The sequence below is a fragment of the Triturus cristatus genome, chromosome 6 (assembly GCF_964204655.1).
Source record: "Triturus cristatus chromosome 6, aTriCri1.1, whole genome shotgun sequence".
Classification (NCBI taxonomy): Eukaryota; Metazoa; Chordata; class Amphibia; order Caudata; family Salamandridae; genus Triturus; species Triturus cristatus.
In genome coordinates this window covers 1,209,965,406-1,210,037,494 of record NC_140589.1, presented here as the reverse complement: position 1 = coordinate 1,210,037,494, position 72,089 = coordinate 1,209,965,406, and positions in this window count along the sequence as shown.

The window sequence follows — 72,089 nt, the reverse complement described above, 5'->3', positions numbered from 1 at the left end:
GCCCAGCAGTGTCCAGACATAAGAGGGGTGGGTGCATATGACTCCCAGCAGTGTCCAGACATATGAGGGGTGGGTGCATATGACTACCAGCAGTGGCCTGCAATATGAGGGGTGGGTGCAGATGACTCTAAGCAGTGTCCAGACATATGAGGGGTGGGTGTATATGACTCCCAGCAGTGTCCAGAAATATAAGGGGTGGGTGCATATGACTACCAGCAGTGGCCTGCAACATGAGGGGTGGGTGCATATGACTACCAGCAGTGTCCAGACATATGAGGGGTGGGTGCATATGACTACCAGCAGTGGCCTGCAGTATGAGGGGTGGGTGCATATGACTCCCAGCAGTGTCCAGAAATATGAGGGGTGGGTGCATATGACTCCCAGCAGTGTCCAGACATATGAGGGGTGGGTGCATATGACTCCCAGCAGTGTCCAGAAATATGAGGGGTGGGTGCATATGACTACCAGCAGTGGCCTGCAATATGAGAGGTGGGTGCATATGACTCCCAGCAGTGTCCAGACATATGAGGGGTGGGTGCATATGACTCCCAGCAGTGGACAGAGATATGAGGGGTGGGTGCATATGAATACCAGCAGTGTCCAGACATATGAAGGGTGGTTGCATATGACTACCAGCAGTGGCCTGCAATATGAGGGGTGGGTGCATATGACTCCCAGCAGTGTCCAGACATATGAGGGGTGGGTGCATATGACTCCCAGCAGTGTCCAGACATATGAGGGGTGGGTGCAGAGGACTCCCAGCAGTGGTCAGAGATATGAGGGGTGGGTGCATATGACTCCCAGCAGTGTCCAGACATATGAGGGGTGCATGCATATGACTACCAGCAGTGTCCTGCAATATGAGGGGTGGGTGCATATGACTACCAGCAGTGGCCTGTAATATGAGGGGTGGGTGCATATGACTACCAGCAGTGTCCCGACATATGAGGGGTGGGTGCATATGACTTCCAGCAGTGTCCATAAATATGAGGGGTGGGTGCATATGACTCCCAGCAGTGTACAGACATATGAGGGGTTGGTGCATATGACTCCCAGCAGTGTCCAGAAATATGAGGGGTGGGTGCATATGACTAACAGCAGTGGCCTGCAATATGAGAGGTGGGTGCATATGACTCCCAGCAGTGTACAGACATATGAGGGGTTGGTGCATATGACTCCCAGCAGTGTCCAGACATATGAGGGATGTGTGCATATGACTCCCAGCAGTTTCCAGAAATATGAGGGGTGGGTGCATATGACTCCCAGCAGTGTCCAGACATGTGAGGGGTGGGTGCATATGACTCCCAGCAGTGGACAGAGATATGAGGGGTGGGTGCATATGACTACCAGCAGTGGCCTGCAATATGAGGGGTGGGTGCATATGACTACCAGCAGTGTCCAGACATATGAAGGGTGGTTGCATATGACTACCAGCAGTGGCCTGCAATATGAGGGGTGGGTGCATATGACTCCCAGCAGTGTCCAGACATATGAGGGGTGGGTGCATATGACTCCCAGCAGTGTCCAGACATATGAGGGTTGGGTGCAGAGGACTCCCAGCAGTGGTCAGAGATATGAGGGGTGGGTGCATATGACTCCCAGCAGTGTCCAGACATATGAGGGGTGGGTGCATATGACTACCAGCAGTGTCCTGTAATATGAGGGTGTTGGAAAGCGTTCCCCGGGGAGGCTGCGGAATACGTTCCTGACCACCCGGAGGCCCACCTTTCCCAGAGTTAGGCCGAGCAAGAGCGGGGAGGACCTTCCTGGAAGGGTCTCGTACCTAGGATCGCACACACTGCACGTACTCTCTTCAGATAGAGGGACACCACACAGTAATTCTTTGCAAGATAATAGATTTTATCGTTGGTTGTCAGGGATCTTTATGATCCGGAAGGCAGGAGCAGAATTAGTGCCACAAGCGGCAGCGATCTCGTGATGAGGGGTAAGGGGTAGCGGGACAGTCTTTGAATCAGTGTCTCTGCGGAGTATCCGGCGCACAGCTCTCAATCCTTGAGCTGAGGGGATGTTGCTTCTCTCGGCAATCTCTGCCGATTCTCTTGGAGGAGCGGGCCGCGAGTCACTCAGCAGGCACCGGAGGTTCGTAGTTCGAGGAGCCTCGACGGCGTCAGCAGGGCTCAGATGGTTCAGAGTTCGGGGAGCCGCGACAGCGTCAGCAGGGCTCAGATGGTTCGGAGTTCGGGAAGCCGCGACAGCGTCAGCAGGGCTCAGATGGTTCAGAGTTCGGGGAGCCGCGACAGCGTCAGCAGGGCTCAGATGGTTCAGAGTTCGGGGAGCCGCGACAGCGTCAGCAGGGCTCAGATGGTTCAGAGTTCTTCGGTTCGGGGAGCGATCGAGCCGCGACCAGGTCAGCAGGCTCTCGTCAGTCCAGGTCTTCTCTGCCTCCCGTCCCTTCAGCACCCCTTGTTATACTCCCCCTCCTCTTTGAAGTCCGGAGTCCTCGCCGAGAGGGGTCTTGGTGCCTGGGGGCGGTGTGTCGGGACTTCCTGTCGCTCGGCCCTTTGATCTGTTCAGGTGGGTCCGGGAGGGACTCCAGACGCCCAGCAGGCGAGGCGGCCGCTCACCGGGGGTCTGGTGGTCGATCGAAACCTCCCTCGGGGAAGAGACAAGAGGTGTGACAGGTCGGCGCCTCTCGGTCTGGTTTGGGGGGGTTTCGCTCTCCCTCGGCTGGGCATGCGTGTTGGGGATCTGGCCGGCCCTCGGGATGTTGGGCCATGGGGGCCGGAAGTCTGTGACATCGAGGATCGGTGCGGTTGCAGGGTAGCTTGTTGGTTGGGAGGGCCCACGCCACGGGGCCGGTCTCACAGAGGGGTGGGTGCATATCACTACCAGCAGTGTCCAGACATATGAGGGGTGGGTGCATATGACTGTCAGCAGTGTCCATAAATATGAGGGGTGGGTGCATATGACTCCCAGCAGTGTACAGACATATGAGGGGTGGGTGCATATGACTAACAGCAGTGGCCTGCAATATGAGGGGTGGGTGCATATGACTCCCAGCAGTGGACAGAGATATGAGGGGTGGGTGCATGTGACTCCCAGCAGTGTCCAGACATATGAGGGGTGGGTGCATCTGACTCCCAGCAGTGTCCAGACATATGAAGGGTGGGTGCATATGACTACCAGCAGTGGACTGCAATATGAGGTGTGGGTGCATATGACTACCAGCAGTGTCCAGACATATGAGAGGTGGGTGCATATGACTCCCAGCAGTGTCCAGAAATATGAGGGGTGGGTGCATATGACTCCCAGCAGTGTCCAGACATATGAGGGGTGGGTGCATATGACTCCCAGCAGTGTCCAGAAATATGAGGGGTGGGTGCATTTGACTACCTGCAGTGGCCTGCAATGTGAGGGGTAGGTGCATATGACTCCCAGCAGTGGACAGAGATATGAGGGGTGGGTGCATATGACTAACAGCAGTGGCCTGCAATATGAGGGGTGGGTGCATATGAGTACCAGCAGTGGCCTGCAATATGAGGGGTGGGTGCATATGACTACCAGCAGTGTCGAGACATATGAGGGGTGGGTGCATATGACTCCCAGCAGTGTCCGGAAATATGAGGGGTGGGTGCATATGACTCCCAGCAGTGTCCAGACATAAGAGGGATGGGTGCATATGACTCCCAGCAGTGTCCAGAATATGAGGGGTGGGTGCATATGACTACCAGCAGTGGCCTGCAATATGAGGGGTGGGTGCAGATGACTCCAAGCAGTGTCCGGAAATATGAGGGGTGGGTGCATATGACTCCCAGCAGTGTCCAGACATAAGAGGGGTGGGTGCATATGACTCCCAGCAGTGTCCAGAATATGAGGGGTGGGTGCATATGACTACCAGCAGTGGCCTGCAATATGAGGGGTGGGTGCAGATGACTCCAAGCAGTGTCCAGACATATGAGGGGTGGGTGTATATGGCTCCCAGCAGTGTCCAGAAATATGAGGGGTGGGTGCATATGACTACCAGCAGTGGCCTGCAATATGAGGGGTGGGTGCATATGACTCCCAGCAGTGTCCAGAAATATGAGGGGTGGGTGCATATGACTCCCAGCTGTGTCCAGATATATGAGGGGTGGGTGCATATGACTCCCAGCAGTGTCCAGACATATGAGGGGTGGGTGCATATGACTCCCAGCAGTGTCCAGAAATATGAGGGGTGGGTGCATATGGCTCCCAGCAGTGTCCAGAAATATGAGGGGTGGGTGCATTTGACTACCAGCAGTGGCCTGCAATGTGAGGGGTAGGTGCATATGACTCCCAGCAGTGGACATAGATATGAGGGGTGGGTGCATATGACTAACAGCAGTGGCCTGCAATATGAGGGGTGGGTGCATATGAGTACCAGCAGTGGCCTGGAATATGAGGGGTGGGTGCATATGACTACCAGCAGTGTCCAGACATTTGAGGGGTGGGTGCATATGACTCCCAGCAGTGTCCAGAAATATGAGGGGTGGGTGCATATGACGCCCAGCAGTGTCCAGACATAAGAGGGGTGGGTGCATATGACTCCCAGCAGTGTCCAGACATATGAGGGGTGGGTGCATATGACTACCAGCAGTGGCCTGCAATATGAGGGGTGGGTGCAGATGACTCTAAGCAGTGTCCAGACATATGAGGGGTGGGTGTATATGACTCCCAGCAGTGTCCAGAAATATAAGGGGTGGGTGCATATGACTACCAGCAGTGGCCTGCAACATGAGGGGTGGGTGCATATGACTACCAGCAGTGTCCAGACATATGAGGGGTGGGTGCATATGACTACCAGCAGTGGCCTGCAGTATGAGGGGTGGGTGCATATGACTCCCAGCAGTGTCCAGAAATATGAGGGGTGGGTGCATATGACTCCCAGCAGTGTCCAGACATATGAGGGGTGGGTGCATATGACTCCCAGCAGTGTCCAGAAATATGAGGGGTGGGTGCATATGACTACCAGCAGTGGCCTGCAATATGAGAGGTGGGTGCATATGACTCCCAGCAGTGTCCAGACATATGAGGGGTGGGTGCATATGACTCCCAGCAGTGGACAGAGATATGAGGGGTGGGTGCATATGAGTACCAGCAGTGTCCAGACATATGAAGGGTGGTTGCATATGACTACCAGCAGTGGCCTGCAATATGAGGGGTGGGTGCATATGACTCCCAGCAGTGTCCAGACATATGAGGGGTGGGTGCATATGACTCCCAGCAGTGTCCAGACATATGAGGGGTGGGTGCAGAGGACTCCCAGCAGTGGTCAGAGATATGAGGGGTGGGTGCATATGACTCCCAGCAGTGTCCAGACATATGAGGGGTGCATGCATATGACTACCAGCAGTGTCCTGCAATATGAGGGGTGGGTGCATATGACTACCAGCAGTGGCCTGTAATATGAGGGGTGGGTGCATATGACTACCAGCAGTGTCCCGACATATGAGGGGTGGGTGCATATGACTTCCAGCAGTGTCCATAAATATGAGGGGTGGGTGCATATGACTCCCAGCAGTGTACAGACATATGAGGGGTTGGTGCATATGACTCCCAGCAGTGTCCAGAAATATGAGGGGTGGGTGCATATGACTAACAGCAGTGGCCTGCAATATGAGCGGTGGGTGCATATGACTCCCAGCAGTGTACAGACATATGAGGGGTTGGTGCATATGACTCTTAGCAGTGTCCAGACATATGAGGGATGTGTGCATATGACTCCCAGCAGTTTCCAGAAATATGAGGGGTGGGTGCATATGACTCCCAGCAGTGTCCAGACATGTGAGGGGTGGGTGCATATAACTCCCAGCAGTGGACAGAGATATGAGGGGTGGGTGCATATGACTACCAGCAGTGCCCTGCAATATGAGGGGTGGGTGCATATGACTACCAGCAGTGTCCAGACATATGAAGGGTGGTTGCATATGACTACCAGCAGTGGCCTGCAATATGAGGGGTGGGTGCATATGACTCCCAGCAGTGTCCAGACATATGAGGGGTGGGTGCATATGACTCCCAGCAGTGTCCAGACATATGAGGGTTGGGTGCAGAGGACTCCCAGCAGTGGTCAGAGATATGAGGGGTGGGTGCATATGACTCCCAGCAGTGTCCAGACATATGAGGGGTGGGTGCATATGACTACCAGCAGTGTCCTGCAATATGAGGGGTGGATGCATATGACTACCAGCAGTGGCCTGTAATATGAGGGTGTTGGAAAGCGTTTCCCGGGGAGGCTGCGGAATACGTTCCTGACCACCCGGAGGCCCACCTTTCCCAGAGTTAGGCCGAGCAAGAGCGGGGAGGACCTTCCTGGAAGGGTCTCGTACCTAGGATCGCACACACTGCACTTACTCTCTTCAGATAGAGGGACACCACACAGTAATTCTTTGCAAGATAATAGATTTTATCGTTGGTTGTCAGGGATCTTTATGATCCGGAAGGCAGGAGCAGAATTAGTGCCACAAGCGGCAGCGATCTCGTGATGAGGGGTAAGGGGTAGCGGGACAGTCTTTGAATCAGTGTCTCTGCGGAGTATCCGGCGCACAGCTCTCAATCCTTGAGCTGAGGGGATGTTGCTTCTCTCGGCAATCTCTGCCGATTCTCTTGGAGGAGCGGGCCGCGAGTCACTCAGCAGGCACCGGAGGTTCGTAGTTCGAGGAGCCTCGACGGCGTCAGCAGGGCTCAGATGGTTCAGAGTTCGGGGAGCCGCGACAGCGTCAGCAGGGCTCAGATGGTTCGGAGTTCGGGAAGCCGCGACAGCGTCAGCAGGGCTCAGATGGTTCAGAGTTCGGGGAGCCGCGACAGCGTCAGCAGGGCTCAGATGGTTCAGAGTTCGGGGAGCCGCGACAGCGTCAGCAGGGCTCAGATGGTTCAGAGTTCTTCGGTTCGGGGAGCGATCGAGCCGCGACCAGGTCAGCAGGCTCTCGTCAGTCCAGGTCTTCTCTGCCTCCCGTCCCTTCAGCACCCCTTGTTATACTCCCCCTCCTCTTTGAAGTCCGGAGTCCTCGCCGAGAGGGGTCTTGGTGCCTGGGGGCGGTGTGTCGGGACTTCCTGTCGCTCGGCCCTTTGATCTGTTCAGGTGGGTCCGGGAGGGACTCCAGACGCCCAGCAGGCGAGGCGGCCGCTCACCGGGGGTCTGGTGGTCGATCGAAACCTCCCTCGGGGAAGAGACAAGAGGTGTGACAGGTCGGCGCCTCTCGGTCTGGTTTGGGGGGGTTTCGCTCTCCCTCGGCTGGGCATGCGTGTTGGGGATCTGGCCGGCCCTCGGGATGTTGGGCCATGGGGGCCGGAAGTCTGTGACATCGAGGATCGGTGCGGTTGCAGGGTAGCTTGTTGGTTGGGAGGGCCCACGCCACGGGGCCGGTCTCACAGAGGGGTGGGTGCATATGACTACCAGCAGTGTCCAGACATATGAGGGGTGGGTGCATATGACTGTCAGCAGTGTCCATAAATATGAGGGGTGGGTGCATATGACTCCCAGCAGTGTACAGACATATGAGGGGTGGGTGCATATGACTAACAGCAGTGGCCTGCAATATGAGGGGTGGGTGCATATGACTCCCAGCAGTGGACAGAGATATGAGGGGTGGGTGCATATGACTACCAGCAGTGGCCTGCAATATGAGGGGTGGGTGCATATGACTACCAGCAGTGGCCTGCAATATGAGGGGTGGGTGCATATAACTCCCAGCAGTGTCCAGACATATGAGGGGTGTGTGCGTATGACTCCCAGCAGTGTCCAGAAATATATGGGGTGGGTGCATATGACTAACAGCAGTGGCCTGCAATATGAGGGGTGGGTGCATATGAGTACCAGCAGTGGCCTGGAATATGAGGGGTGGGTGCATATGACTACCAGCAGTGTCCAGACATTTGAGGGGTGGGTGCATATGACTCCCAGCAGTGTCCAGAAATATGAGGGGTGGGTGCATATGACGCCCAGCAGTGTCCAGACATAAGAGGGGTGGGTGCATATGACTCCCAGCAGTGTCCAGACATATGAGGGGTGGGTGCATATGACTACCAGCAGTGGCCTGCAATATGAGGGGTGGGTGCAGATGACTCTAAGCAGTGTCCAGACATATGAGGGGTGTGTGTATATGACTCCCAGCAGTGTCCAGAAATATGAGGGGTGGGTGCATATGACTACCAGCAGTGGCCTGCAATATGAGGGGTGGGTGCATATGACTACCAGCAGTGTCCAGACATATGAGGGGTGGGTGCATATGACTACCAGCAGTGGCCTGCAGTATGAGGGGTGGGTGCATATGACTCCCAGCAGTGTCCAGAAATATGAGGGGTGGGTGCATATGACTCCCAGCAGTGTCCAGACATATGAGGGGTGGGTGCATATGACTCCCAGCAGTGTCCGGAAATATGAGGGGTGGGTGCATATGACTCCCAGCAGTGGCCTGCAATATGAGAGGTGGGTGCATATGACTCCCAGCAGTGTCCAGACATATGAGGGGTGGGTGCATATGACTCCCAGCAGTGGACAGAGATATGAGGGGTGGGTGCATATGACTACCAGCAGTGTCCAGACATATGAAGGGTGGTTGCATATGACTACCAGCAGTGGCCTGCAATATGAGGGGTGGGTGCATATGACTCCCAGCAGTGTCCAGTCATATGAGGGGTGGGTGCATATGACTCCCAGCAGTGTCCAGACATATGAGGGGTGGGTGCAGAGGACTCCCAGCAGTGGTCAGAGATATGAGGGGTGGGTGCATATGACTCCCAGCAGTGTCCAGACATATGAGGGGTGCATGCATATGACTACCAGCAGTGTCCTGCAATATGAGGGGTGGGTGCATATGACTACCAGCAGTGGCCTGTTGTTAGACGGCGACCTCAGAGGAGCCCGGAAAGGGGTCCTGACTACCCTGAGACCCACCCTCAAAGTATCGTAGCCGGGCACTGGCGGGAGATTCCCCAGGGGGAGGACTCTCGCAACTAGGATCGTACATCTGGCACCACACGACACAGAGGGACCACACTGGGTATTCTCAGAACAAGTTTTATCAAACAGGTATCACTGCAAATATGTACAAGGTGAGCACGGGCTCAAGAGTCTCGGAAAGGTAGGGGGTAGCGGGACTGTCTCTGGTAACGGTTCAAAGGAGGGACGTACCCGGCGCACAGCTCACAATCCTCGAGCTGGGGGGTAGGCTGGTTGTCGTGGGGTCCGGCGGGACCGGTGGAGTCTGTGGAAGCCGCGAGTCACTCAGCGGGCTCAGGTACAAGTTCGGAGGTCTTACGATCTTCAGGGAGCCGCGAGTCACTCAGCAGGGCTCAGGTACAAGTTCGGAGGTCTTACGATCTTCAGGGAGCCGCGAGTCACTCAGCAGGGCTCAGGTACAAGTTCGGAGGTCTTACGATCTTCAGGGAGCCGCGAGTCACTCAGCAGGGCTCAGGTGAGTTCGGAGGTCTTACGATCTTCAGGGAGCCGCGAGTCACTCAGCAGGGCTCAGGTGAGTTCCAGTTCCAGGAGCCGCGACCACGTCAGCAGGCTCTCGTTGTTCCAGCGTCGAATCTGCCGGACAGCCCCAGAGCACCCCTTGTTATAGTTCGACCCCTCTTTGATGTCCGGAGTCTGTGCAGGCAGGGGTCTTGTCACCTGGGGGTCGCTTGTCGGGATTTCCTGCTATAGTCTTTTGATTCTTTCAGGGCCGGGTCGGGAGGAGTCCCAGACACCCAGCAGGCGTGGAGCCAGCCCTCAGGGAGGCCGGAGGGCGATCGAAACCCATCGTCCCGGGGGAGTTCAGAGGTGCGATAGAAACTGCTCCTCCCTCTCTCATCCCCTGGAAGCGGGATGTCCTCCAGCCGGAGTGGCGCCTCTATGCCCGGGTCGCGCTGGGGCCGGGCGGCCATCTTGGTGCATGAAGTGGGCACGCGGGCCCGGGGTGGCCGAAAGGGGAGAGGCCAGGGACGGGGATGTCCGGGTCGGTGCGTGTGTCCTGGTGGGGAGGTTCGGCGGGGCCGGGGGCTTGGGCTGTATGTACCAGGTTTCGGTGGTGCGGGGGCACGGAGGGCCATTCTACGAGGCCGGGTCCAACACGCGTCCCCCCCAGCTGAAAGCCGGAGAGAACTGCCCATCAGCTTGGGGGGTTCTCTTCGCTGAGGCGGAAGAACCGGGAGAGGCCGTCAGCATTGGCGTGGTCCGTACCAGGGCGGTGTTCCACGGTGAAATCCATCCCCTGGAGGGAGATTGACCACCGCAGTAGCTTGGGGTTTTCTCCTCGCATCTGCATGAGCCAACGTAAGGGCCGATGGTCAGTTTGGACTCTGAAATGGGTGCCAAACAGGTAGGGTCGTAGCTTTTTGAGTGCCCAGACCACGGCAAAGGCTTCGCGCTCTATGGTGCTCCATCTTTGTTCTCGGGGCAACAGCCGCCGACTGAGGAAGGCGACGGGCTGGTCTAGGCCTTGGTCATTTACTTGGGACAGGACGGCCCCAATGCCATGCTCGGAGGCATCGGTTTGGACTATGAACTCCTTGGCGTAGTCGGGAACCTGGAGGACGGGGGCAGTACACATGGCCCTTTTTAGGGCATCGAAAGCTTCCTGGCAGGCAGCCGTCCACTGCACTTTCTTTGGCTGTTTTTTAGACGTGAGTTCTGTGAGAGGGCCGACAAGGCTGCCATACCCCCGAATGAAGCTTCGGTAGTAGCCCGTGAGTCCCAGAAAGGCTCGGACCTCCGTCTGGGTGATGGGTGGTTCCCAGGCCAGGATGGCGTCGATCTTTGGCTGTAGCGGGGCGACCTGGCCACTCCCGACCTGGTGCCCCAAGTAGACCACGGATCCTTGCCCGATCTGGCACTTGCTGGCTTTTACTGTGAGGCCTGCCTGGCGCAGGGCGATTAGCACCCTTCGGAGGTGCTGGAGGTGCTCACTCCACTCTGAACTGAAGACAGCGATGTCGTCCAGGTATGCCGCGCTGAACTGTTCTAGCCCGGCCAGGACTCTATTCACCAGTCGCTGGAAAGTGGCCGGGGCATTTTTCATCCCGAAGGGCATTACGCGGAAGCGGTAGTGCCCATCGGGGGTGGAGAAAGCGGACCGCTCTTTGGCCCCTTCGGTGAGCGCAATCTGCCAGTATCCGCAGGTGAGGTCGAATGTGCTGAGGAACCGGGCTGCCCCTAGTCGGTCAATGAGTTCGTCGGCTCGTGGAATGGGGTGGGCATCGGCTCGGGTAACGTCATTGAGCCCCCGGTAGTCCACGCAGAATCGGAGCTCGGGGGCGACACCGGGGGCCGCTGCCTTCGGGACCAGGACCACGGGGCTGGCCCAGGGACTGTCAGAGGGCTCGATCACCCCCAGGGTCAACATCTTCGAGACTTCCGCTTGAATGCAGGACCGGACCCGGTCAGGAACCCGGTAGGCTCGGTGTCTCACCGGCGGGCTGTCCCCGGTGTCCACATCATGAACACACCAGTTGGTGACCCGGGGGGTCAGGGAGAAGAGGTCAGAAAATTGTCTTAGGAGCTGGCGGCAGTCCGCTTGTTGCTGGGCAGTGAGGGCTGGGGAGAGGTTCACTCCTTCCACGGAGCCATCCTGCTCCTTGATACACAGGAGGTCCGGGAGGGGATCCGACTCATCTTCGGCCCCGTCATCGGTGGCCAGCAGGAGGCTCAGTTCTGTCCGCTGGAAGTGAGGCTTGAGGCGGTTCACGTGCAGGACCCGGAGGGGATCCCGAGGCGACTGGACGTCCACCAAGTAGATGACTTGGCTCTTCTTCTCGACCACTTTGTAGGGCCCAGTCCATCGGTCCTGGAGAGCGCCAGGCTTCACGGGGGCCATGACCCACACCTGCTGGCCCGGCTGGAACTCGACCAGAGTAGCATTCTGGTCGTACCAGCGCTTCATTTCTTCTTGACTCGCCTCCAGGTTGGCCTCGGCCAGTTCTCGGAACCTCCTGGTCTGGTTCCGGAGGGCCAGGACATATTGGAACACATCTCGGGGGGTGGTCTGGGGTGCTGCCTCCCACCCTTCCTTAACTAAACTGAGGGGACCTCGGACGGGGTGCCCATAGAGTAATTCAAACGGGCTGAACCCTAAGGACTTCTGGGGGACCTCCCGGTAAGCGAACAAGAGGCAGGGGAGCAGGACGTCCCACTTACGCCGGAGGGGCTCTTCTAGGCCAGCGATCATCCCTTTCAAAGTCCTATTAAACCTCTCTACTAGGCCGTTCCCTTGGGGATGGTACGGGGTGGTGAACTTATAGGACACCCCACATTGTTGCCACAGGGACGTCATATACCTGGATATAAAATTAGTGCCGCGATCGCTCACGACCTCGCGAGGGAAACCCACCCTGGAGAAGATCCCCATCAGGGCCCGGCCCACCACGGGGGCCGTAATGGTGCGCAGGGGAATAGCCTCTGGGTAGCGGGTGGCGTGGTCCACTAGGACCAAGATGAAACGGTGACCTTGGGAGGTGGGGGGGTCCAGTGGCCCCACGATGTCGATCCCGACTCGTTCGAAGGGGGTACTGACGACCGGGAAGGGTTGGAGGGGAGCCTTGCGCTTCCCCCCACTCTTCCCACTGGCTTGGCACGTGGGGCAGGACTTGCAGTGGGCCTCTACCGCTGCTTTCATCTTAGGCCAATAAAAATGGGTCACGAGACGGCTGTAGGTCTTGTCCTGACCCAGGTGACCGGCGAGGGGGACATCGTGGGCTAAGCCCAGGAGGAAATCCCGGAAGCGGAGAGGTACCACCAGTACCCGTCCGGATCCCAGCTCCACTGATTTCTGCTCACTATACAGGACGTTATTCTCCCAATAGATTCGGTGCGTTCCGGTCTGGTCACCTGCGGCTTGGCCCTCGGCCTGGCGCCGCAGCCCGACCAGGGAAGGACAGGTGGCTTGTTCCTGGCAAAATTCTTCTCGGGTGGGCCCGCCCTCGTGGCGCCAATGGGCCAACTCAGGTAGATCCCCCAACTCGGGGACCGGGGCGGGGTCGGATGGTGCGGGTTCGTCGCTGGCGACGGACCCTTCCGATGGGGGAACGGGAGGACCCTCGGCGGGGACGGTGCTGGCTACTTCGACCGGGGTGCTCTCGATTTCTCTCCGGGGAGTGAGTCGGGCTGTCATAGATCGGGTGGTGGCACACACCCACTCGGGGAGTCCCATCATTCCTAGGTGGGCCTTGCGCTCTACGTGCTTCCAGGGAGAACTCTCCAGGTCGTTCCGTAAGAGGCAGTCGACCGGCTGGGAGGTTCTTACGGCCACCTTGAGTTTACCTATCACCCCTCCCCACTCAAATGGCACCAGGGCCACCTGACACATACTTTCCCTATTGTCTGCAGATATCACGGGGCAAAAGACATTGGGGAGGATCTGCTCCTCGGGAACTAGGTGCCTGAGGACACCGGTGATACTGGCCCCGGTGTCCCGCAGGGCCTCTACCTGGTGGCCATTGATCTTGACGAGCTGCCCATATTTCTGTGTGTTGGACGGTAGGAGGCTACCAGGGATCATTTCCCTATCTCCCAGGGATACTAGGGCCATCGCGGCTGGTTCCCACTCCTCGGCTTCCTCAACCTCCTCCCCTAGGGCCACGTTGGATATCTGTCTCGCAGGGGTGACTTGGGTGGCCATGGGGCACTCTGGGTCATTGGCGTAGTGCCCGGGTTTCTGGCAGCGGAAACATGTGACGGTCACCCGGTGTCCCCGTCTCCCAGGGGGCCCTGTTACTGGTGGGGGGGGCGCCAGGAAAGGTGGAGGGGGTGTCTTCGGGGTGCTAGGCTGGGACTCCCTCGGCCCTCCCTGGTTCCCTCCCCCTCTCTGGCGGGGTGGTCCCTGACTGGTTCGGGGGTACTCTCCTACCATGCCCCGGGAGACCCGGGTGTTGGTCCAGCGGTCGGCCTCCACGGCCAGCTTCCGGGGATCTGTGAGCTTGCTATCCAGCAGATGTTGACGTAGCTCTACGAAGCAGTTCGCAGCCAGATGTTCCCATAACATGAGGTCAGTGAGTTCGGCAAGGGTGGTGACTTTGCTGCCCTTGACCCACCCATCGAAGGCCCGACTAAAAAAGTTTACATACTCCACCCAGGTGGTGCCCGGGATCTTCCTGCAGTCCCGGAACCGTTGGCGGTACATTTCTGGGGTGAGGCCGTATCTTGTGAGGAGAGCCTCTTTCATGTGGCTGTAGGAGGTCTGCAGGGAGAGGGGTAGGTCGAGCAGGGTGTCCCTTCCTTCGCTCAGAAACCGTCCCCACAACCCCGCCCCCCAGTCCTTCTGTGGAATCCGATGGGAGGTCATGGCGACCTCGTAGGCCCGAAACCATTGCTGAATGTCATCGTTTTTATAATATTCTTTGACCACATCCTTGGGGATGTGGACCTTCTGTTCCGCTGGGGGGGCCGTCTCTCGGTTCCCCGAGGGCCTCCCGTCCTCATTTCGGGCCTTGAGCTCGAGTTCCTTTAAGCTCCGTTCGTGCTCCAGTTGGAGCTTTCTTCCTTCGTGCTCCCGTTGGAGCTTCTTTTCTTCCAGTTCGCCTTGTACACGCATTTGCTCTACTGCTAGCTTCTTCTCCGCTAACTTCAATTCGCCCTCGATTTTGAGTTTGGCTAACTCGAGTTCATGACTGCGGCTTCTCTCTCTGTCCGCGAGCTCTTCCGGGGATAGGCCCCCGTCTGGTACGATGCCTCGCACCTGATTGCTACTGCTTTCAATTTGGGGGGGTTCGGCTTCGTCGGGGCGCTCCCCCGTGCCTTCCGGGCGGGAGGCCCCGGTCTCCACCCAAGTTTTCAGTGCTTTCTGCAAGTCTTCCTTAGTGTTGAGGCCAGTGGTAGCGATTTTAAGTTCTTTGCAAAATTGTTTTAGCTCTTTGTGTGTGTATTCTTCCAGATGCTCCACCTGGAACACTCTGTTGGCGTTGGTTTCTGCGGAGCTCGTGGCGCTTCCTTCTGCCATCTTTGTTGGTCGTGCGTCCGTCGTTTACTGTACGATCTCTAGGTGATGGGCCCGAATCCCGTCGCTTGCCACCAATGTTAGACGGCGACCTCAGAGGAGCCCGGAAAGGGGTCCTGACTACCCTGAGACCCACCCTCAAAGTATCGTAGCCGGGCACTGGCGGGAGATTCCCCAGGGGGAGGACTCTCGCAACTAGGATCGTACTTCTGGCACCACACGACACAGAGGGACCACACTGGGTATTCTCAGAACAAGTTTTATCAAACAGGTATCACTGCAAATATGTACAAGGTGAGCACGGGCTCAAGAGTCTCGGAAAGGTAGGGGGTAGCGGGACTGTCTCTGGTAACGGTTCAAAGGAGGGACGTACCCGGCGCACAGCTCACAATCCTCGAGCTGGGGGGTAGGCTGGTTGTCGTGGGGTCCGGCGGGACCGGTGGAGTCTGTGGAAGCCGCGAGTCACTCAGCGGGCTCAGGTACAAGTTCGGAGGTCTTACGATCTTCAGGGAGCCGCGAGTCACTCAGCAGGGCTCAGGTACAAGTTCGGAGGTCTTACGATCTTCAGGGAGCCGCGAGTCACTCAGCAGGGCTCAGGTGAGTTCGGAGGTCTTACGATCTTCAGGGAGCCGCGAGTCACTCAGCAGGGCTCAGGTGAGTTCCAGTTCCAGGAGCCGCGACCACGTCAGCAGGCTCTCGTTGTTCCAGCGTCGAATCTGCCGGACAGCCCCAGAGCACCCCTTGTTATAGTTCGACCCCTCTTTGATGTCCGGAGTCTGTGCAGGCAGGGGTCTTGTCACCTGGGGGTCGCTTGTCGGGATTTCCTGCTATAGTCTTTTGATTCTTTCAGGGCCGGGTCGGGAGGAGTCCCAGACACCCAGCAGGCGTGGAGCCAGCCCTCAGGGAGGCCGGAGGGCCGATCGAAACCCATCGTCCCGGGGGAGTTCAGAGGTGCGATAGAAACTGCTCCTCCCTCTCTCATCCCCTGGAAGCGGGATGTCCTCCAGCCGGAGTGGCGCCTCTATGCCCGGGTCGCGCTGGGGCCGGGCGGCCATCTTGGTGCATGAAGTGGGCACGCGGGCCCGGGGTGGCCGAAAGGGGAGAGGCCAGGGACGGGGATGTCCGGGTCGGTGCGTGTGTCCTGGTGGGGAGGTTCGGCGGGGCCGGGGGCTTGGGCTGTATGTACCAGGTTTCGGTGGTGCGGGGGCACGGAGGGCCATTCTACGAGGCCGGGTCCAACACCTGTAATATGAGGGGTGGGTGCATATGACTACCAGCAGTGTCCAGACATATGAGGGGTGGGTGCCTATGACTTCCAGCAGTGTCCATAAATATGAGGGGTGGGTGCATATGACTCCCAGCAGTGTACAGACATATGAGCGGTGGGTGCATATGACTCCCAGCAGTGTCCAGAAATATGAGGGGTGGGTGCATATGACTAACAGCAGTGGCCTGCAATATGAGGGGTGGGTGCATATGACTCCCAGCAGTGTCCAGACATGTGAGGGGTGGGTGGATATGACTCCCAGCAGTGGACAGAGATATGAGGGCTGGGTGCATATGACTACCAGCAGTGGCCTGCAATATGAGGGGTGGGTGCATATGACTACCAGCAGTGTCCAGACATATGAAGGGTGGTTGCATATGACTACCAGCAGTGGCCTGCAATATGAGGGGTGGGTGCATATGACTCCCAGCAGTGTCCAGACATATGAGGGGTGGGTGCATATGACTCCCAGCAGTGTCCAGACATATGAGGGGTGGGTGCAGAGGACTCCCAGCAGTGGTCAGAGATATAAGGGGTGGGTGCATATGACTCCCAGCAGTGTCCAGACATATGAGGGGTGGGTGCATATGACTACCAGCAGTGTCCTGCAATATGAGGGTGGATGCATATGACTACCAGCAGTGTCCAGAAATATGAGGGGTGGGTGCATATGACTAACAGCAGTGGCCTGCAATATGAGGGGTGGGTGCATATGACTCCCAGCAGTGTCCAGACATGTGAGGGGTGGGTGCATATGACTCCCAGCAGTGGACAGAGATATGAGGGGTGGGTGCATATGACTACCAGCAGTGGCCTGCAATATGAGGGGTGGGTGCATATGACTACCAGCAGTGTCCAGACATATGAATGGTGGTTGCATATGACTACCAGCAGTGGCCTGCAATATGAGGGGTGGGTGCATATGACTACCAGCAGTGTCCAGACATATGAATGGTGGGTGCATATGACTCCCAGCAGTGTCCAGACATATGAGGGGTGGGTGCATATGACTCCCAGCAGTGTCCAGACATATGAGGGTTGGGTGCAGAGTACTCCCAGCAGTGTCCAGACATATGAGGGGTGCGTGCATTTGACTCCCAGCAGTGGACAGAGATATGAGGGGTGGGTGCATATGACCACCAGCAGTGGCCTGCAATATGAGGGGTGGGTGCATATGACAACCAGCAGTGTCCAGACATATGAGGGGTGGGTGCATATGACTCCCGGCAGTGGCCTGCAATGTGAGAGGTGGGTGCATATGACTCCCAGCAGTGTCGAGACATATGAGGGGTGGGTGCATATGACTCCCAGCAGTGGACAGAGATATGAGGGGTGGGTGCATATGACTACCAGCAGTGTCCAGACATATGAAGGGTGGTTGCATATGACTACCAGCAGTGGCCTGCAATATGAGGGGTGGGTGCATATGACTCCCAGCAGTGTCCAGACATATGAGGGGTGGGTGCATATGACTCCCAGCAGTGTCCAGACATATGAGGGGTGGGTGCAGAGGACTCCCAGCAGTGGTCAGAGATATGAGGGGTGGGTGCATATGACTCCCAGCAGTGTCCAGACATATGAGGGGTGCATGCATATGACTACCAGCAGTGTCCTGCAATATGAGGGGTGGGTGCATATGACTACCAGCAGTGGCCTGTAATATGAGGGGTGGGTGCATATGACTACCAGCAGTGTCCAGACATATGAGGGGTGGGTGCAAATGACTTCCAGCAGTGTCCATAAATATGAGGGGTGGGTGCATATGACTCCCAGCAGTGTACAGACATATGAGGGGTTGATGCATATGACTCCCAGCAGTGTCCAGAAATATGAGGGGTGGGTGCATATGACTAACAGCAGTGGCCTGCAATATGAGGGGTCGGTGCATATGACTCCCAGCAGTGTCCAGACATGTGAGGGGTGGGTGGATATGACTCCCAGCAGTGGACAGAGATATGAGGGGTGGGTGCATATGACTACCAGCAGTGGCCTGCAATATGAGGGGTGGGTGCATATGACTACCAGCAGTGTCCAGACATATGAAGGGTGCTTGCATATGACTACCAGCAGTGGCCTGCAATATGAGGGGTGGGTGCATATGACTCCCAGCAGTGTCCAGACATATGAGGGTTGGGTGCATATGACTCCCAGCAGTGTCCAGACATATGAGGGGTGGGTGCATATGACTCCCAGCAGTGTCCAGACATATGAGGGGTGGGTGCAGAGGACTCCCAGCAGTGGTCAGAGATATAAGGGGTGGGTGCATATGACTCCCAGCAGTGTCCAGACATATGAGGGGTGGGTGCATATGACTACCAGCAGTGTCCTGCAATATGAGGGTGGATGCATATGACTACCAGCAGTGTCCAGAAATATGAGGGGTGGGTGCATATGACTAACAGCAGTGGCCTGCAATATGAGGGGTGGGTGCATATGACTCCCAGCAGTGTCCAGACATGTGAGGGGTGGGTGCATATGACTCCCAGCAGTGGACAGAGATATGAGGGGTGGGTGCATATGACTACCAGCAGTGGCCTGCAATATGAGGGGTGGGTGCATATGACTACCAGCAGTGTCCAGACATATGAATGGTGGTTGCATATGACTACCAGCAGTGGCCTGCAATATGAGGGGTGGGTGCATATGACTACCAGCAGTGTCCAGACATATGAATGGTGGGTGCATATGACTCCCAGCAGTGTCCAGACATATGAGGGGTGGGTGCATATGACTCCCAGCAGTGTCCAGACATATGAGGGTTGGGTGCAGAGGACTCCCAGCAGTGTCCAGACATATGAGGGGTGCGTGCATTTGACTCCCAGCAGTGGACAGAGATATGAGGGGTGGGTGCATATGACCACCAGCAGTGGCCTGCAATATGAGGGGTGGGTGCATATGACAACCAGCAGTGTCCAGACATATGAGGGGTGGGTGCATATGACTCCCGGCAGTGGCCTGCAATGTGAGAGGTGGGTGCATATGACTCCCAGCAGTGTCGAGACATATGAGGGGTGGGTGCATATGACTCCCAGCAGTGGACAGAGATATGAGGGGTGGGTGCATATGACTACCAGCAGTGTCCAGACATATGAAGGGTGGTTGCATATGACTACCAGCAGTGGCCTGCAATATGAGGGGTGGGTGCATATGACTCCCAGCAGTGTCCAGACATATGAGGGGTGGGTGCATATGACTCCCAGCAGTGTCCAGACATATGAGGGGTGGGTGCAGAGGACTCCCAGCAGTGGTCAGAGATATGAGGGGTGGGTGCATATGACTCCCAGCAGTGTCCAGACATATGAGGGGTGCATGCATATGACTACCAGCAGTGTCCTGCAATATGAGGGGTGGGTGCATATGACTACCAGCAGTGGCCTGTAATATGAGGGGTGGGTGCATATGACTACCAGCAGTGTCCAGACATATGAGGGGTGGGTGCAAATGACTTCCAGCAGTGTCCATAAATATGAGGGGTGGGTGCATATGACTCCCAGCAGTGTACAGACATATGAGGGGTTGATGCATATGACTCCCAGCAGTGTCCAGAAATATGAGGGGTGGGTGCATATGACTAACAGCAGTGGCCTGCAATATGAGGGGTCGGTGCATATGACTCCCAGCAGTGTCCAGACATGTGAGGGGTGGGTGGATATGACTCCCAGCAGTGGACAGAGATATGAGGGGTGGGTGCATATGACTACCAGCAGTGGCCTGCAATATGAGGGGTGGGTGCATATGACTACCAGCAGTGTCCAGACATATGAAGGGTGCTTGCATATGACTACCAGCAGTGGCCTGCAATATGAGGGGTGGGTGCATATGACTCCCAGCAGTGTCCAGACATATGAGGGGTGGGTGCATATGACTCCCAGCAGTGTCCAGACATATGAGGGTTGGGTGCAGAGGACTCCCAGCAGTGGTCAGAGATATGAGGGGTGGGTGCATATGACTCCCAGCAGTGTCCAGACATATGAGGGGTGGGTGCATATGACTACCAGCAGTGTCCTGCAATATGAGGGTGGATGCATATGACTACCAGCAGTGGCCTGTAATATGAGGGTGTTGGAAAGCGTTCCCCGGGGAGGCTGCGGAATATGTTCCTGACCACCCGGAGGCCCACCTTTCCCAGAGTTAGGCCGAGCAAGAGCGGGGAGGACCTTCCTGGAAGGGTCTCGTACCTAGGATCGCACACACTGCACTTACTCTCTTCAGATAGAGGGACACCACACAGTAATTCTTTGCAAGATAATAGATTTTATCGTTGGTTGTCAGGGATCTTTATGATCCGGAAGGCAGGAGCAGAATTAGTGCCACAAGCGGCAGCGATCTCGTGATGAGGGGTAAGGGGTAGCAGGACAGTCTTTGAATCAGTGTCTCTGCGGAGTATCCGGCGCACAGCTCTCAATCCTTGAGCTGAGGGGATGTTGCTTCTCTCGGCAATCTCTGCCGATTCTCTTGGAGGAGCGGGCCGCGAGTCACTCAGCAGGCACCGGAGGTTCGTAGTTCGAGGAGCCTCGACGGCGTCAGCAGGGCTCAGATGGTTCAGAGTTCGGGGAGCCACGACAGCGTCAGCAGGGCTCAGATGGTTCGGAGTTCGGGATGCCGCGACAGCGTCAGCAGGGCTCAGATGGTTCAGAGTTCGGGGAGCCGCGACAGCTTCAGCAGGGCTCAGATGGTTCAGAGTTCGGGGAGCCGCGACAGCGTCAGCAGGGCTCAGATGGTTCAGAGTTCTTCGGTTCGGGGAGCGATCGAGCCGCGACCAGGTCAGCAGGCTCTCGTCAGTCCAGGTCTTCTCTGCCTCCCGTCCCTTCAGCACCCCTTGTTATACTCCCCCTCCTCTTTGAAGTCCGGAGTCCTCGCCGAGAGGGGTCTTGGTGCCTGGGGGCGGTGTGTCGGGACTTCCTGTCGCTCGGCCCTTTGATCTGTTTAGGTGGGTCCGGGAGGGACTCCAGACGCCCAGCAGGCGAGGCGGCCGCTCACCGGGGGTCTGGTGGTCGATCGAAACCTCCCTCGGGGAAGAGACCAGAGGTGTGACAGGTCGGCGCCTCTCGGTCTGGTTTGGGGGGGTTTCGCTCTCCCTCGGCTGGGCATGCGTGTTGGGGATCTGGCCGGCCCTCGGGATGTTGGGCCATGGGGGCCGGAAGTCTGTGACATCGAGGATCGGTGCGGTTGCAGGGTAGCTTGTTGGTTGGGAGGGCCCATGCCACGAGGCCGGTCTCACAGAGGGGTGGGTGCATATGACTACCAGCAGTGTCCAGACATATGAGGGGTGGGTGCATATGACTGTCAGCAGTGTCCATAAATATGAGGGGTGGGTTCATATGACTCCCAGCAGTGTACAGACATATGAGGGGTGGGTGCATATGACTCCCAGCAGTGTCCAGAAATATGAGGGGTGGGTGCATATGACTAACAGCAGTGGACAGAGATATGAGGGGTGGGTGCATATGACTACCAGCAGTGGCCTGCAATATGAGGGGTGGGTGCATATGACTACCAGCAGTGGCCTGCAATATGAGGGGTGGGTGCATATAACTCCCAGCAGTGTCCAGACATATGAGGGGTGTGTGCGTATGACTCCCAGCAGCGTCCAGAAATATATGGGGTGGGTGCATATGACTAACAGCAGTGGCCTGCAATATGAGGGGTGGGTGCATATGAGTACCAGCAGTGGCCTGGAATATGAGGGGTGGGTGCATATGACTACCAGCAGTGTCCAGACATTTGAGGGGTGGGTGCATATGACTCCCAGCAGTGTCCAGAAATATGAGGGGTGGGTGCATATGACGCCCAGCAGTGTCCAGACATAAGAGGGGTGGGTGCATATGACTCCCAGCAGTGTCCAGACATATGAGGGGTGGGTGCATATGACTACCAGCAGTGGCCTGCAATATGAGGGGTGGGTGCAGATGACTCTAAGCAGTGTCCAGGCATATGAGGGGTGGGTGTATATGACTCCCAGCAGTGTCCAGAAATATGAGGGGTGGGTGCATATGACTACCAGCAGTGGCCTGCAATATGAGGGGTGGGTGCATATGACTACCAGCAGTGTCCAGACATATGAGGGGTGGGTGCATATGACTACCAGCAGTGGCCTGCAGTATGAGGGGTGGGTGCATATGACTCCCAGCAGTGTCCAGAAATATGAGGGGTGGGTGCATATGACTCCCAGCAGTGTCCAGACATATGAGGGGTGGGTGCATATGACTCCCAGCAGTGTCCAGAAATATGAGGGGTGGGTGCATATGACTACCAGCAGTGGCCTGCAATATGAGAGGTGGGTGCATATGACTCCCAGCAGTGTCCAGACATATGAGGGGTGGGTGCATATGACTCCCAGCAGTGGACAGAGATTTGAGGGGTGGGTGCATATGACTACCAGCAGTGTCCAGACATATGAAGGGTGGTTGCATATGACTACCAGCAGTGGCCTGCAATATGAGGGGTGGGTGCATATGACTCCCAGCAGTGTCCAGACATATGAGGGGTGGGTGCATATGACTCCCAGCAGTGTCCAGACATATGAGGGGTGGGTGCAGAGGACTCCCAGCAGTGGTCAGAGATATGAGGGGTGGGTGCATATGACTCCCAGCAGTGTCCAGACATATGAGGGGTGCATGCATATGACTACCAGCAGTGTCCTGCAATATGAGGGGTGGGTGCATATGACTACCAGCAGTGGCCTGTAACATGAGGGGTGGGTGCATATGACTACCAGCAGTGTCCAGACATATGAGGGGTGGGTGCATATGACTTCCAGCAGTGTACATAAATATGAGGGGTGGGTGCATATGACTCCCAGCAGTGTACAGACATATGAGGGGTGGGTGCATATGACTCCCAGCAGTGTCCAGAAATATGAGGGGTGGGTGCATATGACTAACAGCAGTGGCCTGCAATATGAGGGGTGGGTGCATATGACTCCCAGCAGTGTCCAGACATGTGAGGGGTGGGTGCATATGACTCCCAGCAGTGGACAGAGATATGAGGGGTGGGTGCATATGACTACCAGCAGTGGCCTGCAATATGAGGGGTGGGTGAATATGACTACCAGCAGTGTCCAGACATATGAAGGGTGGTTGCATATGACTACCAGCAGTGGCCTGCAATATGAGGGGTGGGTGCATATGACTCCCAGCAGTGTCCAGACATATGAGGGGTAGGTGCATATGACTCCCAGCAGTGTCCAGACATATGAGGGTTGGGTGCAGAGGACTCCCAGCAGTGTCCAGACATATGAGGGGTGCGTGCATTTGACTCCCAGCAGTGGACAGAGATATGAGGGGTGGGTGCATATGACTACCAGCAGTGGCCTGCAATATGAGGAGTGGGTGCATATGACTCCCAGCAGTGTCCAGACATATGAGGGGTGGGTGCATATGACTCCCAGCAGTGGACAGAGATATGAGGGGTGGGTGCATATGACCACCAGCAGTGGCCTGCAATATGAGGGGTGGGTGCATATGACAACCAGCAGTGTCCAGACATATGAGGGGTGGGTGCATATGACTTCCTGCAGTGGCCTGCAATATGAGAGGTGGGTGCATATGACTCCCAGCAGTGTCCAGACATATGAGGGGTGGGTGCATATGACTCCCAGCAGTGGACAGAGATATGAGGGGTGGGTGCATATGACTACCAGCAGTGTCCAGACATATGAAGGGTGGTTGCATATGACTACCAGCAGTGGCCTGCAATATGAGGGGTGGGTGCATATGACTCCCAGCAGTGTCTAGACATATGAGGGGTGGGTGCATATGACTCCCAGCAGTGTCCAGACATATGAGGGGTGGGTGCAGAGGACTCCCAGCAGTGGTCAGAGATATGAGGAGTGGGTGCATATGACTCCCAGCAGTGTCCAGACATATGAGGGGTGCATGCATATGACTACCAGCAGTGTCCTGCAATATGAGGGGTGGGTGCATATGACTACCAGCAGTGGCCTGTAATATGAGGGGTGGGTGCATATGACTACCAGCAGTGTCCAGACATATGAGGGGTGGGTGCATATGACTTCCAGCAGTGTCCATAAATATGAGGGGTGGGTGCATATGACTCCCAGCAGTGTACAGACATATGAGGGGTGGGTGCATATGACTCCCAGCAGTGTCCAGAAATATGAGGGGTGGGTGCATATGACTAACAGCAGTGGCTTGCAATATGAGGGGTGGGTGCATATGACTACCAGCAGTGGCCTGCAATATGAGAGGTGGGTGCATATGACTCCCAGCAGTGTCCAGACATATGAGGGGTGGGTGCATATGACTCCCAGCAGTGGACAGAGATTTGAGGGGTGGGTGCATATGACTACCAGCAGTGTCCAGACATATGAAGGGTGGGTGCATATGACTCCCAGCAGTGTCCAGACATATGAGGGGTGGGTGCATATGACTCCCAGCAGTGTCCAGACATATGAGGGGTGGGTGCAGAGGACTCCCAGCAGTGGTCAGAGATATGAGGGGTGGGTGCATATGACTCCCAGCAGTGTCCAGACATATGAGGGGTGCATGCATATGACTACCAGCAGTGTCCTGCAATATGAGGGGTGGGTGCATATGACTACCAGCAGTGGCCTGTAACATGAGGGGTGGGTGCATATGACTACCAGCAGTGTCCAGACATATGAGGGGTGGGTGCATATGACTTCCAGCAGTGTCCATAAATATGAGGGGTGGGTGCATATGACTCCCAGCAGTGTACAGACATATGAGGGGTGGGTGCATATGACTCCCAGCAGTGTCCAGAAATATGAGGGGTGGGTGCATATGACTAACAGCAGTGGCCTGCAATATGAGGGGTGGGTGCATATGACTCCCAGCAGTGTCCAGACATGTGAGGGGTGGGTGCATATGACTCCCAGCAGTGGACAGAGATATGAGGGGTGGGTGCATATGACTACCAGCAGTGGCCTGCAATATGAGGGGTGGGTGAATATGACTACCAGCAGTGTCCAGACATATGAAGGGTGGTTGCATATGACTACCAGCAGTGGCCTGCAATATGAGGGGTGGGTGCATATGACTCCCAGCAGTGTCCAGACATATGAGGGGTAGGTGCATATGACTCCCAGCAGTGTCCAGACATATGAGGGTTGGGTGCAGAGGACTCCCAGCAGTGTCCAGACATATGAGGGGTGCGTGCATTTGACTCCCAGCAGTGGACAGAGATATGAGGGGTGGGTGCATATGACTACCAGCAGTGGCCTGCAATATGAGGAGTGGGTGCATATGACTCCCAGCAGTGTCCAGACATATGAGGGGTGGGTGCATATGACTCCCAGCAGTGGACAGAGATATGAGGGGTGGGTGCATATGACCACCAGCAGTGGCCTGCAATATGAGGGGTGGGTGCATATGACAACCAGCAGTGTCCAGACATATGAGGGGTGGGTGCATATGACTTCCTGCAGTGGCCTGCAATATGAGAGGTGGGTGCATATGACTCCCAGCAGTGTCCAGACATATGAGGGGTGGGTGCATATGACTCCCAGCAGTGGACAGAGATATGAGGGGTGGGTGCATATGACTACCAGCAGTGTCCAGACATATGAAGGGTGGTTGCATATGACTACCAGCAGTGGCCTGCAATATGAGGGGTGGGTGCATATGACTCCCAGCAGTGTCTAGACATATGAGGGGTGGGTGCATATGACTCCCAGCAGTGTCCAGACATATGAGGGGTGGGTGCAGAGGACTCCCAGCAGTGGTCAGAGATATGAGGGGTGGGTGCATATGACTCCCAGCAGTGTCCAGACATATGAGGGGTGCATGCATATGACTACCAGCAGTGTCCTGCAATATGAGGGGTGGGTGCATATGACTACCAGCAGTGGCCTGTAATATGAGGGGTGGGTGCATATGACTACCAGCAGTGTCCAGACATATGAGGGGTGGGTGCATATGACTTCCAGCAGTGTCCATAAATATGAGGGGTGGGTGCATATGACTCCCAGCAGTGTACAGACATATGAGGGGTGGGTGCATATGACTACCAGCAGTGGCCTGCAATATGAGGGGTGGGTGCATATGACTACCAGCAGTGTCCAGACATATGAATGGTGGTTGCATATGACTACCAGCAGTGGCCTGCAATATGAGGGGTGGGTGCATATGACTCCCAGCAGTGTCCAGACATATGAGGGGTGGGTGCATATGACTCCCAGCAGTGTCCAGACATATGAGGGTTGGGTGCAGAGGACTCCCAGCAGTGTCCAGACATATGAGGGGTGCGTGCATTTGACTCCCAGCAGTGGACAGAGATATGAGGGGTGGGTGCATATGACTACCAGCAGTGGCCTGCAATATGAGGAGTGGGTGCATATGACTCCCAGCAGTGTCCAGACATATGAGGGGTGGGTGCATATAACTCCCAGCAGTGGACAGAGATATGAGGGGTGGGTGCATATGACCACCAGCAGTGGCCTGCAATATGAGGGGTGGGTGCATATGACAACCAGCAGTGTCCAGACATATGAGGGGTGGGTGCATATGACTCCCGGCAGTGGCCTGCAATATGAGAGGTGGGTGCATATGACTCCCAGCAGTGTCCAGACATATGAGGGGTGGGTGCATATGACTCCCAGCAGTGGACAGAGATATGAGGGGTGGGTGCATATGAGTACCAGCAGTGTCCAGACATATGAAGGGTGGTTGCATATGACTACCAGCAGTGGCCTGCAATATGAGGGGTGGGTGCATATGACTCCCAGCAGTGTCCAGACATATGAGGGGTGGGTGCATATGACTCCCAGCAGTGTCCAGACATATGAGGGGTGGGTGCAGAGGACTCCCAGCAGTGGTCAGAGATATGAGGGGTGGGTGCATATGACTCCCAGCAGTGTCCAGACATATGAGGGGTGCATGCATATGACTACCAGCAGTGTCCTGCAATATGAGGGGTGGGTGCATATGACTACCAGCAGTGGCCTGTAATATGAGGGGTGGGTGCATATGACTACCAGCAGTGTCCCGACATATGAGGGGTGGGTGCATATGACTTCCAGCAGTGTCCATAAATATGAGGGGTGGGTGCATATGACTCCCAGCAGTGTACAGACATATGAGGGGTTGGTGCATATGACTCCCAGCAGTGTCCAGAAATATGAGGGGTGGGTGCATATGACTAACAGCAGTGGCCTGCAATATGAGGGGTGGGTGCATATGACTCCCAGCAGTGTACAGACATATGAGGGGTGGGTGCATATGACTCCCAGCAGTGTCCAGAAATATGAGGGGTGGGTGAATATGACTAACAGCAGTGGCCTGCAATATGAGGGGTGGGTGCATATGACTCCCAGCAGTGTCCAGACATGTGAGGGGTGGGTGCATATGACTCCCAGCAGTGGACAGAGATATGAGGGCTGGGTGCATATGACTACCAGCAGTGGCCTGCAATATGAGGGGTGGGTGCATATGACTACCAGCAGTGTCCAGACATATGAAGGGTGGTTGCATATGACTACCAGCAGTGGCCTGCAATATGAGGGGTGGGTGCATATGACTCCCAGCAGTGTCCAGACATATGAGGGGTGGGTGCATATGACTCCCAGCAGTGTCCAGACATATGAGGGGTGGGTGCAGAGGACTCCCAGCAGTGGTCAGAGATATAAGGGGTGGGTGCATATGACTCCCAGCAGTGTCCAGACATATGAGGGGTGGGTGCATATGACTACCAGCAGTGTCCTGCAATATGAGGGTGGATGCATATGACTACCAGCAGTGTCCAGAAATATGAGGGGTGGGTGCATATGACTAACAGCAGTGGCCTGCAATATGAGGGGTGGGTGCATATGACTCCCAGCAGTGTCCAGACATGTGAGGGGTGAGTGCATATGACTCCCAGCAGTGGACAGAGATATGAGGGGTGGGTGCATATGACTACCAGCAGTGGCCTGCAATATGAGGGGTGGGTGCATATGACTACCAGCAGTGTCCAGACATATGAATGGTGGTTGCATATGACTACCAGCAGTGGCCTGCAATATGAGGGGTGGGTGCATATGACTACCAGCAGTGTCCAGACATATGAATGGTGGGTGCATATGACTCCCAGCAGTGTCCAGACATATGAGGGGTGGGTGCATATGACTCCCAGCAGTGTCCAGACATATGAGGGTTGGGTGCAGAGGACTCCCAGCAGTGTCCAGACATATGAGGGGTGCGTGCATTTGACTCCCAGCAGTGGACAGAGATATGAGGGGTGGGTGCATATGACCACCAGCAGTGGCCTGCAATATGAGGGGTGGGTGCATATGACAACCAGCAGTGTCCAGACATATGAGGGGTGGGTGCATATGACTCACGGCAGTGGCCTGCAATGTGAGAGGTGGGTGCATATGACTCCCAGCAGTGTCGAGACATATGAGGGGTGGGTGCATATGACTCCCAGCAGTGGACAGAGATATGAGGGGTGGGTGCATATGACTACCAGCAGTGTCCAGACATATGAAGGGTGGTTGCATATGACTACCAGCAGTGGCCTGCAATATGAGGGGTGGGTGCATATGACTCCCAGCGGTGTCCAGACATATGAGGGGTGGGTGCATATGACTCCCAGCAGTGTCCAGACATATGAGGGGTGGGTGCAGAGGACTCCCAGCAGTGGTCAGAGATATGAGGGGTGGGTGCATATGACTCCCAGCAGTGTCCAGACATATGAGGGGTGCATGCATATGACTACCAGCAGTGTCCTGCAATATGAGGGGTGGGTGCATATGACTACCAGCAGTGGCCTGTAATATGAGGGGTGGGTGCATATGACTACCAGCAGTGTCCAGACATATGAGGGGTGGGTGCAAATGACTTCCAGCAGTGTCCATAAATATGAGGGGTGGGTGCATATGACTCCCAGCAGTGTACAGACATATGAGGGGTTGATGCATATGACTCCCAGCAGTGTCCAGAAATATGAGGGGTGGGTGCATATGACTAACAGCAGTGGCCTGCAATATGAGGGGTGGGTGCATATGACTCCCAGCAGTGTCCAGACATGTGAGGGGTGGGTGGATATGACTCCCAGCAGTGGACAGAGATATGAGGGGTGGGTGCATATGACTACCAGCAGTGGCCTGCAATATGAGGGGTGGGTGCATATGACTACCAGCAGTGTCCAGACATATGAAGGGTGCTTGCATATGACTACCAGCAGTGGCCTGCAATATGAGGGGTGGGTGCATATGACTCCCAGCAGTGTCCAGACATATGAGGGGTGGGTGCATATGACTCCCAGCAGTGTCCAGACATATGAGGGTTGGGTGCAGAGGACTCCCAGCAGTGGTCAGAGATATGAGGGGTGGGTGCATATGACTCCCAGCAGTGTCCAGACATATGAGGGGTGGGTGCATATGACTACCAGCAGTGTCCTGCAATATGAGGGTGGATGCATATGACTACCAGCAGTGGCCTGTAATATGAGGGTGTTGGAAAGCGTTCCCCGGGGAGGCTGCGGAATATGTTCCTGACCACCCGGAGGCCCACCTTTCCCAGAGTTAGGCCGAGCAAGAGCGGGGAGGACCTTCCTGGAAGGGTCTCGTACCTAGGATCGCACACACTGCACTTACTCTCTTCAGATAGAGGGACACCACACAGTAATTCTTTGCAAGATAATAGATTTTATCGTTGGTTGTCAGGGATCTTTATGATCCGGAAGGCAGGAGCAGAATTAGTGCCACAAGCGGCAGCGATCTCGTGATGAGGGGTAAGGGGTAGCGGGACAGTCTTTGAATCAGTGTCTCTGCGGAGTATCCGGCGCACAGCTCTCAATCCTTGAGCTGAGGGGATGTTGCTTCTCTCGGCAATCTCTGCCGATTCTCTTGGAGGAGCGGGCCGCGAGTCACTCAGCAGGCACCGGAGGTTCGTAGTTCGAGGAGCCTCGACGGCGTCAGCAGGGCTCAGATGGTTCAGAGTTCGGGGAGCCGCGACAGCGTCAGCAGGGCTCAGATGGTTCGGAGTTCGGGAAGCCGCGACAGCGTCAGCAGGGCTCAGATGGTTCAGAGTTCGGGGAGCCGCGACAGCTTCAGCAGGGCTGAGATGGTTCAGAGTTTGGGGAGCCGCGACAGCGTCAGCAGGGCTCAGATGGTTCAGAGTTCTTCGGTTCGGGGAGCGATCGAGCCGCGACCAGGTCAGCAGGCTCTCGTCAGTCCAGGTCTTCTCTGCCTCCCGTCCCTTCAGCACCCCTTGTTATACTCCCCCTCCTCTTTGAAGTCCGGAGTCCTCTCCGAGAGGGGTCTTGGTGCCTGGGGGCGGTGTGTCGGGACTTCCTGTCGCTCGGCCCTTTGATCTGTTTAGGTGGGTCCGGGAGGGACTCCAGACGCCCAGCAGGCGAGGCGGCCGCTCACCGGGGGTCTGGTGGTCGATCGAAACCTCCCTCGGGGAAGAGACCAGAGGTGTGACAGGTCGGCGCCTCTCGGTCTGGTTTGGGGGGGTTTCGCTCTCCCTCGGCTGGGCATGCGTGTTGGGGATCTGGCCGGCCCTCGGGATGTTGGGCCATGGGGGCCGGAAGTCTGTGACATCGAGGATCGGTGCGGTTGCAGGGTAGCTTGTTGGTTGGGAGGGCCCACGCCACGAGGCCGGTCTCACAGAGGGGTGGGTGCATATGACTACCAGCAGTGTCCAGACATATGAGGGGTGGGTGCATATGACTGTCAGCAGTGTCCATAAATATGAGGGGTGGGTGCATATGACTCCCAGCAGTGTACAGACGTATGAGGGGTGGGTGCATATGACTCCCAGCAGTGTCCAGAAATATGAGGGGTGGGTGCATATGACTAACAGCAGTGGCCTGCAATATGAGGGGTGGGTGCATATGACTCCCAGCAGTGGACAGAGATATGAGGGGTGGGTGCATATGACTACCAGCAGTGGCCTGCAATATGAGGGGTGGGTGCATATGACTACCAGCAGTGGCCTGCAATATGAGGGGTGGGTGCATATAACTCCCAGCAGTGTCCAGACATATGAGGGGTGTGTGCGTATGACTCCCAGCAGCGTCCAGAAATATATGGGGTGGGTGCATATGACTAACAGCAGTTGTTAGACGGACCGGGAGGGTCGGCCGAGGTCAGGGGGAGAGGTCTCCGGGGAGAGCCGTCTCCAGCGATCGTACAGACAAGTGACTTCCCCCCCCCACAGACAGATACCACACAAGGATAAGATTTAGTGTTCTTTATATGCACTTCTTAAGGTACGATGAAATAGTACAAGGAGGTCTGGACTCAGGGGTCCCCTCGATTTAGGTCTCTTAGGATAGGGAAGGGGAAGCGGGACAGTCTGTTTACCAGTCAGGTAGTTCGGATGAGATGATGGTTAGTGTTGGACAGGCCACACGAAGGGCTTGCTCCCTCCCCGCACGACAGGGCCCCAGCTCCGGCCCGCCAGGCGTAACCCACGAAAGGCACCTGCACCCCGTCTCCCGACGGATCTTCTACCCTCGGACCTCCACACATCACGGGCCCCAGCCCCCTCGGCTTCCCCGGCCGGGTCAAGCCGCCATCTTGGGCCCTGCACCACGAGGCCGCGTGGCCTCGCCCCGACCCTAACCCCGGGCCTGGCCGGCCCCGACATCCCGGCACCACCATCCACCCAGGAGGTAAGCGGACCACTTGGCAGGTCAATGGGAGAACGAAGCGTCAAGAGCTCTTCCCCTGCCAGGTGCCGATCGCCTCCAGCTCCCCCAGGCGCTGGCTCCACCCCCTGCTGGGTGTCTGGACACCTTCATCCCGGGCCCTCCGACCTCCAAGTGCGAGGGCCCGGACATCAAAGGGGCGCCTGCCCTATAACTGGGGCAACTCCGGAGCAGGAAGGCAGTTGTATCCTGGAGTCGAGAGACACCGAGAGAACTCAGCCTTGACGGACTACTGGCGCTGCCGTAGCCCTATCTTGCGAACCATCGTCCTGCCTGCTGGCGCTGCCTTCTGCAACATCTATCCTCGTCGGGACCTGCTGGCGCTGCCGCGGCCCGTTGTAACGACCATCCTCACCGGGACCTGCTGGCGCTGCCGCGGACCGTATATTGACCATCTTTCCGGGACCTGCTGGCGCTGCCGCGGACCGTGTACTGACCATCTCGACCGGGTCCTGCTGGCGCTGCCGCGGCCCGTACCAGCTAAACCACCAAGCTCGAGGATTGTGGGCTAATCATCATCTCATCCGAACTACCTGACTGGTAAACAGACTGTCCCGCTACCCCCTTCCCTACCTTGAGAGACTTGAATCGAGGGGACTCCTGAGTCCAGACCTCCTTGTACCATTCAACCGTACCTTAAGAAGTGCTTATAAAGAACGCTGAATCTTATCCTTGTGTGGTATCTGTCTGTGGGGGGGAAGTTACTTGTCTGTACGATCGCTGGAGACGGCTCTCCCCGGAGACCTCTCCCCCTGACCTCGGCCGACCCTCCCGGTCCGTCTAACCTTTCTAACATTGGTGGCCAGCGGCGCGATCCGAATCAACGCGTAATCGTACAGAGAGTAGCTCACCCCACGACAAAACCACGATGTCAGCCAAAGATAGCGGTTCCACTGAGAAATTCCAAATGGATAAGTTAGAAGAATACAGCCACCGCGAACTGAAACAATTCTGCATAGAACTTGGCATTGCTACCACCGGCCTGAGTACCAAAGATGATCTAAAGCACGCCCTTGAGTCGTGGACGGAAACTGGGATCGCCGGACCCTCCGACCAAAACAGTGTCGCACCAGAGGGGAACGCCACGGCTCCCGAGGAGCGGGGAACGGGCCTCTCGCAGGAGGAGATCCGAGAAAGAGAAAGAACCAGACTGCACGAGTTGGAAATGGCACGACTCAAGATGGATGGGGAACTCAAGTTAGCCGAACGGAAACTCAACCTAGAGCATATGCGGCTCCGAGAAGAACGAGAAGAGAAGCAGAGACAGAGAGAGCTGGAGGAGAAGAGAATAACACTCGAACACGAGCGCCAACTGGCGGAAATAGAACTTCGGAAACAGAGTAAAGAACTGGGGGTGCCTGAGCGACCGCACACCCCGGGGCCAACCGAGAAAAAAGTCCACATCCCCAAGGATGTTGTCCGCGAGTATGTCCGAGAAGACGACATACAACAGTGGTTTAAAGCCTACGAGATCGCCATGACCTCCCACCGGATCGACCGGAGTGATTGGGGAGCCGGACTATGGGGGAGGTTCGTCAACGAGGGTCGCGATGCCCTGCTGCAGCTCCCAGATCACCAAATGTCGTCCTACGACCACATGAAGGCTGCCCTCCTCACCCGCTACGGCCTCACACCCGAGATGTACCGCCAGAGGTTCAGAGATTGCACCCGGATCCCAGGTACAACTTGGGTAGAATACGTGAACTATTTCAGCCGTGCCTTCGAGGGTTGGATCAAGGGGAGCCATGTCACCACCTACGAACAACTCTTTAACCTTATGGTATGGGAGCACCTGTCAAACAACTGTTTCGTCGAGCTCAGGCAGCACCTCCTCGACAGTAAGCTGACTGACCCCCGGCAGCTCGCCGCCGAAGCTGACCGATGGGAAAGCACCCGAGTGGGCCGGAGAGGGCCACACGAGCAGAATCGAAGCAACCAAAGCCAGCACCGTCCTCGGGGTGGAGGAGGAGGCCAGGGGCGAGGGAGAGACGCCTTGCCGGCAACCCCCGTGGCCAGCACCCCGCCTCCGGCCGGCCGGAGCAACCCCCCGTTGCGTCCTGGGTTCCGGGCCAACGTCACGTGCCACCGATGCCACCGAGTCGGCCACTACGCCAATGACCCGAGCTGCCCGCAGAACCAAACACCCAAGCCCCGCCAGGTAGCTGCCGCCGCCCTGGGGGAAGAGCGATTATCGGAGGAACCAGAAGGGTATGAGCCGGCCCAGCAAGAGTGGGAACCGGCCGCCATGGTCCTGGCGTGCTTAGGGGGAAGAGACATGATCCCGCGGGCTCCCCTACCCGCTAACACCCGGAAATACGGTCAGTGGGTGACCATTAATGGACAGCGAGCCGAGGCCTTGCGTGACACAGGCGCTAGTGTGACGGCCGTCCGCTGTCACCTGGTGAAGCCCGAGCAGATCCTGCCGAACATTCTCTGCCCTGTCCGCTCGGCAGACAACTCTGAAAGTATGTGTCAAATGGCCTGCGTCCCATTCGAATGGGGAGGGGTCTCCGGCCTGTTGAAGGTGACGGTCCGGGACGATGCCCCCGTGGACTGCCTCCTGGAGAATGACCTCGAGAGTTCCCCGTGGGCCACCGTTGAGAGAAGAGAGCACCTGGGGATGCTGGGCCTCCCGGACTGGGCCTGCATAACCACCCGGTCCATGGCCGCCCGTGCCGTCCCCCGATCAGAAGAACCGGAATGGCCAGCACCTCCGCCCCCGGTCGCCCCAGTAGAAGACCACGACGAGGCCAGCCCCCCAGAACCAACGACCGAAGGGGACGCGCAACCCCAGGACCTTCCCGGCCTGGCTCAGTGGCGTCAAGAAGGGGGGCCCACCCAAGAACAGTTCCGCCAGGAACAAAAGACCTGTCCCTCCCTCGAGGGACTCCGCCAACAAGCCAGCGCCCAGAACGCAGGGGACTCCACCGGAACTCACTGGGTCTACTGGGATAACGACCTGCTATACAGCGAACAAAGAATCGCCGAGCTGGGGGCCGGTCGAGTACTGGTGGTACCTCTCCGCTTCAGAGACTTCCTGCTCAACCTGGCCCACGATGTCCCCCTGGCTGGACACCTGGGCCAGGACAAAACGTACAGCCGCCTGGTGACCCACTTTTTCTGGCCGAAAATGAGGAACGACGTCCTGAACCACTGCCGATCTTGCCCCACATGCCAAGCCAGCGGGAAGAGTGGTCGGAAGCTGAAAGCCCCTCTGCAACCCTTCCCTGTGGTCACCACCCCGTTCGAGAGGGTGGGGATAGACATTGTGGGGCCTCTGGACCCCCGCACGGCACAAGGACACAGGTTCATCTTAGTACTGGTGGACCATGCCACCCGCTACCCCGAGGCGGTGCCCCTACGGACCGTGACAGCTCCGGTGGTTGGCCGGGCCCTAATGGGGATCTTCTCCCGGGTGGGCTTCCCCCGAGAAGTCGTCAGCGACCGAGGCACGAACTTTATCTCCAAATACATGAAGTCCCTCTGGCAACAATGCGGGGTCACCTACAGATTCACGACCCCCTATCACCCCCAAGGGAACGGACTAGTGGAGCGGTTTAACCGCACTCTCACAATCCTCGAGCTTGGTGGTGTAGCTGGTACGGGCCGCGGCAGCGCCAGCAGGTCCCGGTAGAGGTGGTCGATACACGGTCCGCGGCAGCGCCAGCAGGTCCCAGTGAAGATGGTCGAGGTACGGTCCGCGGCAGCGCCAGCAGGTCCCGGTGAAGATGGTCGTTACAACGGGCCGCGGCAGCGCCAGCAGGTCCCGACGAGGATGGATGTTGCAGAAGGCCGCGGCAGCGCCAGCAGGCAGGACGATAGTTCGCAAGATAGGGCTACGGCAGCGCCAGTAGTCCGTCAAGGCTGAGTTCTCTCGGTGTCTCTCGACTCCAGGATACAACTACCATCCTGCTCCGGAGCTGCTCCAGTTATAGGGCAGGCGCCCTTTGATGTCCGGGTCCTCGCACTTGGAGGTCGGAGGGTCCGGGATGAAGGTGTCCAGACACCCAGCAGGGGGTGGAGCCAGCGCCTGGGGGAGCTGGAGGCGATCGGCACCTGGCGGGGGAAGAGCTCTTGACGCTTCGTTCTCCCATTGACCTGCCAAGTGGTCCGCTCACCTCCTGGGTGGATGGTGGTGCCGGGATGTCGGGGCCGGCCAGGCCCAGGGTTAAGGGTCGGGGGGAGGCCACGCGGCCTCGTGGTGCAGGGCCCAAGATGGCGGCTTGACCCGGCCGGGGAAGCCGGTGGGGCTGGGCCCCGTGATGCATGGAGGTCCGAGGGCAGAAGTTCCGTCGGGAGACGGGGTGCAGGTGCTTTTCGTGGGTCACGCCTGGCGGGCCGGAGCTTGGGCCCTATCGTGCGGGGAGGGAGCAAGCCCTTCGTGTGGCCTGTCCAACAGTAGTGGCCTGCAATATGAGGGGTGGGTGCATATGAGTACCAGCAGTGGCCTGGAATATGAGGGGTGGGTGCATATGACTACCAGCAGTGTCCAGACATTTGAGGGGTGGGTGCATATGACTCCCAGCAGTGTCCAGAAATATGAGGGGTGGGTGCATATGACGCCCAGCAGTGTCCAGACATAAGAGGGGTGGGTGCATATGACTCCCAGCAGTGTCCAGACATATGAGGGGTGGGTGCATATGACTACCAGCAGTGGCCTGCAATATGAAGGGTGGGTGCAGATGACTCTAAGCAGTGTCCAGACATATGAGGGGTGGGTGTATATGACTCCCAGCAGTGTCCAGAAATATGAGGGGTGGGTGCATATGACATCCCGCAGTGGCCTGCAATATGAGGGGTGGGTGCATATGACTACCAGCAGTGTCCAGACATATGAGGGGTGGGTGCATATGACTACCAGCAGTGGCCTGCAGTATGAGGGGTGGGTGCATATGACTCCCAGCAGTGTCCAGAAATATGAGGGGTGGGTGCATATGACTCCCAGCAGTGTCCAGACATATGAGGGGTGGGTGCATATGACTCCCAGCAGTGTCCAGAAATATGAGGGGTGGGTGCAGATGACTACCAGCAGTGGCCTGCAATATGAGAGGTGGGTGCATATGACTCCCAGCAGTGTCCAGACATATGAGGGGTGGGCGCATATGACTCCCAGCAGTGGACAGAGATTTGAGGGGTGGGTGCATATGACTACCAGCAGTGTCCAGACATATGAAGGGTGGTTGCATATGACTACCAGCAGTGGCCTGCAATATGAGGGGTGGGTGCATATGACTCCCAGCAGTGTCCAGACATATGAGGGGTGGGTGCATATGACTCCCAGCAGTGTCCAGACATATGAGGGGTGGGTGCAGAGGACTCCCAGCAGTGGTCAGAGATATGAGGGGTGGGTGCATATGACTCCCAGCAGTGTCCAGACATATGAGGGGTGCATGCATATGACTACCAGCAGTGTCCTGCAATATGAGGGGTGGGTGCATATGACTAACAGCAGTGGCCTGTAACATGAGGGGTGGGTGCATATGACTACCAGCAGTGTCCAGACATATGAGGGGTGGGTGCATATGACTTCCAGCAGTGTCCATAAATATGAGGGGTGGGTGCATATGACTCCCAGCAGTGTACAGACATATGAGGGGTGGGTGCATATGACTCCCAGCAGTGTCCAGACATATGAGGGGTGGGTGCAGAGGACTCCCAGCAGTGGTCAGAGATATGAGGGGTGGGTGCATATGACTCCCAGCAGTGTCCAGACATATGAGGGGTGCATGCATATGACTACCAGCAGTGTCCTGCAATATGAGGGGTGGGTGCATATGACTACCAGCAGTGGCCTGTAATATGAGGGGTGGGTGCATATGACTACCAGCAGTGTCCAGACATATGAGGGGTGGGTGCAAATGACTTCCAGCAGTGTCCATAAATATGAGGGGTGGGTGCATATGACTCCCAGCAGTGTACAGGCATATGAGGGGTTGGTGCATATGACTCCCAGCAGTGTCCAGAAATATGAGGGGTGGGTGCATATGACTAACAGCAGTGGCCTGCAATATGAGGGGTGGGTGCATATGACTCCCAGCAGTGTCCAGACATGTGAGGAGTGGGTGGATATGACTCCCAGCAGTGGACAGAGATATGAGGGGTGGGTGCATATGACTACCAGCAGTGGCCTGCAATATGAGGGGTGGGTGCATATGTCTACCAGCAGTGTCCAGACATATGAAGGGTGGTTGCATATGACTACCAGCAGTGGCCTGCAATATGAGGGGTGGGTGCATATGACTCCCAGCAGTGTCCAGACATATGAGGGGTGGGTGCATATGACTCCCAGCAGTGTCCAGACATATGAGGTTTGGGTGCAGAGGACTCCCAGCAGTGGTCAGAGATATGAGGGGTGGGTGCATATGACTCCCAGCAGTGTCCAGACATATGAGGGGTGGGTGCATATGACTACCAGCAGTGTCCTGCAATATGAGGGGTGGATGCATATGACTACCAGCAGTGGCCTGTAATATGAGGGTGTTGGAAAGCGTTCCCCGGGGAGGCTGCGGAATATGTTCCTGACCACCCGGAGGCCCACCTTTCCCAGAGTTAGGCCGAGCAAGAGCGGGGAGGACCTTCCTGGAAGGGTCTCGTACCTAGGATCGCACACACTGCACTTACTCTCTTCAGATAGAGGGACACCACACAGTAATTCTTTGCAAGATAATAGATTTTATCGTTGGTTGTCAGGGATCTTTATGATCCGGAAGGCAGGAGCAGAATTAGTGCCACAAGCGGCAGCGATCTCGTGATGAGGGGTAAGGGGTAGCGGGACAGTCTTTGAATCAGTGTCTCTGCGGAGTATCCGGCGCACAGCTCTCAATCCTTGAGCTGAGGGGATGTTGCTTCTCTCGGCAATCTCTGCCGATTCTCTTGGAGGAGCGGGCCGCGAGTCACTCAGCAGGCACCGGAGGTTCGTAGTTCGAGGAGCCTCGACGGCGTCAGCAGGGCTCAGATGGTTCAGAGTTCGGGAAGCCACGACAGCGTCAGCAGGGCTCAGATGGTTCGGAGTTCGGGATGCCGCGACAGCGTCAGCAGGGCTCAGATGGTTCAGAGTTCGGGGAGCCGGGACAGCGTCAGCAGGGCTCAGATGGTTCAGAGTTCGGGGAGCCGCGACAGCGTCAGCAGGGCTCAGATGGTTCAGAGTTCTTCGGTTCGGGGAGCGATCGAGCCGCGACCAGGTCAGCAGGCTCTCGTCAGTCCAGGTCTTCTCTGCCTCCCGTCCCTTCAGCACCCCTTGTTATACTCCCCCTCCTCTTTGAAGTCCGGAGTCCTCGCCGAGAGGGGTCTTGGTGCCTGGGGGCGGTGTGTCGGGACTTCATGTCGCTCGGCCCTTTGATCTGTTTAGGTGGGTCCGGGAGGGACTCCAGACGCCCAGCAGGCGAGGCGGCCGCTCACCGGGGGTCTGGTGGTCGATCGAAACCTCCCTCGGGGAAGAGACCAGAGGTGTGACAGGTCGGCGCCTCTCGGTCTGGTTTGGGGGGGTTTCGCTCTCCCTCGGCTGGGCATGCGTGTTGGGGATCTGGCCGGCCCTCGGGATGTTGGGCCATGGGGGCCGGAAGTCTGTGACATCGAGGATCGGTGCGGTTGCAGGGTAGCTTGTTGGTTGGGAGGGCCCACGCCACGAGGCCGGTCTCACAGAGGGGTGGGTGCATATGACTACCAGCAGTGTCCAGACATATGAGGGGTGTGTGCATATGACTGTCAGCAGTGTCCATAAATATGAGGGGTGGGTTCATATGACTCCCAGCAGTGTACAGACATATGAGGGGTGGGTGCATATGACTCCCAGCAGTGTCCAGAAATATGAGGGGTGGGTGCATATGACTAACAGCAGTGGCCTGCAATATGAGGGGTTGGTGCATATGACTCCCAGCAGTGGACAGAGATATGAGGGGTGGGTGCATATGACTACCAGCAGTGGCCTGCAATATGAGGGGTGGGTGCATATGACTACCAGCAGTGGCCTGCAATATGAGGGGTGGGTGCATATAACTCCCAGCAGTGTCCAGACATATGAGGGGTGTGTGCGTATGACTCCCAGCAGCGTCCAGAAATATATGGGGTGGGTGCATATGACTAACAGCAGTGGCCTGCAATATGAGGGGTGGGTGCATATGAGTACCAGCAGTGGCCTGGAATATGAGGGGTGGGTGCATATGACTACCAGCAGTGTCCAGACATTTGAGGGGTGGGTGCATATGACTCCCAGCAGTGTCCAGAAATATGAGGGGTGGGTGCATATGACGCCCACAGTGTCCAGACATAAGAGGGGTGGGTGCATATGACTCCCAGCAGTGTCCAGACATATGAGGGGTGGGTGCATATGACTACCAGCAGTGGCCTGCAATATGAGGGGTGGGTGCAGATGACTCTAAGCAGTGTCCAGGCATATGAGGGGTGGGTGTATATGACTCCCAGCAGTGTCCAGAAATATGAGGGGTGGGTGCATATGACTACCAGCAGTGGCCTGCAATATGAGGGGTGGGTGCATATGACTACCAGCAGTGTCCAGACATATGAGGGGTGGGTGCATATGACTACCAGCAGTGGCCTGCAGTATGAGGGGTGGGTGCATATGACTCCCAGCAGTGTCCAGAAATATGAGGGGTGGGTGCATATGACTCCCAGCAGTGTCCAGACATATGAGGGGTGGGTGCATATGACTCCCAGCAGTGTCCAGAAATATGAGGGGTGGGTGCATATGACTACCAGCAGTGGCCTGCAATATGAGAGGTGGGTGCATATGACTCCCAGCAGTGTCCAGACATATGAGGGGTGGGTGCATATGACTCCCAGCAGTGGACAGAGATTTGAGGGGTGGGTGCATATGACTACCAGCAGTGTCCAGACATATGAAGGGTGGTTGCATATGACTACCAGCAGTGGCCTGCAATATGAGGGGTGGGTGCATATGACTCCCAGCAGTGTCCAGACATATGAGGGGTGGGTGCATATGACTCCCAGCAGTGTCCAGACATATGAGGGGTGGGTGCAGAGGACTCCCAGCAGTGGTCAGAGATATGAGGGGTGGGTGCATATGACTCCCAGCAGTGTCCAGACATATGAGGGGTGCATGCATATGACTACCAGCAGTGTCCTGCAATATGAGGGGTGGGTGCATATGACTACCAGCAGTGGCCTGTAACATGAGGGGTGGGTGCATATGACTACCAGCAGTGTCCAGACATATGAGGGGTGGGTGCATATGACTTCCAGCAGTGTCCATAAATATGAGGGGTGGGTGCATATGACTCCCAGCAGTGTACAGACATATGAGGGGTGGGTGCATATGACTCCCAGCAGTGTCCAGAAATATGAGGGGTGGGTGCATATGACTAACAGCAGTGGCCTGCAATATGAGGGGTGGGTGCATATGACTCCCAGCAGTGTCCAGACATGTGAGGGGTGGGTGCATATGACTCCCAGCAGTGGACAGAGATATGAGGGGTGGTGCATATGACTACCAGCAGTGGCCTGCAATATGAGGGGTGGGTGAATATGACTACCAGCAGTGTCCAGACATATGAAGGGTGGTTGCATATGACTACCAGCAGTGGCCTGCAATATGAGGGGTGGGTGCATATGACTCCCAGCAGTGTCCAGACATATGAGGGGTAGGTGCATATGACTCCCAGCAGTGTCCAGACATATGAGGGTTGGGTGCAGAGGACTCCCAGCAGTGTCCAGACATATGAGGGGTGCGTGCATTTGACTCCCAGCAGTGGACAGAGATATGAGGGGTGGGTGCATATGACTACCAGCAGTGGCCTGCAATATGAGGAGTGGGTGCATATGACTCCCAGCAGTGTCCAGACATATGAGGGGTGGGTGCATATGACTCCCAGCAGTGGACAGAGATATGAGGGGTGGGTGCATATGACCACCAGCAGTGGCCTGCAATATGAGGGGTGGGTGCATATGACAACCAGCAGTGTCCAGACATATGAGGGGTGGGTGCATATGACTTCCTGCAGTGGCCTGCAATATGAGAGGTGGGTGCATATGACTCCCAGCAGTGTCCAGACATATGAGGGGTGGGTGCATATGACTCCCAGCAGTGGACAGAGATATGAGGGGTGGGTGCATATGACTACCAGCAGTGTCCAGACATATGAAGGGTGGTTGCATATGACTACCAGCAGTGGCCTGCAATATGAGGGGTGGGTGCATATGACTCCCAGCAGTGTCCAGACATATGAGGGGTGGGTGCATATGACTCCCAGCAGTGTCCAGACATATGAGGGGTGGGTGCAGAGGACTCCCAGCAGTGGTCAGAGATATGAGGGGTGGGTGCATATGACTCCCAGCAGTGTCCAGACATATGAGGGGTGCATGCATATGACTACCAGCAGTGTCCTGCAATATGAGGGGTGGGTGCATATGACTACCAGCAGTGGCCTGTAATATGAGGGGTGGGTGCATATGACTACCAGCAGTGTCCAGACATATGAGGGGTGGGTGCATATGACTTCCAGCAGTGTCCATAAATATGAGGGGTGGGTGCATATGACTCCCAGCAGTGTACAGACATATGAGGGGTGGGTGCATATGACTCCCAGCAGTGTCCAGACATATGAGGGATGTGTGCATATGACTCCCAGCAGTTTCCAGAAATATGAGGGGTGGGTGCATATGACTCCCAGCAGTGTCCAGACATGTGAGGGGTGGGTGCATATGACTCCCAGCAGTGGACAGAGATATGAGGGGTGGGTGCATATGACTACCAGCAGTGGCCTGCAATATGAGGGGTGGGTGCATATGACTACCAGCAGTGTCCAGACATATGAAGGGTGGTTGCATATGACTACCAGCAGTGGCCTGCAATATGAGGGGTGGGTGCATATGACTCCCAGCAGTGTCCAGACATATGAGGGGTGGGTGCATATGACTCCCAGCAGTGTCCAGACATATGAGGGTTGGGTGCAGAGGACTCCCAGCAGTGGTCAGAGATATGAGGGGTGGGTGCATATGACTCCCAGCAGTGTCCAGACATATGAGGGGTGGGTGCATATGACTACCAGCAGTGTCCTGCAATATGAGGGGTGGATGCATATGACTACCAGCAGTGGCCTGTAATATGAGGGTGTTGGAAAGCGTTCCCCGGGGAGGCTGCGGAATACGTTCCTGACCACCCGGAGGCCCACCTTTCCCAGAGTTAGGCCGAGCAAGAGCGGGGAGGACCTTCCTGGAAGGGTCTCGTACCTAGGATCGCACACACTGCACTTACTCTCTTCAGATAGAGGGACACCACACAGTAATTCTTTGCAAGATAATAGATTTTATCGTTGGTTATCAGGGATCTTTATGATCCGGAAGGCAGGAGCAGAATTAGTGCCACAAGCGGCAGCGATCTCGTGATGAGGGGTAAGGGGTAGCGGGACAGTCTTTGAATCAGTGTCTCTGCGGAGTATCCGGCGCACAGCTCTCAATCCTTGAGCTGAGGGGATGTTGCTTCTCTCGGCAATCTCTGCCGATTCTCTTGGAGGAGCGGGCCGCGAGTCACTCAGCAGGCACCGGAGGTTCGTAGTTCGAGGAGCCTCGACGGCGTCAGCAGGGCTCAGATGGTTCAGAGTTCGGGGAGCCGCAACAGCGTCAGCAGGGCTCAGATGGTTCGGAGTTCGGGAAGCCGCGACAGCGTCAGCAGGGCTCAGATGGTTCAGAGTTCGGGGAGCCGCGACAGCGTCAGCAGGGCTCAGATGGTTCAGAGTTCGGGGAGCCGCGACAGCGTCAGCAGGGCTCAGATGGTTCAGAGTTCTTCGGTTCGGGGAGCGATCGAGCCGCGACCAGGTCAGCAGGCTCTCGTCAGTCCAGGTCTTCTCTGCCTCCCGTCCCTTCAGCACCCCTTGTTATACTCCCCCTCCTCTTTGAAGTCCGGAGTGTAAGACGGCGACCTCAGAGGAGCCCGGAAAGGGATCCTGACTACCCTGAGACCCACCCTCAAAGTATCGTAGCCGGGCACTGGCGGGAGATTCCCCAGGGGGAGGACTCTCGCAACTAGGATCGTACTTCTGGCACCACACGACACAGAGGGACCACACTGGGTATTCTCAGAACAAGCTTTATCAAACAGGTATCACTGCAAATATGTACAAGGTGAGCACGGGCTCAAGAGTCTCGGAAAGGTAGGGGGTAGCGGGACTGTCTCTGGTAACGGTTCAAAGCAGGGACGTACCCGGCGCGCAGCTCACAATCCTCGAGCTGGGGGATATGTGGTCGGAGTTGGGGTCCGGCGGGACCGTGAGAGTCTGGGGGAGCCGCGAGTCACTCAGCAGGGCTCAGGTACAAGTTCGGAGGTCTTACGATCTTCAGGGAGCCGCGAGTCACTCAGCAGGGCTCAGGTACAAGTTCGGAGGTCTTACGATCTTCAGGGAGCCGCGAGTCACTCAGCAGGGCTCAGGTACAAGTTCGGAGGTCTTACGATCTTCAGGGAGCCGCGAGTCACTCAGCAGGGCTCAGGTACAAGTTCGGAGGTCTTACGATCTTCAGGGAGCCGCGAGTCACTCAGCATGGCTCAGGTGAGTTCCAGTTCCAGGAGCCGCGACCACGTCAGCAGGCTCTCGTTGTTCCAGCGTCGAATCTGTCGGACAGCCCCAGAGCACCCCTTGTTATAGTTCGACCCCTCTTTGATGTCCGGAGTCTGTGCAGGCAGGGGTCTTGTCACCTGGGGGTCGCTTGTCGGGTTTTCCTGCTATAGTCTTTTGATCCTTTCAGGGCCGGGTCGGGAGGAGTCCCAGACACCCAGCAGGCGTGGAGCCAGCCCTCAGGGAGGCCGGAGGGCCGATCGAAACCCATCGTCCCGGGGGAGTTCAGAGGTGCGATAGAAACTGCTCCTCCCTCTCTCATCCCCTGGAAGCGTGATGTCCTCCAGCCGGAGTGGCGCCTCTATGCCCGGGTCGCGCTGGGGCCGGGCGGCCATCTTGGTGCATGAAGTGGGCACGCGGGCCCGGGGTGGCCGAAAGGGGAGAGGCCAGGGACGGGGATGTCCGGGTCGGTGCGTGTGTCCTGGTGGGGAGGTTCGGCTGGGCCGGGGGCTTGGGCTGTAGGTACCAGGTTTCGGTGGTGCGGGGGCACGGAGGGCCATTCTACGAGGCCGGGTCCAACACGCGTCCCCCCCAGCTGAAAGCCGGAGAGAACTGCCCATCAGCTTGGGGGGTTCTCTTCGCTGAGGCGGAAGAACCGGGAGAGGCCGTCAGCATTGGCGTGGTCCGTACCAGGGCGGTGTTCCACGGTGAAATCCATCCCCTGGAGGGAGATTGACCACCGCAGTAGCTTGGGGTTTTCTCCTCGCATCTGCATGAGCCAACGTAAGGGCCGATGGTCAGTTTGGACTCTGAAATGGGTGCCAAACAGGTAGGGTCGTAGTTTTTTGAGTGCCCAGACCACGGCAAAGGCTTCGCGCTCTATGGTGCTCCATCTTTGTTCTCGGGGCAACAGCCGCCGACTGAGGAAGGCGACGGGCTGGTCTAGGCCTTGGTCATTTACTTGGGACAGGACGGCCCCAATGCCATGCTCGGAGGCATCGGTTTGGACTATGAACTCCTTGGCGTAGTCGGGAGCCTGGAGGACGGGGGCAGTACACATGGCCCTTTTTAGGGCATCGAACGCTTCCTGGCAGGCAGCCGTCCACTGCACTTTCTTTGGCTGTTTTTTAGACGTGAGTTCTGTGAGAGGGCCGACAAGGCTGCCATACCCCCGAATGAATCTTCGGTAGTAGCCCGTGAGTCCCAGAAAGGCTCGGACCTCCGTCTGGGTGATGGGTGGTTCCCAGGCCAGGATGGCGTCGATCTTTGGCTGTAGCGGGGCGACCTGGCCACTCCCGACCTGGTGCCCCAAGTAGACCACGGATCCTTGCCCGATCTGGCACTTGCTGGCTTTTACTGTGAGGCCTGCCTGGCGCAGGGCGGTTAGCACCCTCCGGAGGTGCTGGAGGTGCTCACTCCACTCTGAACTGAAGACAGCGATGTCGTCCAGGTATGCCGCGCTGAACTGTTCTAGCCCGGCCAGGACTCTATTCACCAGTCGCTGGAAAGTGGCCGGGGCATTTTTCATCCCGAAGGGCATTACGCGGAAGCGGTAGTGCCCATCGGGGGTGGAGAAAGCGGACCGCTCTTTGGCCCCTTCGGTGAGCGCAATCTGCCAGTATCCGCAGGTGAGGTCGAATGTGCTGAGGAACCGGGCTGCCCCTAGTCGGTCAATGAGTTCGTCGGCTCGTGGAATGGGGTGGGCATCGGCTCGGGTAACGTCATTGAGCCCCCGGTAGTCCACGCAGAATCGGAGCTCGGGGGCGACACCGAGGGCCGCTGCCTTCGGGACCAGGACCACGGGGCTGGCCCAGGGACTGTCAGAGGGCTCGATCACCCCCAGGGTCAACATCTTCGAGACTTCCGCTTGAATGCAGGACCGGACCCGGTCAGGAACCCGGTAGGCTCGGTGTCTCACCGGCGGGCTGTCCCCGGTGTCCACATCATGAACACACCAGTTGGTGACCCGGGGGGTCAGGGAGAAGAGGTCAGAAAATTGTCTTAGGAGCTGGCGGCAGTCCGCTTGCTGCTGGGCAGTGAGGGCTGGGGAGAGGTTCACTCCTTCCACGGAGCCATCCTGCTCCTTGATACACAGGAGGTCCGGGAGGGGATCCGACTCATCTTCGGCCCCGTCATCGGTGGCCAGCAGGAGGCTCAGTTCTGTCCGCTGGAAGAGAGGCTTGAGGCGGTTCACGTGCAGGACCCGGAGGGGATCCCGAGGCGACTGGACGTCCACCAAGTAGGTGACTTGGCTCTTCTTCTCGACCACTTTGTAGGGCCCAGTCCATCGGTCCTGGAGAGCGCCAGGCTTCACGGGGGCCATGACCCACACCTGCTGGCCCGGCTGGAACTCGACCAGAGTAGCATTCTGGTCGTACCAGCGCTTCATTTCTTCTTGACTCGCCTCCAGGTTGGCCTCGGCCAGTTCTCGGAACCTCCTGGTCTGGTTCCGGAGGGCCAGGACATATTGGAACACATCTCGGGGGGTGGTCTGGGGTGCTGCCTCCCACCCTTCCTTAACTAAACTGAGGGGACCTCGGACGGGGTGCCCATAGAGTAATTCAAACGGGCTGAACCCTAAGGACTTCTGGGGGACCTCCCGGTAAGCGAACAAGAGGCAGGGGAGCAGGACGTCCCACTTACGCCGGAGGGGCTCTTCTAGGCCAGCGATCATCCCTTTCAAAGTCCTATTAAACCTCTCTACTAGGCCGTTCCCTTGGGGATGGTACGGGGTGGTGAACTTATAGGACACCCCACATTGTTGCCACAGGGACGTCATATACCTGGATATAAAATTAGTGCCGCGATCGCTCACGACCTCGCGGGGGAAACCCACCCTGGAGAAGATCCCCATCAGGGCCCGGCCCACCACGGGGGCCGTAATGGTGCGTAGGGGAATAGCCTCTGGGTAGCGGGTGGCGTGGTCCACTAGGACCAAGATGAAACGGTGACCTTGGGAGGTGGGGGGGTCCAGTGGCCCCACGATGTCGATCCCGACTCGTTCGAAGGGGGTACTGACGACCGGGAAGGGTTGGAGGGGAGCCTTGCGCTTCCCCCCACTCTTCCCACTGGCTTGGCACGTGGGGCAGGACTTGCAGTGGGCCTCTACCGCTGCTTTCATCTTAGGCCAATAAAAATGGGTCACGAGACGGCTGTAGGTCTTGTCCTGACCCAGGTGACCGGCGAGGGGGACATCGTGGGCTAATCCCAGGAGGAAATCCCGGAAGCGGAGAGGTACCACCAGTACCCGTCCGGATCCCAGCTCCACTGATTTCTGCTCACTATACAGGACGTTATTCTCCCAATAGATTCGGTGCGTTCCGGTCTGGTCACCTGCGGCTTGGCCCTCGGCCTGGCGCCGCAGCCCGACCAGGGAAGGACAGGTGGCTTGCTCCCGGCAAAATTCTTCTCGGGTGGGCCCGCCCTCGTGGCGCCAATGGGCCAACTCGGGTAGATCCCCCAACTCGGGGACCGGGGCGGGGTCGGATGGTGCGGGTTCGTCGCTGGCGACGGACCCTTCCGATGGGGGAATGGGAGGACCCTCGGCGGGGACGGTGCTGGCTACTTCGACCGGGGTGCTCTCGATTTCTCTCCGGGGAGTGAGTCGGGCTGTCATAGATCGGGTGGTGGCACACACCCACTCGGGGAGTCCCATCATTCCTAGGTGGGCCTTGCGCTCTACGTGCTTCCAGGGAGAACTCTCCAGGTCGTTCCCTAAGAGGCAGTCGACCGGCTGGGAGGTTCTTACGGCCACCTTGAGTTTGCCTATCACTCCTCCCCACTCAAATGGCACCAGGGCCACCTGACACATACTTTCCCTATTGTCTGCAGATATTACGGGGCAAAAAACATTGGGGAGGATCTGCTCCTCGGGAACTAGGTGCCTGAGGACACCGGTGATACTGGCCCCGGTGTCCCGCAGGGCCTCTACCTGGTGGCCATTGATCTTGACGAGCTGCCCATATTTCTGTGTGTTGGACGGTAGGAGGCTACCAGGGATCATTTCCCTATCTCCCAGGGATACTAGGGCCATCGCGGCTGGTTCCCACTCCTCGGTTTCCTCAACCTCCTCCCCTAGGGCTACGTTGGCTATCTGTCTCGCAGGGGTGACTTGGGTGGCCATGGGGCACTCTGGGTCATTGGCGTAGTGCCCGGGTTTCTGGCATCGGAAACAGGTGACGGTCACCCGGTGTCCCCGTCTCCCAGGGGGCCCTGTTACTGGTGGGGGGGCGCCGGGAAAGGTGGAGGTGGTGTCTTCGGGGGGCTAGGCTGGGACTCCCTCGGCCCTCCCTGGTTCCCTCCCCCTCTCTGGCGGGGTGGTCCCTGACTGGTTCGGGGGTACTCTCCTACCATGCCCCGGGAGACCCGGGTGTTGGTCCAGCGGTCGGCCTCCACGGCCAGCTTCCGGGGATCTGTGAGCTTGCTATCCAGCAGATGTTGACGTAGCTCTACGAAGCAGTTCGCAGCCAGATGTTCCCATAACATGAGGTCAGTGAGTTCGGCAAGGGTGGTGACTTTGCTGCCCTTGACCCACCCATCGAAGGCCCGACTAAAAAAGTTTACATACTCCACCCAGGTGGTGCCCGGGATCTTCCTGCAGTCCCGGAACCGTTGGCGGTACATTTCTGGGGTGAGGCCGTATCTTGTGAGGAGAGCCTCTTTCATGTGGCTGTAGGAGGTCTGCAGGGAGAGGGGTAGGTCGAGCAGGGTGTCCCTTCCTTCGCTCAGAAACCGTCCCCACAACCCCGCCCCCCAGTCCTTCTGTGGAATCCGATGGGAGGTCATGGCGACCTCGTAGGCCCGAAACCATTGCTGAATGTCATCGTTTTTATAATATTCTTTGACCACATCCTTGGGGATGTGGACCTTCTGTTCCGCTGGGGGGGCCGTCTCTCGGTTCCCCGAGGGCCTCCCGTCCTCATTTCGGGCCTTGAGCTCGAGTTCCTTTAAGCTCCGTTCGTGCTCCAGTTGGAGCTTTCTTCCTTCGTGCTCCCGTTGGAGCTTCTTTTCTTCCAGTTCGCCTTGTACACGCATTTGCTCTACTGCTAGCTTCTTCTCCGCTAACTTCAATTCGCCCTCGATTTTGAGTTTGGCTAACTCGAGTTCATGACTGCGGCTTCTCTCTCTGTCCGCGAGCTCTTCCGGGGATAGGCCCCCGTCTGGTACAATGCCTCGCACCTGATTGCTACTGCTTTCATTTTGGGGGGGTTCGGCTTCGTCGGGGCGCTCCCCCGTGCCTTCCGGGCGGGAGGCCCCGGTCTCCACCCAAGTTTTCAGTGCTTTCTGCAAGTCTTCCTTAGTGTTGAGGCCAGTGGTAGCGATTTTAAGTTCTTTGCAAAATTGTTTTAGCTCTTTGTGTGTGTATTCTTCCAGATGCTCCACCTGGAACACTCTGTTGGCGTTGGTTTCTGCGGAGCTCGTGGCGCTTCCTTCTGCCATCTTTGTTGGTCGTGCGTCCGTCGTTTACTGTACGATCTCTAGGTGATGGGCCCGAATCCCGTCGCTTGCCACCAATGTTAGACGGCGACCTCAGAGGAGCCCGGAAAGGGATCCTGACTACCCTGAGACCCACCCTCAAAGTATCGTAGCCGGGCACTGGCGGGAGATTCCCCAGGGGGAGGACTCTCGCAACTAGGATCGTACTTCTGGCACCACACGACACAGAGGGACCACACTGGGTATTCTCAGAACAAGCTTTATCAAACAGGTATCACTGCAAATATGTACAAGGTGAGCACGGGCTCAAGAGTCTCGGAAAGGTAGGGGGTAGCTGGACTGTCTCTGGTAACGGTTCAAAGCAGGGACGTACCCGGCGCGCAGCTCACAATCCTCGAGCTGGGGGATACGTGGTCGGAGTTGGGGTCCGGCGGGACCGTGAGAGTCTGGGGGAGCCGCGAGTCACTCAGCAGGGCTCAGGTACAAGTTCGGAGGTCTTACGATCTTCAGGGAGCCGCGAGTCACTCAGCAGGGCTCAGGTACAAGTTCGGAGGTCTTACGATCTTCAGGGAGCCGCGAGTCACTCAGCAGGGCTCAGGTACAAGTTCGGAGGTCTTACGATCTTCAGGGAGCCGCGAGTCACTCAGCAGGGCTCAGGTACAAGTTCGGAGGTCTTACGATCTTCAGGGAGCCGCGAGTCACTCAGCAGGGCTCAGGTGAGTTCCAGTTCCAGGAGCCGCGACCACGTCAGCAGGCTCTCGTTGTTCCAGCGTCGAATCTGTGGGACAGCCCCAGAGCACCCCTTGTTATAGTTCGACCCCTCTTTGATGTCCGGAGTCTGTGCAGGCAGGGGTCTTGTCACCTGGGGGTCGCTTGTCGGGTTTTCCTGCTATAGTCTTTTGATCCTTTCAGGGCCGGGTCGGGAGGAGTCCCAGACACCCAGCAGGCGTGGAGCCAGCCCTCAGGGAGGCCGGAGGGCCGATCGAAACCCATCGTCCCGGGGGAGTTCAGAGGTGCGATAGAAACTGCTCCTCCCTCTCTCATCCCCTGGAAGCGTGATGTCCTCCAGCCGGAGTGGCGCCTCTATGCCCGGGTCGCGCTGGGGCCGGGCGGCCATCTTGGTGCATGAAGTGGGCACGCGGGCCCGGGGTGGCCGAAAGGGGAGAGGCCAGGGACGGGGATGTCCGGGTCGGTGCGTGTGTCCTGGTGGGGAGGTTCGGCTGGGCCGGGGGCTTGGGCTGTAGGTACCAGGTTTCGGTGGTGCGGGGGCACGGAGAGCCATTCTACGAGGCCAGGTCCAACACGGAGTCCTCGCCGAGAGGGGTCTTGGTGCCTGGGGGCGGTGTGTCGGGACTTCCTGTCGCTCGGCCCTTTGATCTGTTCAGGTGGGTCCGGGAGGGACTCCAGACGCCCAGCAGGCGAGGCGGCCGCTCACCGGGGGTCTGGTGGTCGATCGAAACCTCCCTCGGGGAAGAGACCAGAGGTGTGACAGGTCGGCGTCTCTCGGTCTGGTTTGGGGGGGTTTCGCTCTCCCTCGGCTGGGCATGCGTGTTGGGGATCTGGCCGGCCCTCGGGATGTTGGGCCATGGGGGCCGGAAGTCTGTGACATCGAGGATCGGTGCGGTTGCAGGGTAGCTTGTTGGTTGGGAGGGCCCACGCCACGAGGCCGGTCTCACAGAGGGGTGGGTGCATATCACTACCAGCAGTGTCCAGACATATGAGGGGTGGGTGCATATGACTGTCAGCAGTGTCCATAAATATGAGGGGTGGGTGCATATGACTCCCAGCAGTGTACAGACATATGAGGGGTGGGTGCATATGACTCCCAGCAGTGTCCAGAAATATGAGGGGTGGGTGCATATGACTAACAGCAGTGGCCTGCAATATGAGGGGTGGGTGCATATGACTCCCAGCAGTGGACAGAGATATGAGGGGTGGGTGCATATGACTACCAGCAGTGGCCTGCAATATGAGGGGTGGGTGCATATGACTACCAGCAGTGGCCTGCAATATGAGGGGTGGGTGCATATAACTCCCAGCAGTGTCCAGACATATGAGGGGTGTGTGCGTATGACTCCCAGCAGTGTCCAGAAATATATGGGGTGGGTGCATATGACTAACAGCAGTGGCCTGCAATATGAGGGGTGGGTGCATATGAGTACCAGCAGTGGCCTGGAATATGAGGGGTGGGTGCATATGACTACCAGCAGTGTCCAGACATTTGAGGGGTGGGTGCATATGACTCCCAGCAGTGTCCAGAAATATGAGGGGTGGGTGCATATGACGCCCCGCAGTGTCCAGACATAAGAGGGGTGGGTGCTGTTAGAAAGGGTAGACGGACCGGGAGGGCCGGCCGGGGTCAGGGGGAGAGGTCTCCGGGGAGAGCCGTCTCCAGCGATCGTACAGACAAGTAACTTCCCCCCCCCCACAGACAGAGACCACACACGGATAAGGTTCAGTGTTCTTTATAGGTACTTAGTTACGATACGGTAGAATGGTACAAGGAGGTCTGGACGCAGGGGTCCCCTCGATTAGAGTCTCGTAAGGTAGGGAAGGGGGTAGCAGGTCAGTCTATTTACCAATCAGGTAGTTCGGATGAGATGATGACGAGCTCACAATCCTCGAGCTTGGTGTTTAGGCAGTACGGTCCGCGGCAGCGCCAGCAGGTCCCGGTAAGGATGGTTGATACAACGGGCCGCGGCAGCGCCAGCAGGTCCCCGGAAGAGGTACGGTCCGCGACAGCGCCAGCAGGTCCCGGTGAGGATGGTCGTTACAACGGGCCGCGGCAGCGCCAGCAGGTCCCAGGAAGATGGTCGTTACAACGGGCCGCGGCAGCGCCAGCAGGTCCCAGGAAGATGGTCGTTACAACGGGCCGCGGCAGCGCCAGCAGGTCCCAGGAAGATGAAGGTTGCAGAAGGCCGCGGCAGCGCCAGCAGGCAGGACGATGGTTCACAAGAGCGGGCTACGGCAGCGCCAGTAGACCGTCAGGGTTGAGTTCACTCGGTGTCTCTCGACTCCAGGATACAACTGCCTTCCTGCTCCGGAGCTGCCTTAGTTATAGGGCTGGTGCCCTTTGATGTCCGGACCCCTCGCACTTGGAGGTCGGAGGGTCCGGGATGAAGGTGTCCAGACACCCAGCAGGGGGTGGAGCCAGCGCCTGGGGGCTGCTGGAGGCGATCGGCACCTGGCGGGGGAAGAGCTCTTGACGCGTCGTTCTCCCATTGACCTGCCAAGTGGTCCGCTCACCTCCTGGGTGGATGGTGGTGCCGGGATGTCGGGCCGGCCAGGCCCGGGGTTAGGGTCGAGGTGAGGCCACGCGGCCGCGTGGTGCAGGGCCCAAGATGGCGGTTTGACCCGGCCGGGGAAGCCGGTGGGGCTGGGCCCCGTGATGAGTAGGGGTCCGAGGGCAGAGGGTCCGTCGGGAGACGGAGTACAGGGGCTTGTCACGGGGGTATGCCTGGTGGGCCGGAGCTCGGGCCCTGTCGTGCGGGGGGGGAGCAAGCCCTCTGTGTGGCCTGTCCAACAGGTGCATATGACTCCCAGCAGTGTCCAGACATATGAGGGGTGGGTGCATATGACTACCAGCAGTGGCCTGCAATATGAGGGGTGGGTGCAGATGACTCTAAGCAGTGTCCAGACATATGAGGGGTGGGTGTATATGACTCCCAGCAGTGTCCAGAAATATGAGGAGTGGGTGCATATGACTACCAGCAGTGGCCTGCAATATGAGGGGTGGGTGCATATGACTACCAGCAGTGTCGAGACATATGAGGGGTGGGTGCATATGACTACCAGCAGTGGCCTGCAGTATGAGGGGTGGGTGCATATGACTCCCAGCAGTGTCCAGAAATATGAGGGGTGGGTGCATATGACTCCCAGCAGTGTCCAGAAATATGAGGGGTGGGTGCATATGACTCCCAGCAGTGTCCAGACATGTGAGGGGTGGGTGCATATGACTCCCAGCAGTGTCCAGAAATATGAGGGGTGGGTGCATATGACTACCAGCAGTGGCCTGCAATATGAGAGGTGGGTGCATATGACTCCCAGCAGTGTCCAGACATATGAGGGGTGGGTGCATATGACTCCCAGCAGTGGACAGAGATATGAGGGGTGGGTGCATATGACTACCAGCAGTGTCCAGACATATGAAGGGTGGTTGCATATGACTACCAGCAGTGGCCTGCAATATGAGGGGTGGGTGCATATGACTCCCAGCAGTGTCCAGACATATGAGGGGCGGGTGCATATGACTCCCAGCAGTGTCCAGACATATGAGGGGTGGGTGCAGAGGACTCCCAGCAGTGGTCAGAGATATGAGGGGTGGGTGCATATGACTCCCAGCAGTGTCCAGACATATGAGGGGTGCATGCATATGACTACCAGCAGTGTCCTGCAATATGAGGGGTGGGTGCATATGACTACCAGCAGTGGCCTGTAATATGAGGGGTGGGTGCATATGACTACCAGCAGTGTCCAGACATATGAGGGGTGGGTGCATATGACTTCCAGCAGTGTCCATAGATATGAGGGGTGGGTGCATATGACTCCCAGCAGTGTCCAGAAATATGAGGGGTGGGTGCATATGACTAACAGCAGTGGCCTGCAATATGAGGGGTGGGTGCATATGACTCCCAGCAGTGTCCAGACATGTGAGGGGTGGGTGCATATGACTACCAGCAGTGTCCTGCAATATGAGGGGTGGGTGCATATGACTACCAGCAGTGGCCAGTAATATGAGGGGTGGGTGCATATGACTACCAGCAGTGTCCAGACATATGAGGGGTGGGTGCATATAACTCCCAGCAGTGTACAGACATATGAGGGGTGGGTGCATATGACTCCCAGCAGTGTCCAGAAATATGAGGGGTGGGTGCATATGACTAACAGCAGTGGCCTGCAATATGAGGGGTGGGTGCATATGACTCCCAGCAGTGTCCAGACATGTGAGGGGTGGGTGCATATGACTCCCAGCAGTGGACAGAGATATGAGGGGTGGGTGCATATGACTACCAGCAGTGGCCTGCAATATGAGGGGTGGGTGCATATGACTACCAGCAGTGTCCAGACATATGAAGGGTGGTTGCATATGACTACCAGCAGTGGCCTGCAATATGAGGGGTGGGTGCATATGACTCCTAGCAGTGTCCAGACATATGAGGGGTGGGTGCATATGACTCCCAGCAGTGTCCAGACATATGAGGGTTGGGTGCAGAGGACTCCCAGCAGTGTCCAGACATATGAGGGGTGCGTGCATTTGACTCCCAGCAGTGGACAGAGATATGAGGGGTGGGTGCATATGACTACCAGCAGTGGCCTGCAATATGAGGAGTGGGTGCATATGACTCCCAGCAGTGTCCAGACATATGAGGGGTGGGTGCATATGACTCCCAGCAGTGGACAGAGATATGAGGGGTGGGTGCATATGACCACCAGCAGTGGCCTGCAATATGAGGGGTGGGTGCATATGACAACCAGCAGTGTCCAGACATATGAGAGGTGGGTGCATATGACTCCCGGCAGTGGCCTGCAATATGAGAGGTGGGTGCATATGACTCCCAGCAGTGTCCCGACATATGAGGGGTGGGTGCATATGACTCCCAGCAGTGGCCTGCAATATGAGGGGTGGGTGCATATGACTCCCAGCAGTGTCCAGACATATGAGGGGTGGGTGCATATGACTCCCAGCAGTGTCCAGACATATGAGGGGTGGGTGCAGAGGACTCCCAGCAGTGGTCAGAGATATGAGGGGTGGGGGCATATGACTCCCAGCAGTGTCCAGACATATGAGGGGTGCATGCATATGACTACCAGCAGTGTCCTGCAATATGAGGGGTGGGTGCATATGACTACCAGCAGTGGCCTGTAATATGAGGGGTGGGTGCATATGACTACCAGCAGTGTCCAGACATATGAGGGGTGGGTGCATATGACTTCCAGCAGTGTCCATAAATATGAGGGGTGGGTGCATATGACTCCCAGCAGTGTACAGACATATGAGGGGTGGGTGCATATGACTCCCAGCAGTGTCCAGAAATATGAGGGGTGGGTGCATATGACTAACAGCAGTGGCCTGCAATATGAGAGGTGGGTGCATATGACTCCCAGCAGTGTCCAGACATGTGAGGGGTGGGTGCATATGACTCCCAGCAGTGGACAGAGATATGAGGGGTGGGTGCATATGACTACCAGCAGTGGCCTGCAATATGAGGGGTGGGTGCATATGACTACCAGCAGTGTCCAGACATATGAGGGGTGGGTGCATATGACTCCCAGCAGTGTCCAGACATATGAGGGGTGGGTGCAGAGGACTCCCAGCAGTGTCCAGACATATGAGGGTTGGGTGCAGAGGACTCCCAGCAGTGGTCAGAGATATGAGGGGTGGGTGCATATGACTCCCAGCAGTGTCCAGACATATGAGGGGTGGGTGCATATGACTACCAGCAGTGTCCTGCAATATGAGGGGTGGGTGCATATGACTACCAGCAGTGGCCTGTAATATGAGGGGTGGGTGCATATGACTACCAGCAGTGTCCAGACATATGAGGGGTGGGTGCATATGACTTCCAGCAGTGTCCATAAATATGAGGGGTGGGTGCACATGACTGTCAGCAGTGTCCATAAATATGAGGGGTGGGTGCATATGACTCCCAGCAGTGTACAGACATATGAGGGGTGGGTGCATATGACTCCCAGCAGTGTCCAGAAATATGAGGGGTGGGTGCATATGACTAACAGCAGTGGCCTTCAATATGAGGGGTGGGTGCATATGACTCCCAGCAGTGGACAGAGATATGAGGGGTGGGTGCATATGACTACCAGCAGTGGCCTGCAATATGAGGGGTGGGTGCATATGACTACCAGCAGTGGCCTGCAATATGAGGGGTGGGTGCATATAACTTCCAGCAGTGTCCAGACATATGAGGGGTGTGTGCGTATGACTCCCAGCAGTGTCCAGAAATATATGGGGTGGGTGCATATGACTAACAGCAGTGGCCTGCAATATGAGGGGTGGGTGCATATGAGTACCAGCAGTGGCCTGGAATATGAGGGGTGGGTGCATATGACTACCAGCAGTGTCCAGACATTTGAGGGGTGGGTGCATATGACTCCCAGCAGTGTCCAGAAATATGAGGGGTGGGTGCATATGACGCCCCGCAGTGTCCAGACATAAGAGGGGTGGGTGCATATGACTCCCAGCAGTGTCCAGACATATGAGGGGTGGGTGCATATGACTACCAGCAGTGGCCTGCAATATGAGGGGTGGGTGCAGATGACTCTAAGCAGTGTCCAGACATATGAGGGGTGGGTGTATATGACTCCCAGCAGTGTCCAGAAATATGAGGGGTGGGTGCATATGACTACCAGCAGTGGCCTGCAATATGAGGGGTGGGTGCATATGACTACCAGCAGTGTCCAGACATATGAGGGGTGGGTGCATATGACTACCAGCAGTGGCCTGCAGTATGAGGGGTGGGTGCATATGACTCCCAGCATTGTCAAGAAATATGAGGGGTGGGTGCATATGACTCCCAGCAGTGTCCAGAAATATGAGGGGTGGGTGCATATGACTCCCAGCAGTGTCCAGACATGTGAGGGGTGGGTGCATATGACTCCCAGCAGTGTCCAGAAATATGAGGGGTGGGTGCATATGACTACCAGCAGTGGCCTGTAATATGAGAGGTGGGTGCATATGACTCCCAGCAGTGTCCAGACATATGAGGGGTGGGTGCATATGACTCCCAGCAGTGGACAGAGATATGAGGGGTGGGTGCATATGACTACCAGCAGTGTCCAGACATATGAAGGGTGGTTGCATATGACTACCAGCAGTGGCCTGCAATATGAGGGGTGGGTGCATATGACTCCCAGCAGTGTCCAGACATATGAGGGGCGGGTGCATATGACTCCCAGCAGTGTCCAGACATATGAGGGGTGGGTGCAGAGGACTCCGAGCAGTGGTCAGAGATATGAGGGGTGGGTGCATATGACTCCCAGCAGTGTCCAGACATATGAGGGGTGCATGCATATGACTACCAGCAGTGGCCTGTAATATGAGGGGTGGGTGCATATGACTACCAGCAGTGTCCAGACATATGAGGGGTGGGTGCATATGACTTCCAGCAGTGTCCATAAATATGAGGGGTGGGTGCATATGACTCCCAGCAGTGTACAGACATATGAGGGGTGGGTGCATATGACTCCCAGCAGTGTCCAGAAATATGAGGGGTGGGTGCATATGACTAACAGCAGTGGCCTGCAATATGAGGGGTGGGTGCATATGACTCCCAGCAGTGTCCAGACATGTGAGGGGTGGGTGCATATGACTCCCAGCAGTGGACAGAGATATGAGGGGTGGGTGCATATGACTACCAGCAGTGGCCTGCAATATGAGGGGTGGGTGCATATGACTACCAGCAGTGTCCAGACATATGAAGGGTGGTTGCATATGACTACCAGCAGTGGCCTGCAATATGAGGGGTGGGTGCATATGACTCCCAGCAGTGTCCAGACATATGAGGGGTGGGTGCATATGACTCCCAGCAGTGTCCAGACATATGAGGGTTGGGTGCAGAGGACTCCCAGCAGTGTCCAGACATTTGAGGGGTGCGTGCATTTGACTCCCAGCAGTGGACAGAGATATGAGGGGTGGGTGCATATGACTACCAGCAGTGGCCTGCAATATGAGGAGTGGGTGCATATGACTCCCAGCAGAGTCCAGACATATGAGGGGTGGGTGCATATGACTCCCAGCATTGGACAGAGATATGAGGGGTGGGTGCATATGACCACCAGCAGTGGTCTGCAATATGAGGGGTGGGTGCATATGACAACCAGCAGTGTCCAGACATATGAGGGGTGGGTGCATATGACTCCCGGCAGTGGCCTGCAATATGAGAGGTGGGTGCATATGACTCCCAGCAGTGTCCAGACATATAAGGGGTGGGTGCATATGACTCCCAGCAGTGGCCTGCAATATGAGGGGTGGGTGCATATGACTCCCAGCAGTGTCCAGACATATGAGGGGTGGGTGCATATGACTCCCAGCAGTGTCCAGACATATGAGGGGTGCATGCATATAACTACCAGCAGTGTCCTGCAATATGAGGGGTGGGTGCATATGACTACCAGCAGTGGCCTGTAATATGAGGGGTGGGTGCATATGACTACCAGCAGTGTCCAGACATATGAGGGGTGGGTGCATATGACTCCCAGCAGTGTCCAGAAATATGAGGGGTGGGTGCATATGACTAACAGCAGTGGCCTGCAATATGAGGGGTGGGTGCATATGACTCCCAGCAGTGTCCAGACATGTGAGGGGTGGGTGCATATGACTCCCAGCAGTGGACAGAGATATGAGGGGTGGGTGCATATGACTACCAGCAGTGGCCTGCAATATGAGGGGTGTTTGCATATGACTACCAGCAGTGTCCAGACATATGAAGGGTGGTTGCATATGACTACCAGCAGTGGCCTGCAATATGAGGGGTGGGTGCATATGACTCCCAGCAGTGTCCAGACATATGAGGGGTGGGTGCATATGACTCCCAGCAGTGTCCAGACATATGAGGGTTGGGTGCAGAGGACTCCCAGCAGTGTCCAGACATATGAGGGGTGCGTGCATTTGACTCCCAGCAGTGGACAGAGATATGAGGGGTGGGTGCATATGACTACCAGCAGTGGCCTGCAATATGAGGAGTGGGTGCATATGACTCCCAGCAGTGTCCAGACATATGAGGGGTGGGTGCATATGACTCCCAGCAGTGGACAGAGATATGAGGGGTGGGTGCATATGACCACCAGCAGTGGCCTGCAATATGAGGGGTGGGTGCATATGACAACCAGCAGTGTCCAGACATATGAGGGGTGGGTGCAGATGACTCCCGGCAGTGGCCTGCAATATGAGAGGTGGGTGCATATGACTCCCAGCAGTGTCCAGACATATGAGGGGTGGGTGCATATGACTCCCAGCAGTGGCCTGCAATATGAGGGGTGGGTGCATATGACTCCCAGCAGTGTCCAGACATATGAGGGGTGGGTGCATATGACTCCCAGCAGTGTCCAGACATATGAGGGGTGGGTGCAGAGGACTCCCAGCAGTGGTCAGAGATATGAGGCGTGGGTGCATATGACTCCCAGCAGTGTCCAGACATATGAGGGGTGCATGCATATGACTACCAGCAGTGTCCTGCAAGATGAGGGGTGGGTGCATATGACTACCAGCAGTGGCCTGTAATATGAGGGGTGGGTGCATATGACTACCAGCAGTGTCCAGACATATGAGGGGTGGGTGCATATGACTTCCAGCAGTGTCCATAAATATGAGGGGTGGGTGCATATGACTCCCAGCAGTGTACAGACATATGAGGGGTGGGTGCATATGACTCCCAGCAGTGTCCAGAAATATGAGGGGTGGGTGCATATGACTAACAGCAGTGGCCTGCAATATGAGGGGTGGGTGCATATGACTCCCAGCAGTGTCCAGACATGTGAGGGGTGGGTGCATATGACTCCCAGCAGTGGACAGAGATATGAGGGGTGGGTGCATATGACTACCAGCAGTGGCCTGCAATATGAGGGGTGGGTGCATATGACTACCAGCAGTGTCCAGACATATGAAGGGTGGTTGCATATGACTACCAGCAGTGGCCTGCAATATGAGGGGTGGGTGCATATGACTCCCAGCAGTGTCCAGACATATGAGGGGTGGGTGCATATGACTCCCAGCAGTGTCCAGACATATGAGGGTTGGGTGCAGAGGACTCCCAGCAGTGGTCAGAGATATGAGGGGTGGGTGCATATGACTCCCAGCAGTGTCCAGACATATGAGGGGTGGGTGCATATGACTACCAGCAGTGTCCTGCAATATGAGGGGTGGATGCATATGACTACCAGCAGTGGCCTGTAATATGAGGGTGTTGGAAAGCGTTCCCCGGGGAGGCTGCGGAATACGTTCCTGACCACCCGGAGGCCCACCTTTCCCAGAGTTAGGCCGAGCAAGAGCGGGGAGGACCTTCCTGGAAGGGTCTCGTACCTAGGATCGCACACACTGCACTTACTCTCTTCAGATAGAGGGACACCACACAGTAATTCTTTGCAAGATAATAGATTTTATCGTTGGTTGTCAGGGATCTTTATGATCCGGAAGGCAGGAGCAGAATTAGTGCCACAAGCGGCAGCGATCTCGTGATGAGGGGTAAGGGGTAGCGGGACAGTCTTTGAATCAGTGTCTCTGCGGAGTATCCGGCGCACAGCTCTCAATCCTTGAGCTGAGGGGATGTTGCTTCTCTCGGCAATCTCTGCCGATTCTCTTGGAGGAGCGGGCCGCGAGTCACTCAGCAGGCACCGGAGGTTCGTAGTTCGAGGAGCCGCGACGGCGTCAGCAGGGCCCAGATGGTTCAGAGTTCGGGGAGCCGCGACAGCGTCAGCAGGGCTCAGATGGTTCGGAGTTCGGGAAGCCGCGACAGCGTCAGCAGGGCTCAGATGGTTCAGAGTTCGGGGAGCCGCGACAGCGTCAGCAGGGCTCAGATGGTTCAGAGTTCGGGGAGCCGCGAGAGCGTCAGCAGGGCTCAGATGGTTCAGAGTTCTTCGGTTCGGGGAGCGATCGAGCCGCGACCAGGTCAGCAGGCTCTCGTCAGTCCAGGTCTTCTCTGCCTCCCGTCCCTTCAGCACCCCTTGTTATACTCCCCCTCCTCTTTGAAGTCCGGAGTCCTCGCCGAGAGGGGTCTTGGTGCCTGGGGGCGGTGTGTCGGGACTTCCTGTCGCTCGGCCCTTTGATCTGTTCAGGTGGGTCCGGGAGGGACTCCAGACGCCCAGCAGGCGAGGCGGCCGCTCACCGGGGGTCTGGTGGTCGATTGAAACCTCCCTCGGGGAAGAGACCAGAGGTGTGACAGGTCGGCACCTCTCGGTCTGGTTTGGGGGGGTTTCGCTCTCCCTCGGCTGGGCATGCGTGTTGGGGATCTGGCCCGCCCTCGGGATGTTGGGCCATGGGGGCCGGAAGTCTGTGACATCGAGGATCGGTGCGGTTGCAGGGTAGCTTGTTGGTTGGGAGGGCCCACGCCACGAGGCCGGTCTCACAGAGGGGTGGGTGCATATGACTACCAGCAGTGTCCAGACATATGAGGGGTGGGTGCATATGACTGTCAGCAGTGTCCATAAATATGAGGGGTGGGTGCATATGACTCCCAGCAGTGTACAGACATATGAGGGGTGGGTGCATATGTGTTAGAAAGGTTAGACCGACCGGGAGGGTCGGCCGAGGTCAGGGGGAGAGGTCTCCGGGGAGAGCCGTCTCCAGCGATCGTACAGACAAGTAACTTCCCCCCCACAGACAGATACCACACAAGGATAAGATTCAGCGTTCTTTATAAGCACTTCTTAAGGTACGGTTGAATGGTACAAGGAGGTCTGGACTCAGGAGTCCCCTCGATTCAAGTCTCTCAAGGTAGGGAAGGGGGTAGCGGGACAGTCTGTTTACCAGTCAGGTAGTTCGGATGAGATGATGATTAGCTCACAATCCTCGAGCTTGGTGGTTTAGCTGGTACGGGCCGCGGCAGCGCCAGCAGGTCCCGGTCGAGATGGTCAGTACACGGTCCGCGGCAGCGCCAGCAGGTCCCGGAAAGATGGTCAATATACGGTCCGCGGCAGCGCCAGCAGGTCCCGGTGAGGATGGTCGTTACAACGGGCCGCGGCAGCGCCAGCAGGTCCCGACGAGGATAGATGTTGCAGAAGGCAGCGCCAGCAGGCAGGACGATGGTTCGCAAGATAGGGCTACGGCAGCGCCAGTAGTCCGTCAAGGCTGAGTTCTCTCGGTGTCTCTCGACTCCAGGATACAACTGCCTTCCTGCTCCGGAGTTGCCCCAGTTATAGGGCAGGCGCCCCTTTGATGTCCGGGCCCTCGCACTTGGAGGTCGGAGGGCCCGGGATGAAGGTGTCCAGACACCCAGCAGGGGGTGGAGCCAGCGCCTGGGGGAGCTGGAGGCGATCGGCACCTGGCGGGGGAAGAGCTCTTGACGCTTCGTTCTCCCATTGACCTGCCAAGTGGTCCGCTTACCTCCTGGGTGGATGGTGGTGCCGGGATGTCGGGGCCGGCCAGGCCCGGGGTTAGGGTCGGGTCGGGGCGAGGCCACGCGGCCTCGTGGTGCAGGGCCCAAGATGGCGGCTTGACCCGGCCGGGGAAGCCGAGGGGGCTGGGGCCCGTGATGTGTAGAGGTCCGAGGGTAGAAGATCCGTCGGGAGACGGGGTGCAGGTGCCTTTCGTGGGTTACGCCTGGCGGGCCGGAGCTGGGGCCCTGTCGTGCGGGGAGGGAGCAAGCCCTTCGTGTGGCCTGTCCAACATGCGTCCCCCCCAGCTGAAGGCGGGGAGAGTCACCCATCTCCTTGGGGACTCTCTTCGTCGAGGCGGAAAAAGCGTGACAGGCCATCCGCGTTGGCGTGGTCTTGGCCCGGTCGGTGCTCCACGGTGAAGTCCATTCCCTGCAGGGAAATGGACCAGCGCAATAGTTTTGGGTTCTCCCCCCGCATCTGCATCAGCCACTGCAGGGGTCGATGGTCGGTTTGTACCCGGAAGTGGGTACCGAAGAGATAGGGCCTGAGTTTTTTGAGGGCCCTCACCACTGCGAAGGCCTCCCTCTCGATGGTGCTCCAGCGCTGTTCTCGGGCCAGGAGACGTCGACTGATGAAGGCCACCGGCTGGTCATGACCTCGGGGTTTAACTGAGAAAGAACGGCTCCGATGCCGTGGTCGGAGGCGTCGGTCTGTACCACGAATTCCCGACTGTAATCGGGGGCCTGGAGCACAGGGGCGGTGCACAGGGCGGCCTTCAGCTTCTCGAAGGCCGATTGACAATCGGGGGTCCAGGTAATCCGCTTTGGTTGGTTCTTGGACGTGAGACCCGTGAGGGGCCCCACGATGCTGCCGTAGTCCTTCACGAACCGCCGGTAGTAGCCGGTGAGCCCCAAGAAGGCTCGGACCTCGGTCTGGGTGACGGGGGGCTGCCAGGACTGGATGGCAGCAATCTTAAGTTGCAGCGGGGCCACCAGCCCGCTTCCCACTTGGTGCCCAAGGTAGGTCACGGACCCTTGGCCAATTTGGCACTTGCCGGCCTTAATCGTGAGGCCGGCCCGCTGGAGGGCCTGCAGGACCTCTTGGAGGTGGAGGAGGTGGTCGGACCAGTGGCGGCTGTATACAGCGATATCGTCCAGGTAGGCAGCGCTGAACTCTTCGAGCCCCGCCAAGACCTGGTTCACAAGGCGTTGAAACGTGGCGGGGGCATTCTTCATGCCGAAGGGCATGACCTTGAATTGGTAGTGGCCATCGGGGGTAGAGAAGGCCGACCGTTCTTGAGCCCTGGGTGTGAGGCCGATCTGCCAGTAGCCCGCTGTTAGGTCGAAGATACTAAGGTAGCGGGCGGCCCCCAGCCGGTCGATCAGCTCGTCTGCTCGGGGAATCGGATGAGCGTCGGTCCGGGTGACAGCGTTCAAACCCCGGTAGTCGACGCAGAATCTCAGTTCAGGTGTGGTGCCGGGGGCAGCGGCTTTGGGAACCAATACAACCGGGCTGGCCCAGGGACTGTCCGAGGGCTCGATGACCCCGATTGTGAGCATCTTGGCCACTTCATCCTGTATGCAGGCCCGTACCCGATCTGGTACGCGGTAGGCCCGGTGTCGGACAGGGGGACTGTCCCCGGTGTCCACGTCGTGCAAACACCAAGGGGTGACCCCGGGGGTGAGGGAGAACAGGGTAGCGAACTGCAGCAGGAGGTTCCGGCAGCCCCGGCGTTGCTCCGAAGTGAGGGCGTCAGAGAGCCGGACCCCGTCCACGGAGCCGTCATTCTCCTGAGTCTTCAGAAGATCCGGGAGGGGTTCGGAGTCTTCCTCTGCCCCACTGTCCGTAGCCATCAAGAGGCTGAGTTCTGAGCGCACAAAGTGTGGTTTGAGTCTGTTGGTGTGGAGGACCCGAAGGGGGTTCCGGGAGGTCCCCATGTCGATGAGGTAAGTGACGGGGCTTTTGCGCTCGACCACTTTGAAGGGCCCCGTCCACTTATCTTGCAAGGCACATGGTTCGGTGGGGGACATCACCCACACTTGTTGACCCGGCTCGAACTCAACGGAGGAGGCATTGTGATCATACCACCTCTTCATGTCCTCCTGGCTGGCCTCGAGGTTCGCCTTGGCCAGCTCCCTGAAGCGCCGGGTCTGACTGCGTAGGGCCAGGATGTATTTGAAGACGTCTGGAGGGGTCTTTAGGGGGGCCATCTCCCAACCTTCCTTGACTAGGCTGAGGGGCCCTCGCACAGGGTGCCCGTACAGGAGTTCAAAAGGGCTAAAGCCGAGGGACTTCTGGGGGACTTCTCGGTAGGCGAAGAGGAGGCACGGGAGTAGTACATCCCACTGGCGACGGAGGGGCTCTTCCAATCCCCCAATCATCCCCTTGAGAGTGCGGTTAAACCGCTCCACTAGTCCGTTCCCTTGGGGGTGATAGGGGGTCGTGAATCTGTAGGTGACCCCGCATTGTTGCCAGAGGGACTTCATGTATTTGGAGATAAAGTTCGTGCCTCGGTCGCTGACGACTTCTCGGGGGAAGCCCACCCGGGAGAAGATCCCCATTAGGGCCCGGCCAACCACCGGAGCTGTCACGGTCCGTAGGGGCACCGCCTCGGGGTAGCGGGTGGCATGGTCCACCAGTACTAAGATGAACCTGTGTCCTTGTGCCGTGCGGGGTCCCAGAGGCCCCACAATGTCTATCCCCACCCTCTCGAACGGGGTGGTGACCACAGGGAAGGGTTGCAGAGGGGCTTTCAGCTTCCGACCACTCTTCCCGCTGGCTTGGCATGTGGGGCAAGATCGGCAGTGGTTCAGGACGTCGTTCCTCATTTTCGGCCAGAAAAAGTGGGTCACTAGGCGGCTGTACGTTTTGTCCTGGCCCAGGTGTCCAGCCAGGGGGACATCGTGGGCCAGGTTGAGCAGGAAGTCTCTGAAGCGGAGAGGTACCACCAGTACTCGACCGGCCCCCAGCTCGGCGATTCTTTGTTCGCTGTATAGCAGGTCGTTATCCCAGTAGACCCAGTGAGTTCCGGTGGAGTCCCCTGCGTTCTGGGCGCTGGCTTGTTGGCGGAGTCCCTCGAGGGAGGGACAGGTCTTTTGTTCCTGGCGGAACTGTTCTTGGGTGGGCCCCCCTTCTTGACGCCACTGAGCCAGGCCGGGAAGGTCCTGGGGTTGCGCGTCCCCTTCGGTCGTTGGTTCTGGGGGGCTGGCCTCGTCGTGGTCTTCTACTGGGGCGACCGGGGGCGGAGGTGCTGGCCATTCCGGTTCTTCTGATCGGGGGACGGCACGGGCGGCCATGGACCGGGTGGTTATGCAGGCCCAGTCCGGGAGGCCCAGCATCCCCAGGTGCTCTCTTCTCTCAACGGTGGCCCACGGGGAACTCTCGAGGTCATTCCCCAGGAGGCAGTCCACGGGGGCATCGTCCCGGACCGTCACCTTCAACAGGCCGGAGACCCCTCCCCATTCGAATGGGACGCAGGCCATTTGACACATACTTTCAGAGTTGTCTGCCGAGCGGACAGGGCAGAGAATGTTCGGCAGGATCTGCTCGGGCTTCACCAGGTGACAGCGGACGGCCGTCACACTAGCGCCTGTGTCACGCAAGGCCTCGGCTCGCTGTCCATTAATGGTCACCCACTGACCGTATTTCCGGGTGTTAGCGGGTAGGGGAGCCCGCGGGATCATGTCTCTTCCCCCTAAGCACGCCAGGACCATGGCGGCCGGTTCCCACTCTTGCTGGGCCGGCTCATACCCTTCTGGTTCCTCCGATAATCGCTCTTCCCCCAGGGCGGCGGCAGCTACCTGGCGGGGCTTGGGTGTTTGGTTCTGCGGGCAGCTCGGGTCATTGGCGTAGTGGCCGACTCGCTGGCATCGGTGGCACGTGACGTTGGCCCGGAACCCAGGACGCAACGGGGGGTTGCTCCGGCCGGCCGGAGGCGGGGTGCTGGCCACGGGGGTTGCCGGCAAGGCGTCTCTCCCTCGCCCCTGGCCTCCTCCTCCACCCCGAGGACGGTGCTGGCTTTGGTTGCTTCGATTCTGCTCGTGTGGCCCTCTCCGGCCCACTCGGGTGCTTTCCCATCGGTCAGCTTCGGCGGCGAGCTGCCGGGGGTCAGTCAGCTTACTGTCGAGGAGGTGCTGCCTGAGCTCGACGAAACAGTTGTTTGACAGGTGCTCCCATACCATAAGGTTAAAGAGTTGTTCGTAGGTGGTGACATGGCTCCCCTTGATCCAACCCTCGAAGGCACGGCTGAAATAGTTCACGTATTCTACCCAAGTTGTACCTGGGATCCGGGTGCAATCTCTGAACCTCTGGCGGTACATCTCGGGTGTGAGGCCGTAGCGGGTGAGGAGGGCAGCCTTCATGTGGTCGTAGGACGACATTTGGTGATCTGGGAGCTGCAGCAGGGCATCGCGACCCTCGTTGACGAACCTCCCCCATAGTCCGGCTCCCCAATCACTCCGGTCGATCCTGTGGGAGGTCATGGCGATCTCGTAGGCTTTAAACCACTGTTGTATGTCGTCTTCTCGGACATACTCGCGGACAACATCCTTGGGGATGTGGACTTTTCTCTCGGTTGGCCCCGGGGTGTGCGGTCGCTCAGGCACCCCCAGTTCTTTACTCTGTTTCCCAAGTTCTATTTCCGCCAGTTGGCGCTCGTGTTCGAGTGTTATTCTCTTCTCCTCCAGCTCTCTCTGTCTCTGCTTCTCTTCTCGTTCTTCTCGGAGCCGCATATGCTCTAGGTTGAGTTTCTGTTCGGCTAACTTGAGTTCCCCATCCATCTTGAGTCGTGCCATTTCCAACTCGTGCAGTCTGGTTCTTTCTCTTTCTCGGATCTCCTCCTGCGAGAGGCCCGTTCCCCGCTCCTCGGGAGCCGTGGCGTTCCCCTCTGGTGCGACACTGTTTTGGTCGGAGGGTCCGGCGATCCCAGTTTCCGTCCACGACTCAAGGGCGTGCTTTAGATCATCTTTGGTACTCAGGCCGGTGGTAGCAATGCCAAGTTCTATGCAGAATTGTTTCAGTTCGCGGTGGCTGTATTCTTCTAACTTATCCATTTGGAATTTCTCAGTGGAACCGCTATCTTTGGCTGACATCGTGGTTTTGTCGTGGGGTGAGCTACTCTCTGTACGATTACGCGTTGATTCGGATCGCGCCGCTGGCCACCAATGTTAGAAAGGTTAGACGGACCGGGAGGGTCGGCCGAGGTCAGGGGGAGAGGTCTCCGGGGAGAGCCGTCTCCAGCGATCGTACAGACAAGTAACTTCCCCCCCACAGACAGATACCACACAAGGATAAGATTCAGCGTTCTTTATAAGCACTTCTTAAGGTACGGTTGAATGGTACAAGGAGGTCTGGACTCAGGAGTCCCCTCGATTCAAGTCTCTCAAGGTAGGGAAGGGGGTAGCGGGACAGTCTGTTTACCAGTCAGGTAGTTCGGATGAGATGATGATTAGCTCACAATCCTCGAGCTTGGTGGTTTAGCTGGTACGGGCCGCGGCAGCGCCAGCAGGTCCTGGTCGAGATGGTCAGTACACGGTCCGCGGCAGCGCCAGCAGGTCCCGGAAAGATGGTCAATATACGGTCCGCGGCAGCGCCAGCAGGTCCCGGTGAGGATGGTCGTTACAACGGGCCGCGGCAGCGCCAGCAGGTCCCGACGAGGATAGATGTTGCAGAAGGCAGCGCCAGCAGGCAGGACGATGGTTCGCAAGATAGGGCTACGGCAGCGCCAGTAGTCCGTCAAGGCTGAGTTCTCTCGGTGTCTCTCGACTCCAGGATACAACTGCCTTCCTGCTCCGGAGTTGCCCCAGTTATAGGGCAGGCGCCCCTTTGATGTCCGGGCCCTCGCACTTGGAGGTCGGAGGGCCCGGGATGAAGGTGTCCAGACACCCAGCAGGGGGTGGAGCCAGCGCCTGGGGGAGCTGGAGGCGATCGGCACCTGGCGGGGGAAGAGCTCTTGACGCTTCGTTCTCCCATTGACCTGCCAAGTGGTCCGCTTACCTCCTGGGTGGATGGTGGTGCCGGGATGTCGGGGCCGGCCAGGCCCGGGGTTAGGGTCGGGGCGAGGCCACGCGGCCTCGTGGTGCAGGGCCCAAGATGGCGGCTTGACCCGGCCGGGGAAGCCGAGGGGGCTGGGGCCCGTGATGTGTGGAGGTCCGAGGGTAGAAGATCCGTCGGGAGACGGGGTGCAGGTGCCTTTCGTGGGTTACGCCTGGCGGGCCGGAGCTGGGGCCCTGTCGTGCGGGGAGGGAGCAAGCCCTTCGTGTGGCCTGTCCAACAATATGACTCCCAGCAGTGTCCAGAAATATGAGGGGTGGGTGCATATGACTAACAGCAGTGGCCTGCAATATGAGGGGTGGGTGCATATGACTCCCAGCAGTGGACAGAGATATGAGGGGTGGGTGCATATGACTACCAGCAGTGGCCTGCAATATGAGGGGTGGGTGCATATGACTACCAGCAGTGGCCTGCAATATGAGGGGTGGGTGCATATGACTCCCAGCAGTGTCCAGACATATGAGGGGTGTGTGCGTATGACTCCCAGCAGTGTCCAGAAATATATGGGGTGGGTGCATATGACTACCAGCAGTGGCCTGCAATATGAGGTGTGGGTGAATATGACTAGCAGCAGTGGCCTGCAATATGAGGTGTGGGTGCATATGTGTTGGACAGGCCACACGAAGGGCTTGCTCCCTCCCCGCACGATAGGGCCCAAGCTCCGGCCCGCCAGGCGTGACCCACGAAAAGCACCTGCACCCCGTCTCCCGACGGAACTTCTGCCCTCGGACCTCCATGCATCACGGGGCCCAGCCCCACCGGCTTCCCCGGCCGGGTCAAGCCGCCATCTTGGGCCCTGCACCACGAGGCCGCGTGGCCTCCCCCCGACCCTAACCCTGGGCCTGGCCGGCCCCGACATCCCGGCACCACCATCCACCCAGGAGGTGAGCGGACCACTTGGCAGGTCAATGGGAGAACGAAGCCTCAAGAGCTCTTCCCCCGCCAGGTGCCGATCGCCTCCAGCTCCCCCAGGCGCTGGCTCCACCCCCTGCTGGGTGTCTGGACACCTTCATCCCGGACCCTCCGACCTCCAAGTGCGAGGACCCGGACATCAAAGGGCGCCTGCCCTATAACTGGAGCAGCTCCGGAGCAGGATGGGAGTTGTATCCTGGAGTCGAGAGACACCGAGAGAACTCAGCCTTGACGGACTACTGGCGCTGCCGTAGCCCTATCTTGCGAACTATCGTCCTGCCTGCTGGCGCTGCCGCGGCCTTCTGCAACATCCATCCTCGTCGGGACCTGCTGGCGCTGCCGCGGCCCGTTGTAACGACCATCTTCACCGGGACCTGCTGGCGCTGCCGCGGACCGTACCTCGACCATCCTCACTGGGACCTGCTGGCGCTGCCGCGGACCGTGTATCGACCACCTCTACCGGGACCTGCTGGCGCTGCCGCGGCCCGTACCAGCTACACCACCAAGCTCGAGGATTGTGGGCTAACCATCATCTCATCCGAACTACCTGACTGGTAAACAGACTGTCCCGCTTCCCCTTCCCTATCCTAAGAGACCTAAATCGAGGGGACCCCTGAGTCCAGACCTCCTTGTACTATTTCATCGTACCTTAAGAAGTGCATATAAAGAACACTAAATCTTATCCTTGTGTGGTATCTGTCTGTGGGGGGGAAGTCACTTGTCTGTACGATCGCTGGAGACGGCTCTCCCCGGAGACCTCTCCCCCTGACCTCGGCCGACCCTCCCGGTCCGTCTAACATTGGTGGCCAGCGGCGCGATCCGAATCAACGCGTAATCGTACAGAGAGTAGCTTACCCCACGACAAAACCACGATGTCAGCCAAAGATAGCGGTTCCACTGAAAAATTCCAAATGGATAAGTTAGAAGAATACAGCCACCGCGAACTGAAACAATTCTGCATGGAACTAGGCATTGCTACCACCGGCCTGAGTACCAAAGATGATTTGAAGCACGCCCTTGAGTCGTGGACAGAAACTGGGATCGCCGGGCCCTCCGACCGAAACAGTGTCGCACCAGAGGGGAACGCCACGGCTCCCGAGGAGCGGGGAACGGGCCTCTCGCAGGAGGAGATCCAGGAAAGGGAAAAAACCAGATTACACGAGTTGGAAATGGCACGGCTCAAGATGGACGGTGAACTCAAGTTAGCCGAGCAGAAACTAAATCTAGAGCATCTGCGGCTCCGAGAGGAGCGTGAAGAAAAGCAGAGACAGAGAGAGCTTGAGGAAAAGAGAATAACACTCGAACACGAGCGCAAACTGGCGGAAATAGAACTTAGGAAACAGAATAAAGAATCGGGGGTGCCTGAGAGACCGCACACCCCGGGGCCAACCGAGAAAAAAGTACACATCCCCAAGGATGTTGTCCGCGAGTATGTCCGAGAAGACGACATACAACAGTGGTTCAAAGCCTACGAGATCGCCATGACCTCCCACCGGATCGACCGGAGTGATTGGGGAGCCGGACTATGGGGGAGGTTCGTCAACGAAGGTCGCGATGCCCTGCTACAGCTCCCAGATCACCAAATGTCGTCCTACGACCACATGAAGGCTGCCCTCCTCACCCGCTACGGCCTCACACCCGAGATGTACCGCCAGAGGTTCAGAGATTGCACCCGGATCCCGGGTACAACTTGGGTGGAGTACGTTAACTATTTCAGCCGTGCCTTCGAGGGTTGGATCAAGGGGAGCCATGTCACGACCTACGAGCAACTCTTTAACCTTATGGTATGGGAGCACCTGTCGAACAACTGTTTCGTCGAGCTCAGGCAGCACCTCCTCGACAGCAAGCTGACTGACCCCCGGCAGCTCGCCGCCGAAGCTGACCGATGGGAAAGCACCCGAGTGGGCCGGAGAGGGCCACACGAGCAGAACCGAAGCAACCAAGGCCAGCACCGTCCTCGAGGAGGAGGAGGCCAGGGGCGAGGGAGAGAAACCTTGCCGGCAACCCCCGTGGCCAGCACCCCGCCTCCGGCCGGCCGGGGCAACCCCCCGATGCGTCCTGGGTTCCGAGCCAACGTCACGTGCCACCGATGCCAGCGAGTCGGCCACTACGCCAATGACCCGAGCTGCCCGCAGAACCAAACACCCAAGCCCCGCCAGGTAGCTGCCGCCGCCCTGGGGGAAGAGCGACTATCAGAGGAACAGGAAGAGTATGAGCCGGCCCAGCAAGAGTGGGAACCGGCCGCCATGGTCCTGGCGTGCCTAGGGGGAAGAGACATGGTCCCGCGGGCTCCCCTACCCGCTAACACCAGGAAATACGGTCAGTGGGTGACCATTAATG